The 66,907-nt window shown below is 50.2% G+C and overlaps 2 protein-coding genes across 6 annotated transcripts; both read left to right on the forward strand.

Annotated features, from left to right (window-relative positions):
* Positions 1-1,870: 1,870 nt before the first annotated feature.
* Positions 1,871-17,469, forward strand: CEACAM19 (CEA cell adhesion molecule 19). Of its 5 annotated transcripts, none has more exons than XM_055369695.2 (8): positions 1,880-5,085; positions 5,695-6,063; positions 9,360-9,510; positions 11,957-12,040; positions 13,391-13,437; positions 14,330-14,415; positions 15,669-15,722; positions 16,546-17,469. In XM_055369695.2, exons 1-8 carry the CDS (start codon positions 5,031-5,033, stop codon positions 16,600-16,602), a joined length of 903 nt encoding a protein of 300 aa, XP_055225670.1. In that variant the 5' UTR covers positions 1,880-5,030; the 3' UTR covers positions 16,603-17,469. The 5 variants fall into 5 exon arrangements, with proteins under 5 accessions (XP_055225672.1, XP_018871906.2, XP_055225670.1 ...); XM_004060934.5 differs by having other exon boundaries at positions 1,886-5,085; positions 16,549-17,469; XM_055369697.2 differs by lacking the exon at positions 11,957-12,040 and having other exon boundaries at positions 1,871-5,085.
* Positions 17,470-32,385: 14,916 nt separating this feature from the next.
* On the forward strand, positions 32,386-43,913 carry CEACAM16 (CEA cell adhesion molecule 16, tectorial membrane component). The gene is made up of 7 exons (XM_019015017.3): positions 32,386-32,495; positions 34,598-34,730; positions 36,579-36,923; positions 37,244-37,522; positions 38,816-39,094; positions 41,098-41,424; positions 43,691-43,913. Exons 2-7 carry the CDS (start codon positions 34,694-34,696, stop codon positions 43,699-43,701), a joined length of 1,278 nt encoding a protein of 425 aa, XP_018870562.1. The 5' UTR covers positions 32,386-32,495; positions 34,598-34,693; the 3' UTR covers positions 43,702-43,913.
* The last annotated feature ends 22,994 nt before the right edge of the window (positions 43,914-66,907 follow it).

The raw sequence follows: 66,907 nt of genomic DNA on the forward strand, positions 1-66,907 counted from the left end.
TACACTTCTCTTGAGCAGGGTCACGAGGGGTGGGGGCAATGTGGGAGGTGGGACAAGTCCAAAGACAAGGTCAACAGCAATAATAATAATAACAATGACAGGCATTTGTTGCTTGTTTGCCGGGCCTCTTGCATACAGTTCTCCCAACATCCCTGTGAGGTGGTGATGCTTATCCCCATTCTCCAGGGGAGGAGGCTGAGGCCCAGAGAGGTGAAGTCGTGTGCCACAAAATAGCCCCGCCATATGGTGGTAGAACCAAGTTTTCAGCCAGACTCACCAGCTCACAGCAGAGCTGCCCTGGACTCTACAGCCATTCAGTCTATAGCTGGGCCACTCCATCCTTCAAGGCAGTTCAACGTCAAGATTCCTGATTTGCCTCAACCTGGGGCCTCTAGAAGATACCATCACCCCTGACAAGCTGAAGATGTGTGTCCGGAACACTCAGACACACACAAAGTGCTATGGATACACCACACCCCGACCTAGCTGTCTCTTCCTGATGGACCTCACTGGGTAGAAATGCCTGGCACCGCCTGCCTCAGATCCCTAGGTCAGCTCTCGCTCCCCAGTAGAAGTTTCTGAGATGATGATGAAAACGTTCTCCATCTGTGCTGTCCAATGGAGTAGCCACTGATCACATGAGGCTAGTGAGCACTTGAAGGTGGCTAGTTTGAGGAACTGAATTTTTTAATGCATTTAATTTTAGTTACTTTGAATATATATATACATATATACATGTATATATATATTCATACACATATACATTTTACATATATTTTATATGTATATGTAATATATATATAAATTATATATAATTTCTATATTTCATATATATAATATATATTATATAAATATATAAATATATATAAATTATATATAATATATATAAATTATATGAAATCTATATAAAATAAATATAAATATATACTATATTATAAATATAGTATATATTTATATAATATATATTATATATTTATATATATTTGTGTATATATAAATATATATAATATATTATATAATATATTTTTATATAAATATATATAATATATTATATAAATATATATTATATAATATATTATATAATAATATTATATAATATATTATATAATATATATTTATATAATATATTTTTATATATATTTTTATATATTTTATAATATATATTATATAATATTATATAATATATATTATATAATATTATATAATATATATTATATAATATTATATATTAATATATATAATATATATTATATATTATATTATATATTAATATATATAATATATATTATATATTATATTATATATTAATATATATAATATATATTATATATTATATATTAATATATATAATATATATTATATATTATATATTATATATTATATATTATATATTATATTATATATATTATATATTATATATATTATATATTATATATTATATATATTATATATTATATATATTATAATATATATAATATATAATTATTATATATAATATAATATATAATATATTATATATTATATATTATATATTATGTATAATATATTATATATCATATATCATATATCATATATTATATATCATATATCATATATAATATATGATATATCATATATAATATATTATATATTATATATTATATGATATATGATATATGATATATGATATATATTAGTTATATATAATATATTAGTTATATTATAAATATATATTATATATTTATATAAGTATAATATGTATATAATTATATACTTATATAAATATATATGTATATAATTATATACTTATATAAATATATATTATAATAATATATATTATGTATTATATTATATATTATATATGTATATATAAATATAATATATAATATATAATTACATAAAATATATATTTATATTATATATTATATATAAAATAATATATATATATTCAATTTTTTTTTTTGGAAATGGAGTCTTGCTCTGTTGCCCAGGCCGGAGTGCAGTGGCACAATCTTGGCTCACTATAACCTCCACCTCCCAGGTTCAAGTGATTCTCCTGCCTCAGCCTCCCAAGTAGCTGGGATTACAGGCATGCGCCACCACGGCCAGCTAATGTTTGCATTTTTAGTAGAGACAGGGTTTCGTCATGTTGCCCAGGCTGGTCTTGAACTCCTGACCTCAAGTGATCTGCCTGCCTCTGCCTCCCAAAGTGCTAGGACTACAAGCATGAGCCACCACGCCTGGCCTATTCAATATATTTTTTTGAGACAGGGTCTCACTTTGTCACCCAGGCTGGAGTGCAGTATCATGATCAAAGTTCACTGCAGCCTTGACCTCCCAGGTTCAACAATCCTCCTGCCTCAGCCTTCTGAGTAACTGGAACTATAGTTGAAAGCCACCAAGCCTACCTAATTTTTAAAATTTTTTTTTGTGTAAAGTTGGGGTCCTACTATGTTGCCCAGCCTGGTCTCCAATTCCTAGGCTCAAGCAATCTTCCCACCTCAGCCTCTCAGAGGGGTAGGATTACAAGTGTGGGTCACCTGTGCCTGGCCTAAATTTATATTTAAATAGCCACATATGACTAATAGCTATGATATTAAACAGCATAACACTAGACCCTCCATTATCCAAGCTCTGTTGATCCAACCAACAGAGCACACTTGATCTCTCCTACCTCCCAGCCTCACACACACATGCCCCACACCCTCCTTCCTGGCTCCACTCACCCAAGATATTGCAACCTCCTCAATACACCTTGATGACTATCTCAGCCTCCACATCCTTGCATTGCTATTTATGCTGCCTGGTGCACCTCATGCTGCCTCACCCCATCATCTGCCTCATTTCTACTCTTACTCCAGGTCTCAGCTCAGATGCCCCCTCCCCCAGGAAGCCCTCCCTAGCCGTCAGGTTGAATGAGGTGTGTCTCCTTGGGCTCTCCCAGACTCCTGGGCTCCTCCATCCCAGCCCTGATCACTCTGCATCATAATTGTGTGAGAGGGGTCTTCCCCCCATACCCTACAGGATTGTGTGCCCTACTGTGGACAGAGGGCAGAGCAGAGGTGGTCTCAATCATCACTGTGTCACCAACATCACCCAGCACACACAACTGGGCACTGGGAATGTGTGCTGGAATGAATGGAGGATGCTTTTTAAAAATTAGGCTAAGCCAGGTATGGTGAGTCACATCTGTAATCCCAGTACTTTGGGAGGCTAAGGTGGGAGGATCACTTGAGCCCAGGAGTTCAACACCAGCCTGGGGCAACATAGTGAGATCCCATCTCTACAAACATAAAAAAATTGGCCAGGGATGGTAGCACACAACTGTGGTCCCAGCTACTCAGGAGGCTGAGACGGGAGGATTGCTTGAGCCCAGGAGTTGGAAGCTGCAGTGAGCAATGATCATGCAACTATACTCCAGCCTGGGCAACAGAGCGAGACCCTGTCTTAAAAAAAAAAAAAGAGTAACACACTTGGAATAAACATGATCCAAAAAAGTACAAAACATACACTCTGGGGCTGGGTGCAGTGGCTCATGCCTATACTCCTAGTACTTTGGGAGGCCGAGGCAGGAGGATCATCTGAGGTCAGGAGTTTGAGACCAGCCTGGCCAACATGGCAAAACCCCATCTCTACTAAAAATACAAAAATTAGCCAGGCATGGTGACGCATGCCTGTAATCCCAGCTACTCAGAAGGCTGAAGCAGAAGAATCACTTGAACCTGGGAGGCGGAGGTTGCAGTAAACTGAGATTGTGCCACTGTACTCCAGCCTGGGTGACACAGCGTCTAAAAAAGAAACCACTCGAAAAACTACAAAATATTCTTGCAATTACAGGTGACATATTTAAATGGTAAGACAACCAATGTTCATGAATGGAAAGACAGAGCAAGACCCTGTCTCAAGAAAAAAAAAAAAAAAAAAAAACAGGCCGAGCGCGGTGGCTCACACCTGTAATCCCAGCACTTTGGGAGGCCAAGGTGGGCAGATCACCTGAGGTCAGGAGTTCAAGACCAGCCTGACCAACATGGAGAAACCCTGTCTCTACTAAAACTACAAAAGTAGCCGGGCGTGGTGGCGCGTGCCTGTATTCCCAGCTACTCGCTGAGGTGGGAGGATCGCTTGAACCCAGGTGGCAGAGGTTGTGGTGAACTGAGATTGCGCCATTGCACTCCAGCCTGGGCAACAAGAGCGAAACTCCATCTCAAAAGAAAAAAAAAGAAAAACACGAGGCTAAGAGCTTTTTTTTTTTTTTTTTTGAGACGAAGTCTCGCTCTGTCACCCAGGCTGGAATGCAGTGGCGCGATCTCGGCTCCCTGCAACCCCTGCCTCCCAAGTTCAAGTGATTCTCCTGCCTCAGCCTCTCCAGTTGCTGGGATTACAGGCGCCCACCACCACGCCTGACTAACTTTTGTATTTTTAGTAGAGACAGGGTTTCACCATGTTGGCCAGGCTGGTCTCAAATTCCTCACCTCGTGATCTACCCACCTTGGCCTCCCAAAATGCTGGGATTACAGGCGTGAGCCACCGCACCCAGCCTGCCTCAGAGCCTTCAAGTGAGTCAGCCACAGGTGAAATCCCACCTCTGTCTATTGGCAGACTTGCCTCTTTTCCTGGGCCTCTGTTTCCACATCTGTGCAATGGGAACAGTTATTTATGGTGGCTGCTGAATGAGGCAGTGTGTGTTTGAACAAACCCAGGGGAATTGTTCAAACAGAGGCTGTTATGACTGTTGCTACAGTGACTGCTGTTGTAGTCACGCTGAGTGAGAAAAAGAGGTTGAAGAGGGTCAGGGGAGGAGTCCTGGGAAGTTCCCCAGTCACCCTGAAAAACTGGTTCAACCTCTGTCTGTGCTCCTATCCCAGGGAGTATAGGTGGAGCCTCCAGAGCCCATGGACAGGGCATGCTGGGGCTGGGCCAGCCCCAGCGGTGTCTCTAAGGCACCTCTGGGCTCCCCACCGAGCTGGCCTACTTCAGACAGCCAGGGCCCACCCCTCTGGCCCCCTTAGTGTCCAGCTCGTGGCCCCTTGGCATTGCCACAAGACGCCAAGATGGAGATTCCCATGGGGACCCAGGGCTGCTTCTCAAAGAGCCTCCTGCTCTCAGGTAAGGAGGAAATAGACCCTAAAGGCCAAGGGGAGAAATGGGGACTCAGCCCAGAGATTGAAGTGTCCTCTTAGAAGTAGGGAAAGATTACCTGAGAGGATGAAATTAGAATAAGATGGGGGAGGGGCAACAGAATCACAGCCTCATTGCCATTTTATCTATGGAATTTTCTATAATGTTAGGACCATGAAGGCAGGAATTTATGTATGTTTGGTTCCCTGCTATATCTCCAGTGTCTAGAAATTGAAGGAAGTTTAGATGTATTACATATAGTTGGTATTATAGCTTATATATTACATATGCCTATAAGTATTGGTTGAATAAATGAATGAATGAATGAATTCAGAGAGTCCATGTGTTTAGAAGCAGGCCACACAGCATCTCAAGGTAGAAAAACCTCTGGATCAATAGGATGGCAAATCTGTGGTATCCATGCCTGTGTTCCCACTCCTGCACCCAGGGCAGACATCACTAATCAATCCCAGCATTGTTTCCAATGAGCAGCACTCAGAGTCCTTGCTCCCCGCTGAAGATCTGTATCTAGAGAGGAGCATGCCGTGGTCCCTGGCAACACCCCTGATCTCAGCCCTTCCCTGTAACTTCCCACAGCCTCAATCCTGGTCCTCTGGATGCTCCAAGGCTCCCAGGCAGCTCTCTACATCCAGAAGATTCCAGAGCAGCCTCAAAAGAACCAGGACCTTCTCCTGTCAGTCCAGGGTGTCCCAGACACCTTCCAGGACTTCAACTGGTACCTGGGGGAGGAGACGTATGGAGGCACGAGGCTATTTACCTACATCCCTGGGATACAACGGCCTCAGAGGGATGGCAGTGCCATGGGACAGCGAGACATCGTGGGCTTCCCCAATGGTTCCATGCTGCTGCGCCGCGCCCAGCCTACAGACAGTGGCACCTACCAAGTAGCCATTACCATCAACTCTGAATGGACTATGAAGGCCAAGACTGAGGTCCAGGTAGCTGGTAAGTGTTAGGGTCTGGGGATGAGGTGAGGAAGCTAATGAGCCCTGAGCAGCTACCATGCACCAGGTGCTGTGCAAACACCATTTCATTTGGTCCTCTCATTCATTCACTTGACACATATTGAGCATCTACTGTGTACCAATCCCCAGAGATAGTCTTTAACCCTCACATGCATTAACTAATAAAATATCTATGAAATGCCTGCCTTGTACCTGACACTGGAGAATGCACCATCTCATTTACCTTTCACATGCACTAACATTAGCCAGATTTTTATCGAGCACTTACTGTATGCCTGGTTGTGAGGAATGCATCCCTCAATCTTTATGTTCATAAAGCGAGTATTTACTGATGAATCCACTCAGGGCAAAGTGTGAGCGAAAGGGTGGTGGGCAATAATGACAGCTGGCATTTCTTGGGTGATCGTTAAGAGCCAGGCACCATCTTAAACATTTTCCCTAAAGCATAGTTTCTCAGCTTCAGCACTACTGATGTTTTGTATTAGCCAGTTCTTACTAGTAGAGGGTTTGTGCATTGCAGAGATTTCAGCAGCACCCCAGCCTCTACTCACTAGGTACCAGTAGCAGCTTCCTAGTCATGCCAACCAAAAATGTCTTCAGATATTACCAAATGTCTCCACCCTGGGATAAGAATCACCCCTGGTTGAGAACCACTACTCTATATTTACTCATTTTTACCTTAAAACAACTCCATGAGGCCGGTGCCATTATTGTCTCCATTTTACAGATTGAAAAATGGAGGCACGCAGTGGTTATGACTTGCTGAGTAAAGAATACGAACCAGAATGATGTGACATGGGAAAGGAGGTCATGAGGGAGACCTCACTCGAGAAGTGACCTTAGAGGAGAGACCAGAAGAAGGTGATTGAGGGAGGGAGGTGCTGTGGCCCCTTGCCATTTCCACAGGACACAGATCCCCTTAGAATTTATATGTTGAAATCCTAACCTCCAAGTTGATGGTATTAAAAGGTGGGGCTTGGGCCTGGCACGGTGGCTTACACCTGTAATCCCAGCACTTTGGAAGGCTGAAGTGGGTGGATCACCTGAGGTCAGGAGTTCAAGATCACCCTGGCCAACATGGTAAAACCCCGTCTCTGCTAAAAATACAAAAATTAGCTGGGCATGGTGGTAGATGCCTGTAATGCCAGCCACTTGGGAGGCAGGAGAATCACTTGAACCCGGGAGGCAGAGGTTGCAGTGAACCGAGATCATGCCACTGCACTCCAGCCTGGCAACAGAGCAAGACTCCATCTCAAAAAAAAAAAAAAAAAAAAGTGGGGCTTGTGGAGGTGATTAGATCATGAGGGTACAGCACTCGTAAATAGATTGTATGCCCTTTTTTTTTTTTTTCAATTTAAAAGCAAGATTGTGGAGACAGGGTCTTACTGATATTGCTCAGGCTGGTCTCAAACTCCTGGCCTCAAGCAATCCTTCCACCTTGGCCTCCCAGTGCTGGGATTACAAGAATAAGCCACCATGCCCAGTCTCAGCTCACTGTAACCTCCACCTCATGGGCTCAAGTGATCCTCCCACCTCAGCTTCCCATGTAGCTGGGACTGTAGGCGCATGCCATCACACCCAGCTAATTTTTTTTATTTATTGGTAGAGACTGGGTTTCACCATGTTGCCCAGGCTGGTCTCCAACTCCTGAGCTCAGGCAATCCACCCACCTCGGCCTCCCAAAGTGCTGGGATTACAGGCGTGAGCCACCACTCCTGGCCCCTAGTTAAATTTTAAAATGGGTTTTGGACAGTGAATAGAAAAAATTTTAGAGAAATGGATGAAATAGGCAAAAGTCAACTCAACATATGCATTAATTTGATTACACAAATCTGCATAAAATGACACTCTAGTCCGGTTGGAGATAACAGTCCTTACTTCACTCGTGGAGCCTGAAGTGGCTTCTCCCCACATTTCCGGGGTTCCCAGGTCACAGGTGCCCCTTTTGGAAGCTGCACAGCGTGGTCATTAAGGAGTTCAGGTGGCCTGGGTATGATCCCAGCACTGCACTTATTGTGAGCCATCAGGCAAGTCAATTTACTGTTCCATGCCTCAGTTTCCTTATCTGTAAAATGGCACAGAGCTTACTTCTTTGTTGGATCATTGAGAGAACAGCGTGTGTGTGTGTGTGTGTGTGTGTGTGTGTATTTCAAACTTCATAACAACCCTAAGAACTAGGTATTCATATTATCCTCATTTCACAGATGAACCAAGTCACAGAGAGATTGAGTAATTTGCCCAAGGCCACACAGCCAGTGGGCAGCATTAGGATCCCATAGTCTATGAGCTTAGCTGCCAAGAAGGGTTGGGATAGAACAGATGTCCAGCTTGAGAGTAAAGCTGGGAGGTCAGAGGGTAAGAGCCAGGTAGGCGTGGTCTTAATTCTAGCAAGTCCAGTTTAAGAATCCTCCGAGTCCCTTACACCTCCTGCAAAACACAGTCCAGAACCTCATCCTTCTGCTGAAGGGATTCAGGTATCATCAACCAAAGTGAGAAAAAGCAAAGCAGATTGGGTCTGGGCTCAGTGGCTCACGTCTGTAATCCCAACACTTTGGGAGACCAAGGCAGTAGAACTACTTGAGTCCAGGAATTTGAGACCAGCCTGAGTAATTTAGTGACACCCCTTCTTTACAAAAATTTAAAAATTAGCCAGGAGTGGTAGTGTGTGCCTGTAGTCCCAGCTACTTGGGGGACTGAGGTGGGAGGATGGCTTAAGCCCAGAGTTGGAGGCTGCAGTGAACCATGATCATGCCACTGCACTCCAGCCTGGGCAACAGAGTGAGACGCTGTTTCAAAAAAAGAAAAAAAAAATCAGTTTGATGGGGTAGGGTTGGGGAGCATGTCAGCAAGCAGATTTTGGATGTGCTGAGGATCGTATGAAATCCTAGGGAAGCAGCAACATCGAGATATAGGACAGCCAAGGAGTTCCATCTGGGACATGTTGAAATTTTTTTTTAATAGAGATAGGGTCTCACTATGTTGCCCAGGCTGGTCTTGAACTCCTGGGCTCAAGTGATCCTCCCGCCTCGGCCTCCCAAATTGCTGGGATTACAGGTGTGAGCACCACGCACAGCCCGCTGGGACATGTTGGATTTTATGTGCCACCCAGATGGTTGGATACTCAGATCTGAAAAGCAGGAGAAAGCTCTGGGCTGGAAATAGGAAACTGCACCTCAGTTCTCCATGCAGTCACTGATATAGTCGGTGAGGGACTGGGGGAGCCCTCAGGAGACATCGCACAGTCCCCCCTCTCTCTTTCTTTCTCTCACCCCTCAGAAAAGAATAAGGAGCTGCCCAGTACACACCTGCCCACCAACGCTGGGATCCTGGCGGCCACCATCATTGGATCTCTTGCTGCCGGGGCCCTTCTCATCAGCTGCATTGCCTATCTCCTGGTGACAAAGAACTGGAGGGGCCAGAGCCACAGGTACAGGGTCCCCAAGTGTCCCTCTCCTGTCTCCTCCCACTGTCTTCTCAAGCCCCATGGATTCTTCCACAAGTCACGTCATCCGGCTCATACACAATCTCATCAAATCTTGGAACTCCTGGGGTGAAAAGGATCTTTCTATCCTGTATTAAACAGAATTCTGCATTGCAAGGGACAGAAAACCTATTCTTAAACTGACTTACCAAAAAGAAGGAATTTTAGTCACGGTCTCGCTCTGTCACCCAGGCTGGAGTGCAGTGGCACAATCACGACTCACTGCAGCCTCGACTTCCCCGGACTCAGGTGAATCTTTCACCTCAGCCTCCCAGGTAGCTGAGACTACAGGTGTGCACCACCAAGCCTGGCTAATTTTTTTTATTTTTGTAGAGATGGGGTTTTGCTCAGGCTGGTCTCGAACTCCTGGGCTCAAGTGATCCTCCAGCTTTGGCCTCCCAAAGTGCTGAGAATACAGGCATGAGCCACTGTTCCCTGCCCAAAAACAAGGAATTGTTTAATACTACATAACTTATTAACTTCAGGTAGGGCTGCATCCAGGGGCTCAATGTACTCAAATGACTCCTTTATATACTCCTCAACTCTGTATTTTTCTTCGGTGGCTTCATTCTCAGGCAGGCTCTCCCCTGTTGCCACAAGATCACTCCCAGGGGGCCCAGGCTCATACTCCACCAGTTTAGCCATTCCTAGCAAGGAGACCACCTTGTTCCCGGTAGTTCCAACAAAAGCCCCAAGTCTACCTCTCATTGGCTTAACTCAGATCACATGACTTTTCATGAACCAATCACTGTGGCCAGGGGTTGGTGGCCAGGGAAAGCTCTGATTGGCCAAACTTGGGCTATTTGTGCAGCCCTAGAGACTGGGCTAGATCCAACTGCGTTTAATCAAGTGGACTGAGAGTGTAGACCGGCTCTCCAAAGGAAAACTGGTTGCTATTGTCAAAGAAGGGGAGTGGACAGCGGCAGGCACAGCTATCAGATGCTACCTACTTCTATGTAGGGAGAGAGAGAGAGAGAGAGAGATGGGGTCCTGTTTCCCCCAGGGAGAGTCTATTCGTGAAAAATTCCTTTCTTATGACATCAGCGTCTTCAGAACTTTGTCTCTTGAAATTGATTCTGAACTGATTGTAGATAAGATGTCTAATTTTTCTGCCACTCACCAGTTCCCAGAATATGAAAGCAGCAATTTTGTCTCCTTTCTCAACTCTTCCTTATGTGCCATGGATTCTGTTTTCTTCTTCTTTTTTTTTTTTTTTTTTTTTTTTTTTTGAGACAGAGTCTTGCTGCAGTGTAGTGGCGCAATCTTGGCTCACTGCAACCTCCGCCTCCGGGACTCAAGCAATTCTCATGCCTCAGCCTCCCAAGTAGCTGAGACTACAGGCGTGCACCACAACGCCCGGCTAATTTTTTGTATTTTAGTAGAGATGGGGTTTCACCATGTTGCCTTGGATGGTCTCAAACTCCTGATCTCAGGCAATCCGCCGGCCTCGGCCTCCCAAAGTGCTGGAATTACAGGCGTGAGCCACTGCGCCTGGCCTATTTCTTTTTCTTTTTTAAAGAGACAGGGTCTTGCTTTATCACCCAGGCTGGAGTGCAGTGGCATGATCATAGTTTACTGCAGCCGCAGACTCCTGGGCTCAAGTGATCCTCCCACCTCAGCCTCCTGGGTAACTGGGACCACAGGCCTGTGCTGCCACACCTGGCTAATTATCTGTATTATTATTTTTTGTAGAGATGGGGTCTTGCTATGTTGCCCAAGCTGACCTCAAACTCCTGGCCTTAAGCGGTCCTTCTGCCTCAGCCTCCCAAAGTGCTCGAATTACAGGCATGCACCACCATGCCTAGCTTATTTTTCACTTTTTGTAAAAATAAGATCTCCCTGTGTTGCCCTGGCTGTCTTGAATTGCTGGGCTCAAGCCATCCTCCCATCTCAGCCCCCCAAGTAGCTGGGACTACAGGAGTGCACCATTTCCAAGCTTTTTTTTCTTCTTCTTCTTGTTTTGCTCTTGTCGCCCAGGCTGGAATCCAGTGGCGCGATCTCGGCTCACTGCAACCTCCGCCTCACTGCAACCTCCGCCTCACGGGTTCAAGCGATTTTCCTGCCTCAGCTTCCTGAGTAGCTGGAATTACAGGCACCCATCACCTCGCCTGGCTAATTTTTGTATTTTTAGTAGAGACGGGGTTTCACCATGTTGGCCAGGATGGTCTCAAACTCCTGACCTCAGGTGATCTGCCCACCTTGGCCTCCCAAAGTGTTGGGATTACAGGCATGAGCCACTGAGCCCAATTACTATTTTTTTACTCAAAACCGCACACACACCTTCCACCCCCTCCCCCCTCTCCATTTTCCTTCATAGGGAAGGAATGTTGCTCTCTGATATTCTACTGTCAATGCTTTATTCCAATTTTCTTCCCCTCTCTTTCCACCCTAGACTGCCTGCTCCGGGGGGCCAGGGATCTCTGTCCATCTTGTGCTCGGCTGTATCCCCAGTGCCTTCAGTGACGCCCAGCACATGGTTGGTGCTTGTAAATACTTATTTAGTGAATTAACAAATTTGCTATAGTAGTGTCAAGAGTACTTTTGTTTTCAGAGTCAAAGTCTCGCTCTGTTGCCGAGGTTGGGGTGCAGTGGTGCGATCGTAGCTCACTGTAGCCTCGACCTCCCTGGTTCAAACTATCCTCCCACCCGAGTCTCCCAAGTAGCTGGGACCCCAGGTGCGCACCACCACACCTGGCTAATTTTTGTAATTTTTGTAGAGACGGGATCTCACTTTGTGAGTCAGGCAGGTCTCAAACTCCTGGCCTCAAAAAAGTCTCCTGCCTTGGTCTCCCAATGTGCTGGGAGTATAGTCATGAGCCATTTCACTTGGTTCCAGTGTACTTTTAAAATTAAGGGTATTCAGGACGGGTGCAGTGGCTCATGCCTGTAATCCCAGCACTTTGGGAGGCCAAGGCAGGTGGATCACTTGAGGTCAGGAGTTCGAGACCAACCTGATGAACATGGTGAAACCCTGTCTCTACTAATAATACAAAATTAGCAGAGCATGGGCCGGGCATGGTGCCTCACGCCTGTAATCCCAGCACTTTGAGAGGCCAAGGCTGGCGGATCACGAGGTCAGGAAATCGAGACCATCCTGGCTAACACGGTGAAACCCCGTCTCTACTAAAAATACAAAAAATTAGCCGGGCGTGGTGGCGGGCGCCTGTAGTCCCAGCTACTTGGGAGGCTGAGGCAGGAGAATGGCGTGAACCCGGGAGGCGGAGCTTTTAGTGAGCCGAGATTGCACCACTGCACTCCAGCCTGGGCGACAGAGCGAGACTCTGTCTCAAAAAAAAAAAAAAATTAAAATAAAATAAAATAAGCCGAGCATGGTGGCACACACCTGTAATCCCAGCTACTTGGGAGGCTGAGGCAGGAGAATCGCTTGAACCCAGGAGGCGGAGGTTGCAGTGAGCCGAGATCACGCCACTGCACTCCAGCCTGGGCAACAGAGCGAGACTCTGTCTCAAAAAATAAAAAAATAAAAAATAAATAAGGGTATTCAAATGAATCAATGTAAAGAGAAATATTAAGGAAATTATAAGACAGGTGGATGAAGCAGGATCATTTAGGTGATCTCTGTAAATGGTGATGTCTGGGGAACACTACTCATTAGCATAAGGTGGTGGCTAGGGAAACTGAGGGATTGCGGATGGGGATTATGGAAGAAAAGTCTGGGATAGTTCAGGCCTCATCCTAGCTCACTCTGAAGGAGAGACCATGTGGCTTTCAGGGACCTGGTGGGATTTCCAGCTTCTCTTAAGTCTCTCTCCCCCCGCCTGAGTGTCTCTCTATCCTAATATCAATTCCCTCTATGTGTCCCCAGCATGGCGACCACAGAGAAGCCAGAATTGGGCCCTGCTCATGATGCTGGTAAGGCGGGAGCCCCAGATCTCACTACCTAGCCCTCCTCTCAGCTCCTCCCTTCTCCCCTATAGCCACAAGCCCGCTTATTCTCCCTCACTCAGAGGCCTCCCAATGCACCTGCCCCGAGACCTCTCTGGGGCCCCCTGAACTCACCCACATAATCTGAGAGCATCGGCACCCACCCCAAACCTGCTTTTTCTCTTCTTCTCAGTGGCTAGCATCCCCATCCCATCATGCAAGTGGATCCCATCCACCCCCACAGGCCACTACCAGCCTCCTAGACCCCCCACACCCAGCTCCTCACTGGTCTCCCAGCCTCCAGACCCCTCCAACCCATCCCAGGACAAGGTCTTTCTAAAATTCTGATCCTGTTACTCCTCTGCTCAAAGGCCCTCCATGGCTCCCCTGTGCCCTTGGGACAAAATTTAGTCTCCTTAACATGGTTCTGAAGGCCCTTCACAAGACAGATCAAACACAGTTTCTGAAACACAGCTGGCTCTCTCACCAGACCTCTGCACTCACCCTCTCCTGCCTTAGCTTCACTCACTTCTCTCTACTATCTCAGATGCCCCCTCCTCCAGGAAGCCCTCACTGAGTCTTAGGCTACTTAGGCACCCCGTCTTGGGCTCCCACCCACCCCCAGTCCCCCGACTCCAGCCCTAAACACTCCAGGTGGTCACTCTGGAGACTGGTCTGCGTCCCCCACTGGACTGTAAGTCCTGGAAGGGCAGGCCTGGGACTGTCGTGGTCAGCACTGTGTCCCCAGCACTGGGTTTGGCTAGAAGAAGCGTTTGCACAAATGTTAGTTGAATAAATAAATAAATGAATGTCAACAGGCAGTCAGAGTGGCCTGTGGGGCCCATCTGTCAGCTGGTACCTCCCCTGTCCCCTGTTTCAGGTGACAACAACATCTATGAAGTGATGCCCTCTCCGGTCCTCCTGGTGTCCCCCATCAGTGACACGAGGTCCATAAACCCAGCCCGGGTGAGTCCCGTCCCCAGCCTCTCCCCTGAAGCCAATGCTAACAGGCGCCTCCTCTCTGAGCTGGCTGTGGTCCTCTGGGCCATCTTGACACCAGGTTTGGGAATCTCAACTCTCTATATATTGTTCCCTGTTTTTAAAAATCCCAAGGAAAAGAGACTGGAAGGAAACAGCACAACAGAAGCAGCATTTGTCTCTGGGGTGTGGAGGCTGGTGGGTGGGTTTTATCTTCTTTTCTTTTATACTTGTCTGTGTTTTCTGCACTGAGCAGCCACTCCCTTTATAATGGGGAGGTTTTATATATATATAAAACGAAAGATTTATAAAAATGAGTCATTTAGGCTGGGCGTGGTGGCTCATGCCTATAATTCTAGCACTTTGGGAGGCCAAGGTGGGTGGATCACCTGAGGTCAGGAGTTTGAGACCAGCCTGGCCAACATGGTGAAACCCCGTCTCTACTAAAAATACAAAAATTAGCCAGGTGTGATGGCACATGCCTGTAATCCCAGTTACTCGGGAGGCTGAGGAAGGAGAATCGCTTGAACCCAGGAGGTGGAGGTTGCAGTAAGCCGAGGTCATGCCACTGCACTCCAGCCTGCGTGACAGAAGTGAGACTCCATCCCAAAAAAAAAAAGTTATTTAGATTAAATAAAAAGAGAAACTTAGCTGGGCATGATGGCTCACACCTGTAAATCCCAACACTTTGGGAGGCCAAGGTGGGAGGATTGCTTGAGGCCGGGAGTTTGAGACCAGCCTGGGGAACATAGCTAGACCCCATCTCTACAAAACTTTAGCTAGGCATGGTGGTGTGCACCTATAGTCCCAGCTACCAGGGAGGCTGAGGAGGGAGGATCACCTGAGCCCAGGAGTTTGAGGCTGCAGCGAGCGGTGATTGCACCACTGCACTCTGGCCTGGGTGACAGAGCAAGATCCTGTCTTTTTCTAAAAAAGTGAAAAATAAGAGAAACATAAAACACTAAGGCTAAGAGCTTAGAACCAGAGGTGTTGACAGGGGTAGACTGAGAGTTAATGGAGTGGTTGACGGGCCACTGGATACCACACGAAGCTGGGGCCCAGTGCCCATTTGTCAGAGGAGAACGCTGAGGTGTAAGGAAGCTAATCCCCTCTGCCCAGGGGCCTCACAGTCTGGGAGGGGTGATGGGGACTTGGAATCTGAGACTGTCCTAGCACCAAAGGTCAAAGGTTAGAGGGTGGGGGGTGCCGAGCGCCCACTCACCTGTGTCCTTCCATTGCAGCCCCTGCCCACACCCCCACACCTGCAGGCGGGGCCAGAGAACCACCAGTACCAGGTGTGGAGCTGGGAGCTGGGAGGGGTGGTGGGGATCCCACGGATCCAGGAGCCCCGAAGCCGGGGTGGGGAGGGGTCAAGACAACTGAAACTGGGGGCTTTCCTCCCCTCGTCCCCCCAAGCCTCACGATCTCTGCTCTCGGAGAAGCCCAAACCACCTCCCTGAGAGACCCTGGCAAGTCCCTTTTCCTCCCAAGGCTGCAATTTCCTTCTTTGCAAAATGGGGTCCAAAACCTTGAATTTGCACAGGAGGAACAAGGCCCAGAGAGGGACAGGGGATTGCCTGGGGCCACACAGCCAGTCAGGTCCCCAGTGAAACCCCACCGCAGAGCTCAGTCCCTCTCCATCCCCTCCTGTCAGCTGTCTGTCCCTGTAGTTCTGTCTCTCTCTCTCAGTGGCCTACATATGTCTGTATGTCTGTCTTCCCCTTTCTTGGACTCTCTCTCTCTCTCTCTCTTTCTCTCTCTCTCTCTCAATTTCTCTGGCTGTGTCCTTTTTAATCTGTCTTTCTCTGTTTCCAGTTTGTTCATGCTGCCTTGTCTAAGATGCATCTCTTTACATGTCTTCGTTTCTCTGCATCTCTGTCTCTCTCTCTCTCCATTCTCTGTCTCTCCTGCCTCTTTGTCTCTGTCACTGTGTCCACCTCATTTCTTGGCTCTTCCAGGACCTCTTGTCTCTGCATCTCACTCTCTTTCCACCTTGTCTTCCATTCTCTCTGCGGGTTTCTCTCCATCTCACACTGTCTCTCATCCTCTGTCCCTCTCTGTCTCCCCAAGACTCTCCCCCTCCACCCAGTCATAATTCTGTTCTCTCTTCCCCCCAAGCAGGACCTGCTAAACCCCGACCCTGCCCCCTACTGCCAGCTGGTGCCAACTTCCTGATGGGTCCAGGGCCAGGCCAGCCAGGGAGAAGACAAGGCCCCAGCCCTCCTCTGGGAGCCTCACACCTGAGACCAGCAGGACAAGGCCATCGGGGGCTGTGGGGCCGATGAGGTGGACTCAGCCAAAGACTCAGCAGCACATGGGGCAGGTGTCCTGGCAGGGGAACAGGAGACTGTAACAGGCCCAGGTCCCTGTGCAGCCCCTGAATGCACGCCCGCCTTCGGTCTGTTCCTTCAAGCGAGCTGGCCTGGGCCATGTGCCTGTGAAAGGCAGGCTCTGGCCCCTTTCCATGCCAAAGTCCCCCAAGATCTGGATATCTGGGGACAAGATGGTGGCCTCAGGCCTGCCTCCCAGGCAGTTGGCTGGGCTCCCAACTGTCTGTCCTCAATGCCCTACCCCAACTCCACTAGTGACGCTCAGAGTCTTCTCCCCTTAGAACAAGGCAGACACCCCACCATGCGGGCCTCAGGTGGCAGAGAGGCCCAGCCTCACAGGCCTGTGGCCCCACACACCAGTCCCAGCAAGGTGACCACGGCTGCCGGACCCCTTCCCTGTTCAGGCAGGCCCAGCCCCTCTCAGAACCCGCTGCCAGCTGCTGGTCTTGGCCCCCACCCTGAATCTCACTGAGTCCCTCTGGGCAGCAGCTCCCTTCTCCACCCCACCCCAGCCCCTGTCCCAAATGTGGCCTCAGCTTGTCCTCCCCTTCCCCAAACTATGCATTCATTCAGCAATAAATGAGCCTTTGCTGTATGCCAGACCCAGTTCTAGGCTCTTGCAGCCCTGGTAGAAAGCAAAACAAAAACTCCTGCTTTCCCAGAGGGTCACTTGGCAGGGGAAAGAATCAGGAAATAAAATAAATAATGAACATGCGTTGTCTGTCAGATGGGGATAAGTGTACTGTGGAAATGGAGGGGGTCGAGAGTATTGGGGGACTGAGATTTTTAATTAGGGCACAGAGGTCCTCGCTGAGAAGGTGACAAATGAGCAAAGACTTGTAGGAGGGGAAGAAAGGAGCCATGTGGGGGTCTGGAGGAAGAGCATTCCAGACAGAGGGAATAGCCAGTGCAAAGGCCCTGGGGCAGAAGCATGCCTGGCATATTCAAGGAGCAGCAAGGGGGCTGGGCATGGTGGCTCACACCTATAATCCCAGCACTTTGGGAAGCCAAGGCAAGCAGATCATTTGAGGTCAGGGGTTCAAGACCAGCCTGGCCAACATGGTGAAACCCCTTCTCTATTAAAAATACAAAAATTAGCCGGGCATGGTGGTGGGCACCTGTAATCCCAGCAACTGGGGAGGCTGAGGCAGGAAAATCACTTGAACCCGGGAGGCGGAGTTTGCAGTGGGCCAAGATCGTGCCCCTGCACTCCAGCCTGGGTGACAGAGCAAGACTCCACCTCAAAAAAAAAAAAAAAAAAAAAAGGAGCAGCAAGGAGGCCAGTGTGGTGGAGAGGGTGGGGAAGGAGGAAAAGGTGGGTGGAAGTTGACGTCAGGAGATGGACGGAGGGGCACATGGCGCAGGGCCAGGTAAGGCACTGCCGAGACTGTGGCTTTGAGGGGCAGGGTGCTGTGAAAGGCGAATAACGGCCCCCCAGTGACGTCTACATCCTAATCCCCTGTGAATGTTACGTTATATGACAAAAGAATGCAGCCGTGATTAAGTTCAGGATCCTGCTTTGGGGAGATTATCCTGGATTGCCCTGGCAGGCTCTTCATGTAATCACACAGATCCTTATAATCGAGAAGGACACAGGAAGCGTGAGTCAGAGGGGCTGTGACAACAAAGGAAGCAAAGCCCTTTGAAGACAGGAGAAGGAGCCGAAAGTCAAGCAGCACTTCAGAGTCAGAATGATTCAGTGTGAGAAAGAGTCCATGGGCCATTGTGAGTGTTGAAGACGGAAGGGGGCCTTGAGCTAAGGAATGCAAGAAACTTCTAGAAGCTGGAGGAGGGCCAAGCTCAGTGGCTCACGCCTGCAGTCCCAGCACTTTGGGAGGCCAAGGTGGGAGGATCGCTTGAGGCCAGGAGTTGGAGACCAGCCTGGGCAACATAGCAAGACCCCGTCTCTACAAAAAAAAAAAAAAAAAAAAACAGAACCGAGGGTGGTGGCTCATGCCTGGAATCCCAGTACTTTGGGAGGCCGAGACAGGGGGATCACCTGAGGTCAGGAGTTCAAGAATCAGCCTGGCCAAGATGGGGAAACCCCATCTCTACCAAACATAGAAAAATTAGCCAGGCGTGGTGGTGGGTGCCTGTAATCCCAGCTACTGGAGAGGCAGAGGCAGGAGAATCGCTTGAACCCAGGAGGCGGAGGTTGCAGTGAGCCAAGGTTGCACCACTGCACTCCAGCCTGGGTGACAGAGCGAGACTCTGTCTTAAAAAAAAAAAAAAAAAAAAAAAAAAAAATCAGAATTGAAGAAAGGCAAGAAAATGGATTTTCTTCCTACAACCTCCAGAAAGCAACACAGTCCCGCTGAAACCTTGGCTTTAGTGCAGTGAGACCCATTTTGGATTCTTGACCTCCAGAACTATAAGATAACAAACTTGTGTTGTTTTAAGCCACTAAATTTGTGGCAATTTTTTACAGGAAACGGGAAACTAATCTAGAGGATGAGGAAGAAATCACAGAAGGAGAAGTTGCGTCTCATGCTGACTCAGTATGCAAATACTCTCTGGGAGACTTCTCCATCCTCAGATCGCTCCAGACACCAAATGCCTGGGCCTTTGACCGCCTTGCTAAGAGGGTCAACCAGGCCAGCCAGGTAGCCAGGGCTCAGGGCTAGGAGTGTGAGGGGATTCCATCTTTTCTCTCTCTTTTTTTTTTCTTTTTTGAGACTTTTCTTTTTTGAGTCTTGCTCTGTCGCTGAGGCTGGAGTGCAGTGGCGCGATCTCAGCTCACTGCAACCTATGCCTCCCAGGCTCAAGCAATTCTCCTGCCTCAGCCTACCAAGTAGCTGAACTACAGGTGCACACCACCTCACCCGGCTACTTTTTTTTTTTTTTTTTTTGTATTTTCAGTAGAGACAAGTTTCACCATGCTGGCCAGGCTGGTCTCAAACTCCTGGCTCTGCAGACAGGAGGACTGAAATCCATGGTGGCAGATGCCTGTAATCCCAGAACTTTGGGAGACCAAGGCAGACAGTTTACTTGAGGTAGGAGTTCAAGGCCAGCCTGGCCAACATGCTGAAATACAGTCTCTACTAAAAATACAAAAATTAGCCGGGAGTGGTGGTAGGTTGAGACAGGAAAATCGCTTGAATCCGGGAGGCAGAGGTTGCATTCAGCCGAGGTCATGCCACTGCACTCCAGCCTGGGCAACAGAGCAACACTCTAGAACAAAACATTGACAGAATTTGGTTCTGGTTTGGATACAGGGGATTGGAGAGAAGAGTGTACCAATAATTGGTTTGTTCATCAATTCAATGAAGATTTATTGAGCATCTGTTGTGGACAGCCCTATTCTAGGTTCTGGGGAGACAGCCATGAATGAGACAGTGATGGCTGCTTTTGGAGAGCTGACCTTCTAGTGGGAGACAGGCCACAGAAAAACAAAGCACACGGAACATAATGTCAGGGATGACGATGCTGTGAAGGAATGGAGCAGGTGCTAAGAACCTACTGGAACAGGCATGCTTAAGAGGTGCTGGAGAGGGTCAACTCTTGGGTGACTGCTTCGAGCAATGGGAGGGTGGGGAGCAGGGGTGTTGTGCACACTGCGACAGGGCCAGGTTTGCAAAAGAAATCAAGACATGGCCACACAAACACTTCCGTGTGACTGTTCACAGCAGCATTATTCACAATAGCCAAAAGGTAGAAACAACCCAAATGCCCATGAACAGATGAATGAGTTTTTTTGTTCATTTGTTTTGTTTTGTTTTTGTTTTTGAGACAGTCTTACTCTGCTGCCCAGACTGGAGTGCAATGGCGCAATCTTGGCTCACTGCAACCTCCACCTCCTGGGTTCAAGCGATTCTCCTTCCTCAGCCTCCCGAGTAGCTGGGACTACAGGCGCCCACCACCACGCCCGGCTAATTTTTTGTATTTTTAGTAGAGATGGGGTTTCACTGTATTAGCCAGGATGGTCTCGATCGCCTGACCTCGTGATCCGCCCAACTCGGCCTCCCAAAGTGCTGGGATTACAAGCGTGAGCCACCGCGCCCGGCACAGTATTTTTACTGTATCTTTTCTATGTTTAGGTACACGAATATTTATCATTGTGCTACAATTGCCTACAGTTTTCAGTGCAGCCACAGGCTATGCAAGTTTGTCGCCTAGGAGCAATAGCCTGTACCTATACCCTAGATGTGTAGCGGGCTCTACCATCTAGGTTTGTGTAAACACATTCTGTGATGTTCACACAACAATGAAATCGCCTAAGGACTCATTTCTCAGAACATATCCTCATCATGAAGTGACGCATGGCTGTATTATCCAGTGGAACATTACTCAGCCATGAAAAGAAATGAAGCCCTGACACATACTGCAGCAAGGATGACCCTGAAAACGCTGTGCTAAGTGAAAGAAGCCAGACGCAAAGGACTCCATATGGTAGGATCCCATTGCTATGAAATGCCCAGGCAATTCAAGACAGAAAGTGGATGTAGTAGTTGTTGGGTTGGGAGGAAGGGCGGAATGGGGAAGTGACTGCTCATGGATACAAGCTTTCTCTTAGGGGTGATAGGATGTTCTCAATGTTTTGTTTGTTTGTTTTCTTTTGTTTTTTGAGATGGAGTCTTGCTCTTTCGCCCAGGCTGGCATGATCTCGGCTCACTGCAACCTCCGCCTCCCGGGTTCAAGCGATTCTCCTGCCTCAGCCTCCCGAGTAGCTGACATTACAGGTGTATGCCACCACACCTGGCTAATTTTTGTATTTTTAGTAGAGACAGGGTTTCACCATGTTGGCCAGGCTGGTCTCGAACTCCTGAGCTCAGGCAATCCGCCCACCTCAGCCTCCCAAAATGCTGGGATTACAGGCATGAGCCACTGCATCCAGCCATGTTCTCAAATTGATTGTAACGATGGCTGCACAACTCTGTGAATATACTAAAAGCTATTGAATTGTACATTTTATTTTGGTTTTGTTTTCATTTTAAGAGACGGGGTCTTGCTCTCTCGCCCAGGCTGGAGTGCAGTGGTTGCGATCTGGGCTCATTGCAGCCTCAACCTCCTGGGCTCAAGTGATCCTCCTTCCTCAGACTCCTGAGTAGCTAGGATTACAGGCATACACCACCACGCCCGGCTAATTTTTGTATTTGGTAGAGACGGGGTTTCACCGTATTGTCCAGGCTGGTCTCGAACTCCTGACCTCAAGTGATCTGCCTGCCTTGGCCTCCCAAAGTGCTGGGATTACAGGTGTGAGCCATGGCACTCAGCCCGCATTGTATACTTTACATGGATGAATTGTGTGGTATGTGAATTACACCGCAAAACCGTTTAAAAAAGAAGAAAGGGTGGAGCCTTTCTGAACCTATTCTGGTTCAGGGGCTGCCAGATTCGCAAAATATTTTTAAAAAGAAAGAGAGAAATGGGGTGGGGGAGGGAGGAGGAGTGTGGGGGGGAAGAGGTGGAGAAAGAAAAGAAAGAGAAAAAAAAAGAAAGAGAGAGAAAGAAAGCGGGGAGGAAAAGAGGGAGCGAGGGAGTGGGGAGAGAAAGCAGGCGGGTTGGAGAGGTCAGTCCTGGGTCGGCAGGAGGGGATAGCTGGAGACCGCGGTTGGGGTGTGTGAGTGGGGACAGTGAATATAAGTGCATCTTGTAGCAGCTGATTCATTGTCACTCCAGAAATGTCACCTTCTTTCACTGTTTGGGGTTTGTGCTTATTGGGTCGTCACTATTGCCAGACTTGCTGCAAGAGAGGGTCAGCCCTGAGCCAGCAGGGGGCAGCAGAGCACCACACAGACTCATGCACAAGCGCTGCAGCTACCTTGAGCCCCCCATGCGCCCACCCCATCTCTGCCCCTTTCTTTACCCCTCTGGGAACCCAGAGAGTCTATCCAGCTGTCCAACCCCAAACCTGGACACCTCCCTCCCCACTCTCACGGCAGGCACCAGGCCCTGCCCTCCAGGCCTCTTGAAGTTGGCCTTCCCCAGTACCTGCAGCCCAGCCCTGGGCCAGGCAGCTTCTCTCCCCTCCCTGCCCCAGCCTCCCGCCTGGACTCCTCCCCACTCCCATTCTCCTACCACACAGCAGCCCAAGGGATCTTTCTAAAGCCCAAACTCAACCTAGCCCCTTCCTGCTCAAAACCATCCATGGCTCCCCAGTGCCTTAGAGTCCAAGCTCCTCACCACTGCCTCCAACGCCTGCAAAGTCCAGGGGACGCTCAGTCTCATCTCTCAGCACCCACCGCCCTCTCACCTTCACCCCTGGTCTACAGTCCACCAGATTTAACTTCTTTCTGTTTCCCCACACACTGTGTTCCATCTCACTTCCAGGCCCTTGCACACCCCCAGGCACACAGCTCCACTCTTCCTGCCCACCCCATTCACCCTCCAAGTCTCAACTCATACACCTCCTCCTCCAGGAAGCCCTCCTTGACCTCCAAGCTGGGTCAGATCCCTCCTGTGAGCTCACCCACCCCAGCCCCGCCCAGTCTGGGCCATCAATGCCTGGGGATGGGTCTGTCCCGCTGAACTATGAGCCCTATAAGCACAAGTGCTATCTCCATCACTGAGGGGCTCCAGCACTGACCAGCACAAGGCAGAGGCCCAAGGAGTGTGGATGCTCATTATACACATCCTTCCCTTTCCCAACCTAGCAGTCCCCATTCATTCATTGACAAACGTTTATTGAGCAACTACTATCACCAAACTGTGTTACATGAACTTGACTGGCATGAGAGAGGTGAAGATAAACCAGCCCAGCTCCTACTCTCAGGGAGCTTGAGGTCTAGTAGGGGAGATGACCTGGAACTCAATGTAATAATAATAATTAATAATAAACATTACCGAGCACTTATTATACGCCATGCACTATGCTAAGGGCTTTACATTTATTCACTGATATCCTCACAACGGTTCTGTGAGTAAAGTTTTATCACTGAAAGTAATGGCAAAGCCAGGCGCAGTGGCTCACTCCTGTAATCCCAGCACTTTGGGAGGCTGAGGCGGGCAGATCACCTGAGGTCAGGAGTTCGAGACCAGCCTGACCAAGATGGAGAAACCCTGTCTCTACTAAAAATTAGCTGGGCATGGTGGTGCATGCCTGTAATCCCAGCTACTCGGGAGGCTGACTCAAGAAAATCGCTTGAACCCAGGAGGCGGAGGTTGCAGTGAGCTAAGATCGCACCATTGCACTCCAGCCTGGGCAACAAGAGTGAAACTCTGTCTCAAAAAAAAAGGTAATGGCAAATTGGCTGGGTGCAATGGCTCACACCTGTAATCTCAGCACTTTGGGAGGCCGAGGCGGGCAAATCACAAGCTCAGGAGTTTGAGATCAGCCTGGCCAACATGGTGAAACCCATCTCCACTAAAAATACAAAAAATTAGCTGGGTGTGGTGGCAGGCGCCTGTAATCCTAGCTACTCAGGAGGCTGAGGCAGAAGAATCGCTTGAACAAGGGAGGCAGAGGTTGCAGTGAGCTGATATTGTGCCACTGCCCTCCAGCCTGTGGGACAGAGCAAGACTCCGTCTCAAAAAAAAAAAAAAAAAGTAATGGCAAAAGCCGCAATTACTTTTGCACCAACCTAGTACTGTGATTATCCCCATTTTACAGATGTGGAAACTGAGGTTAAGTAAGTGAAGCTGGCCAGGCAAAGCGGCTTATGCCTTTAATCCCAGGACTTTAGGAGGCAAAGGCAGAAGGACCGCTTGAGCTCAGAAGTCCAAGATGAGCCTGGGTAACATAGCGAGACGCAGTCTGCACACACAAAAAAATTTATTTATTTACTTTCATTTATTTATTTATTTATTTATTTTGAGATGGAGCCTCTCCCTGTCACCCAGGCTGGAGTGCGGTGGCACAATCTCGGCTCACTGCAACCTTTGCCTCCTGGGTTCAAGCGATTTCTGGCTTATTTTTGTATTTTTAGTAGAGACGGGGGTTTTACCATGTTGGCCACGCTGGTCTTGAACTCCTGACCTCAAGTGATCCACCCACCTCGGCCTCTCAAAGTGCTGGGATTACAGGCGTGAATCACTGCACTGGGCCAAGAATATTTAAAAATTAGCCAGGCGTGGTGGTGTGTGCCTGTGGTCCCAGCTACCTGGGAGACTGGGGTGGAAGGACTGCTTAACCCCAAGAGGTCAAGGCTGCGGTGAGCTGTGATTGTGCCGCCACACTCCAGCCTGGGCGACAGAGCGAGACTCTGTCTCAAAAAAAAAAAAAAAAAGGTGAGGTCACACAGGGTATCAGTGGACAAGCTGAGAACAAAACCAAAGTTTCTAACGCCGAAAATTTGTCTTCTGCTCATCCCAGCCTGAAAGGAAGGTGAGCCGAGATGCAACCCATGCCCATTCAAGTGAGGTCTGTGTGTCCAGGCAGAGGTGTCTGCCCTCTACAAAGGGCACAGGGGAGAGAGCGATGCTTAACCCAAAGGAGGTCTCGCTGATGGTGGAATTTCAGGCACCGTGTTTATGTTTGGCCTAATTAGCTTGAGACCAGTGCCCTTGACGGGAACTAAGACGCCCCCCCCACGCCCATCCCCGGCTCCCAGGCTCTCTCCACCCAAGTTCTGCCCACCAGGGCACACTGCTTCCCTCTGCCACCTCCTCTTCCCACGAGCCCTGGTACACCCTAGATTCTCAGGGCTGTGGCTCCTTGCTTTACAAATGAGTAAGTTGGTGGCAGGGAAGGAAGTGGGCTGGGCCGTGACCAAGAGTCACTATGATTCACGGGGAAAACCCTGCCCTCCCGATTCAACTCTGTGTGCAAAAAGGTTTTGTGCGGGTTCCTAGGGTCGCAGGGTCAATGGATGCAGATAGACCACTAGAGGTATACACAGCCCCCTCACCACTGTCCACCAACTCGCCCACCCCCCGGGTCTGCCTACAGCCCTGGATGGGGATCCTGTACCGGGGGCGGGGTGGGGAGGGTTTGGACAGGTGTGGGTTGAGGTGTTGTTTACATGTTGAACACACTGGGGTTCCAGGTAAGTTTCCGTCAGAAGAAAGCACTTCACTGCTGAGGCAGAAATTTCAAAATATTGAACCACTTTTCGATCCTGGCAGAAGGGAATTTTCCCAGGTGATAAAAGTGTTCTAAAATTAGATTTGAGTGATGGCTGCCCAAAAGGAATTATGATATTATTCAAGAAATCATGGCTTTGCTGAACAACTGAAAACTCGAACACTGAGCATTTGAAGATATTAAGGAATTGTTGATTTTTATGTTCGCTGTTTAGGTGAAATGATAGCATTGTGAGTGTGTTATTTTTAAATGAGTCCTTATCTTTTAAAGATACAGGCGGAAATAGCTATAAAATGATCTGATGGCTGGGATTTGCTTTCAAATAATACAGGAGAGGGCCGTGGGTGAGGAGAGGGAACCAGATTGCCTATGAGCTGAGTGATGGGTATGTGGTTGCGAGGGCAGACACCATTCTTCTCTCTGCTGTCGATGGGTGCATAGAATTTCCCATAATAAAAAGTGGTTTTTAAATTGTTTTGACCATTGGCCTCGAGCGGTGGCTCACGCCTATAATCCCAGCACTTTGGGAGGCAGAGGCAGGCAGATCACTTGAGGGCAGGAGTTCGAGACCAGCCTGGGCAACCTGGTGAAACCCCATCTCTATTGAAAACACATAAAAATTACCCGAGTATAGTGGCATGCGCCTGTAATCCCAGCCACTCGAGAAGCTGAGGCAGAAGAATCGCTTGAACCCGGGAGGCAGAGGTTGCAGTGAGCTGAGGTCGTGCCACTGCACTCCAGCCTGGGCAACAGAGCGAGACTCCGTCTCAAAAAAGAAAAAAAAATTGTTTTAACCATTCTAAAGGAATGAGAAAAGAATTCTACAACTTTTGTTTTGTTTTGTTTTGTTTTTTTGAGACAGAGTCTCACTCTGTCCCTCAGGCTGGAGTGCAGTAGCATGATCACAACTTACTGCAGCTTCCATCTCCTGGGCTCAAGTGATCCTCCTGCCTCAGCCTCCAGAGTAGCTGGAATTACAGGCATGTGCCACCATACCTGGCTAATTTTTTTTTTTTTTTTTTTTGAGATGAAGTTTCACTCTTGTTGCCCAGGCTGGAGTGCAATGGCGGGATCTTGGCTCACTGCAACCTCTGCCTCCTGGGTTCAAGCAATTCTGCTGCCTCAGCCTCCCCAGTCGCTGGGATTACAGGCATGCGCCACCATGCCCAACTAATTTTGTATTTTTAGTAGAGACGGGGTTTCTCCATGTTGGTCAGGCTGGTCTTGAACTCCCGACCTCAGATGATCTGCCCGCCTCGGCCTCCCAAAGTGCTGGGATTATAGGTGTGAGCCACTGTTCCCAGCCTTTCTTTTTATTTTATTTTTAGTAGAGATGGGACTCACTATGTTGCCCCAGCTGGTCTGAAACTCCTGGGCGCAAGCAATCCTCACACCTCAGCCTCCCAAAATGCTGGGGTTACAGGAGTGAGGCACCATGCCCAACCCAGGCCTAACCATAATTCTAAATCCAAGTCCTACCCCTTCCCACTTTCCTGAAGGGAAAAATGAGGTGCAGAGAGAGGAAGGAACCCCTAACCAGGTCCCTTTAGGGTCCCAAGAGAACCCTGGCACTCTCTGCTGGCCTCCATCCCCCTAACTCTGCCCTTCACTTCCTCCCCTCCAGCACCTTCCAGAAAAGCTCTAGGTGGCTAGTCCCCCTCTGACCACCTTCTCCCACTTTCCCCTGCCCCTCACTCAGCTCCAGTCACACCAGGCTCCCTGCTGTCCTTATGCTCATCAAAGCCCCTCATGCCCCAGGGCCTTGAATTCACTTGTTGTACCTTCTACCAAAAACACTCTCCTCCCACACACCCATAGGCTCCCTCCTCTGTCGCCTCCTTCAGGCCAGAAAAAGCGCCGCCACCACCACCTCCCAAACTGAAACAGCAACACCTGCTCCTCTCTATCCACTTGCCCTATTTTATTTAATTTTATTTATTTTGAGACACAATCTCACACTGTTGCCCAGGCTGGAGTGCAGTGGTGCAATCTCAGTTCACTGCAATCTCCACCTCTTAGGCTCAAGCAATTCTCCCACCTTAGCCTCCCAAGTAGCTGGAATTACTGGTGCACACCACCACCACGCCTGGCTAATTATTGTATTTTTTTGTAGAGATAGGATCTCACTGTGGTGCCCAGGCTGGTCTCAAACTCCTGGCCTAAGCGATCCGCCCACCTTGGCCTCCCAAAGTGCTGGGATTACAGGCGTGAGCCCCTGCACCTGACCTATTTTACTTTTTATAGCTTTTATCTCTGCCTGACATTAAATGCCATATCAGGTTTTTTTTATTATTATTATTGCCCATCTCCCTCCAATAGGATTTAGCCCAACAAAGGAAAGGATGTCTCTGTGCAAACAGCCTGGTACATAGTCCATGCTTGACAAATATTTGTTAAATGATTGAATGGCTTGGAAAAACCCAGATGAATGAGGTGAGGAGGGTGGGGCGGGTATCCAAGCACAGGGAACAGCCTATGGAAAGGTCTGGAGCTTCTCCGATCCACCTGCCTCCTCTCCTGCATGGAAGCCTAGGTGCTTTTTTTTTTTGAGACAGAGTCTCACTCTGTCACCCAGGCTGGAGTGCAGTGGTGCGAGCTCGGCTCACAGCAACCTCTGACTCCCGGGCTTAAGTGATTCTCCTGCCTCAGCCTCCTAAGTGTCTGGGATTACAGGTGCCCACCACCACACTGGGCTAATTTTGTATTTTTTTTGGTAGAGGCGGGGTTTCTCCATGTCAGTCAGGCTGGTCTCGAACTCCTGACCTCAGGTGATCCACCCGCCTCGGCCTCCCAAAGTGCTGGGATTATAGGCGTGAGCCACCGCACCTGGCCGCCTGGGTGTTCTTTCTAGGGTCAGGAATTAAGGGGACATTTGGTCCTTTCTCCCCAAGAACAACCTCTCCAGGCCCAGCCAGAGCCAACTCCAGGCCTTGCCAGGCCGGCACAGGAAGCCACACCCTGAGCAAATATGACGGCCCCCTCTGCCTCGCCCAAGATAAGGGGAGGTTGAAAGGGGTTTGGAAACCTGCTTCAGCCTAAGACATTAGCTCCAGCCAAACCCTCAGTCTCAAGGCCGCCCCATCCCTGCCCAGAGAGGACGGGACAAGGATTCTGCCACAGAGGCCCAAGTCTGACATTTTCATCTAATATATATTGATGATGTCAGTGGTTGGCAGGGTCTTGAAGAGCAGATAAAGGAGTTCCCAGCCTCCCTCCCGCTCCCAAGGGAACTAAGTGACTGGTGAGACAAGAAGGCTGGGCGGGCAAGGGGTGACCCTGGCCAAACAAGGTCATGGACCCGTGTCCCCAGATGGCTGTGCAGAGAAGATAAGACTCATCTGCTCCAATCTTATGAGGCAATGGCCCGGGGCCTCAGTTTACTTGTCTGCAAAATGGGTTTTCTTGGGGGTGGGCAACGGGGAGATGGATAACAGGAAAAGCTGAAGCTGTCAAAAAGAATAATGGGCCAGGCAGGGTGGCTCACACCTGTAATCCCAGCACTTTGAGAGGCCAAGGCAGGTGGATCACTTGAGGTTAGGAGTTTGAGACCAGCCTGGCCAACATGTCAAAACCCTGTCTGTACTAAAAATATTAAAATTAGCCAGGCATGGTGGCGCGTGCTTGTAATCCCAGCTACTCGGGAGGCTGAGGTGAGAGAATTGCTTGAACCTGGGAGGTGGAGGTTGCAGTGAGCCAAGATCGCACCACTGCACTCCAGCCTGGATGACAGATCAAGACTCCATTTAAAAAAGAAGAAGAAGAAAAAGAAGAAGAAGAAGAAGAAGAAGAAGAAGAAGAAGAAGAAGAAGAAGAAGAAGAAGAAGAAGAAGAAGAAGAAGAAAAAGAAGAAGAAGAAGAAGAAGAAGAGGAATAATAAGAATGATATCAGCAGTATACATCTACAAGCTGACCACTTCTCCCATCCCTGGTTCAGCCGCCACTACCTCCTGCCTGGTCCAGCACTACCCAACAGGAGCAAGAGTGGAGCCGCAAACACAATTCAACCTTTTCCAGCCTCATCTCATGAAGAAAGGTGAAACGAATGTATTTAACACAACATATGCAAAACGTCATTTCAGCACAAAATCAATATAAAAAACTGATTATCTGTTTTACATGATTGTGTATGCGTGCGCTCTTTTTTTTTTTTTTTTTTTTCTTAATGAGACAAGGTCTTGCTCTGTCACCCAGGCTGGAGTACAGTGGTGAGATCACAGCTCACTGCAGACTCAACCTCCTGGGCTCAGGCGATCCTCCTACCTCATCCTGCCAAATAGCTGGGACTACAGGCGTGCAACACCACTCCTGGCTCATTTTTAAATTTTTTTGTGGAGACGTGCTCTACACTGCCCAGGCTGGTCTCGAACTCCTGGGCTCAAGCCATCCTCCCGCCTCAGCCTCCCAAAATGCTGGGATTACAGGTGTGAGCCACCGCGCCCGGCACCCCTTATTGAACCTCTACTCCAATGTCGCTCTGACAATGTCGCCTTGCTGCCCTGCATAAACCAGTGCCCCGACCACCTCCATCCCTTCCCCTGCTTTATTTTTCTCCATAGCATTGTCCCCCCCGTTCTAACACTGCTCATGTTTGTATTCGTCTATTAACTGTCTCCCCAATCAATAGCTCAGCTCTATGTCTACCGTATTCACGGCTGTAACCCCACAGCGCCTAGCGCAGTGCCCGGCACATAGTAGGTGCTCCATAAACATTTGTCAAATGGTGGAGGAACAACGACCACTGTGCCCCCAGTACGTGCTCTGAGGCAGGCCCAGCACTGAACGCTCCATGTGCCTATTTTCATCCTCAGAAGAGTCCCAGGGAAGTCAATGTCATGACCGCCCCCCACCCACTGCACAAACAGGAAAAAGCCCCTGCCCACAAGAACCCCGTCTGCTTTCTGCGCAGCCGGGTGGTGCACAGCAGGTGCTAAAGAGCCTGCAGCTCTTGATTGAACCAAGGATCTGGGCTCACAGCCGGGAGCACCAGAGGAGGGGCCAGGGAGGTGGAGGATGGGGGCAGACTGGGAAGGGTGGGTGTGACGCTGCAGGGCCTCTAGAGCCCGGCCTGGTCACACTCCGCAGGCAGACAGCAGATCACCAGGAACCTGAGCCTCTCTGAAGACTCCTCTCTCTGTGTCATCCACACCTGGTGTCCAGTTCCACAAACATGCTGTGAGCCTCTGCTCTGTGCCAGGTGATTTGCTGGGCAGTGCTGGGGACACAGTGGTGACAGCCCAGCCGTGCCCAGCTGAGGCTCCCAGGCCAGTGGGGGAAAAAGACCCAGCCCCAGACAGCGAGAACCCAAGGCAGTCAGGGCTGAGACAAGGAATTCCAGGCCCTGAAGTCCAGGAGGGCTTCCTGGAGGAGAGGGTTTGGGGAAGGCAGTGGAATAGAGCAGAGGGAAGCAGGGATATTCTGGGTAGAGTGCAAGTGAAACAGAAGAACTGAAGCAGAGGGTTCCCGGAAGCAAGTGGTATTCTATGTAGCTGGTCAGGTGGGCAGGAGTCAGGCCTGGCAGGGCCTCCTGGGCTACAGTGAGGAACCTGGGCTTCCTCCCAAGGGCACTGGGGAGCCACAGCAGGTTCTGAGCACGGAGGGGCAGAGGCAGGTTTTTGTTTTAGAAAGAGCCTCTGTCTGCCATGTGGAGGGGCAATGGGAGTCGGGGAGACCAGGGCCAGAGACTAGAGAGGAGGCTGGTGGGGAGACAGGAGGACCCAGGCAAGGTGGGGTGGTGGGGTGGTCACCTAGACCAGGGCAGGGGCTTCAGGGAGGGAGAGAAGATATACGTAGAGTCAGTTGCCAGAAGGGGTGGCGTGTTCAGGGAGTAGGGGGAGGCATCAGGGATGAGGCCCCAGGTCTCTTTTCCCAGTGATGAGGTGGGTAGTGGTGCCTTCCCTGATAAGGGCACCAGGGGAAGAAACACTTCTGGGGGAAGATGCCAAGGTCAGTTTGGGACAAGGTGAGTGAGAGGTGCCCAGGGACATCAGGGAGGCATCCTGATTGATACTGGGATGAGGTCCCAGTGCTCTGGGCCAGGACGGAGAAGAGTGAGGTGAGGTCACAGGTGGGGAGAGGGGAGCAGGAGGCGCCAGGACATCCTCTGTGCCTCTCACCTGGCCTCACCCGCACCTCCTCAGGGCCTCCTCCCCCTTGTTAGAGCCCTGCCCCACGAGGGCAGCCCAGGACACAGTGCTGGAGGCAAACCAGGACAGGTGAGCACAGGTGTGGCCCCCTGCCCGGAAGCAGGCTGCAGAGGCCTCAGAGGAACCAGGACTCAGAAGCCATCAGGACGCAGGTGATAAGAACACAGCTATCAGCAGCTCTGGCACCACAACCCCCTCGGCTCCTGCCCAGCATCATCTCAGAGACACCTTCCCTGTTACCCTCCCTCCACCCCAATTTAAAGTAGCAAACCAGGCCAGGGGCAGTGGCTCATGGCTGTAAACCCAGCACTTTGGGAGGCCAAGGTGGGAAGATCACTTGAGGCCAAGAGTTTGAGACCAGGCAGAGCAACATAGCGAGATCCCATCTCTACAAAAAATAAAATGGCAAATCCCCTTTCTGACTTTATTTTTCAATCTGACGTGGAATATATTTACCTTTCCTTTATTTACTCCACAAATGTCGGCCCCTTGAGGGCAGGGATTTCATCTGTCTTGTGCACGGCTGCATCCTCAGCGCCTAGAACAGCACCTGGCAAACAATAGGTGCTCATTCAGTATTTGTCCAATAAGTGAATGAGTGATTTACTGAGCATTTACTCTGTGCCAGTCGAGGTAAGTACTGTACTTCACATGTGTATCTACTTAATCCTTTCAACAGCCCTGTGATGTGAGTACTATTGTTTTCCCTGTTTTACAAATAAGGAAACTGAGGCTTGGCAGATTCCATAAATTGCCCAGGGTCCTGGAGGTAGGAAACAGTGGAACTATGTCCAGAGCCTATACTTTTTTTTTTTTTTGAGATGGAGTTTCACTCTTTTGCCCAGGGTTCAAGCAATTATCCTGCTTCAGCCTCCCAAGTAGCTGGGATTACAGGTGCCCGCGATCACACCCAGCTAATTTTTGTATTTTTAGTAGAGACAGGGTTTCACCATGTTGGCCAGGCTGGTCTTGAACTCCTGACCTCAGTTGATCCACCCACCTCGGCCTCCCAAAGTGCTAGGACTACAGGCATGAGCCACTACGTCCGGCCACGAGCCACCACGCCCGGCCAGAGCCTATGCTTTTAATAACAGGCATACCAATCAGACCCACGTCCACCAGGCCCTGGCTTAAATCCCTGACTTGTAGCCTCTCACTAACTGCTGTCAACAACCCTGAAGTAGGGTCCATATCATCTCTATTTTTTTGTTTGTTTTTGAAATGGAGTCTTGCTCTGTCACCCAGGCTGGAGTGCAGTGGCAGGATCTTGGCTCACTGCAACCTCCACCTCCTGGATTCAAGCAATTCTCCTACCTCAGCCTCCCCAGTAGCTCGGATTACAGGCATGTGCCACCATGACCGGCTAACTTTTATTTTTGGTTTTTGCTTTTGTTTTTTGAGATAGAGTCTCACTCTGTCACCCAGGCTGGAGTGCAGTGGTGTTATCTCAGCTCGCTGCAACCTCCATTTCCTGGGTTCGAGAGATTCTCCTGCCTCAGCCTCTCGAGTAGCTGGGACTACAGGTGCACACCACCACACCCAGCTAATTTTTTATATTTTTAGTACATACGAGGTTTCACCATATTGGCCAGGCTGGTCTCGAACTCCTGACCTCGTGAGCCACCTGCCTTGGCCTCCCAAAGTGCTGGGATTACAGGCATTAGCCACGACACCCAGCTAACTTTTATATTTTTAATAGAGACAAGGTTTCGCCATGTTGGTCAGGCTGGTTGCAAACTCCTCACCTCAGGTGATCTGCCCATCTCAGCCTCCCAAAGTGCTGGGACTACAGGCACCTGCCACCACGCCTGGCTATTTTTATTATTATTATTTTTAGTAGAGATGGGGTTTTGCCATGTTGGCCAGGCTGATCTCGAACTCCTGACCTCAAATGATCCTCCTGCCTTGGCCTCCCGAAGTGCTGGGATGACAGGCGTGAGCCACTGCACCCGGCCATCATCTCTATTTATCAGAATAATAAATGGAGACTCAACAAGGGACTGTCCCCAGCCCCACTTTGGGTAAGTGCAGAGCTGATGTCAAAACTCAGCTCTCCTTGGCCCCAAAGCCTCCAAATACGCCCATTTGACAGAGAGGGGAAAACAAGGCCTCTGAAGTGGGAGAAAGAGAATGTGAACTTCTGAGCACTTTGCAGGAAGCCAACAAGAAGGAGAGCCCCAGAGAAAGCATGTGGCCATACAGCTTCCTGCCCTTCTGTCTGGGTTTGCACACAGAGCAGGGCTCAAATCCCCTCTCCCTGCAGGAACCCGGACAAGTGGGAGTCCCCACCTAGCTCATCTCCATCTGAAGGGGGGTCCTAAAGGTGCCCACTTTACAGCGTTGTTTTGCCATCCACTGAGACAACACCTGTAGGTCCCCTGCACTGGGTGGGGCTGGGAAAGGTGCAGTCACCTTTTACTGATTTTATTCCTTGGTGACTCCCAAGCTCTCTGAGGAGGCCACAGGCCTGGGTGGTTGGTAAGAACTACCCGAAAACCTTCCCCTGCTTTTCCTCTCTTCTGCTCGGCGACCTGGTTCCTCTCCCAGTACCAAATCCAGGCCCTCAGCACAAAGAGGGTTAGGCGGCTGCCCCAGGAGGCCTGCCCAGGTCACGGCCTCTGGCCGGTGCCCGCCACACCCACCCTGGTACCCAAACCGGGCCCCAGATCCTTGGTGACTCGATCCCTCCAAATTCAGGTGATCTCCCCTGGCTCCAAATCACCAAACCCTCCCAGGTCCTGGAGCAGACGGAGCCGAGCCCCAACCAGGAAGGGAGTCCGAGCACTGGGACTTCAACGCCACCATCTCCAAGACTCGGTTTGGGGTGAAAGATGGCGCTGACTGGGTACAGCTGGCTGCTCCTCAGTGGTGAGCGAGAATGGCACCCCCCAGCACCTCAGCCCCCCGAGGACCCCAGGGAGGGGAGGGGACCCCCAGTCTGAGAGAGGGAAGGTGTGAGCAGAAGTCCAGCGTGCTAGGGAGGGAGGGCAGCCCTGCTTCACACGGGCACAGTTTACCCCTCCAAGAGGCATCTGCATTGGGCAGGCTGGGGACAGCCACCCAGAGAGGTTTTCAGGGTGGGCTTTGGAGATTTCTAAGCCCAGGGCACAAGCCAGGACAAGGGAGCCGCTGTTGCTCCTTCATTCCTGCAGGTTTCTGTTTTATCAGCTATGGAAGCCTTGACGAGGCTAAACTCTTCCCAGCAGCTGTTTCTCCTGGAAGATGTAGCTTGGGGCAGTTGCCTTTCCCTTCTCAGCCTCTGTGTACCTACCTGTGAATGGGGCCTCACTGACAGGGTCATGTAAAGGTCATTATAAGCAGCACCATATATGCCGTGTGCCCGGAGCTGTTCTGAGAGCTTCTCATGTGTTTAAAACCACCTATGAGGGGCCGGGCAAGGTGGCTCACACCAGTGATCCCAGCACTTTGGGAGGCCGAGGCGGGCAGATCACCTGAGGTCAGGAGTTCAAGACCAGCCTGGTTAACATAGTAAAACCCCATCTCTACTAAAATACAAAAAATTAGCTAGGTGTGGTGGTACATGCCTGTAGTCCCAGCTGCTCGGGAGGCTGAGGCAGGAGAATCACTTGAACCCAGGAGGTGGAGGTCACAGTGTGCCGAGATTGCACCGCTGCACTCCAGCCTGGGCAACAAAGCAAGACTCCATCTCAAAAAAAAAAAAACCCCAAACCACCTATGAGGGAGGCCCACACATGAACCCCACTTCATAGTGGGGAGAAAACGAGGCTCAGAAAGGTGAAACCATTGGCTGCTGTCACACAGCCAGAGAGTGGCAGGACTGAGGGCTAGACCCAGAGCCCCTCACTCCTAGCCACACTCTAACAGCCTGGAAAGTACCAGAAAGCTGGCCAGCCACGTAAGTCCTTTTTACGTGAGCACTGCCACAGCCGCCCGTTCCAGGCATTCAAACCACACGTCATTCAAACCCAAGCAGCCCCGACCAGCTCATCGGGCTTGGGGCTGATCTGCTTGGTTGAGAAGGAAAGGGGTGGAGTGTGTTCATCTTACCCCTGCTTTCCGCTGTAGGCGAGCTTGGAGAGGCAGAGGCAGAGCCCCAGACTGGGAGTCAGGACCCAGGGGGCAGGCCCTGACATCCTACGTGGGGCCATACAATTAGCTGGGCTGGATACGCAGCCGGATCTCGCGAGACTTAGTTTGGTGACTGTCACGATGGGAAAACCCTTTGGGTTCGGCTTAAAGCCGCAGGTCCTGTGGGCCGAGCACTTGCTGTATGCAAGATGTGATGCTAGATCCTTGGCACAGTCCATCAAACCCAATCCTCACAACACACGCCTCCCTCCCTTGGACTGAGTCCCTCCCTGGGACTGAGCTCCTGCATCTGACTAACATGTATTGGGCACTTACTGTATACCAGGCATTGTAAGCATGGTATGTATGCAGAATCCTTACAACCTTACCAGGCAGGTAGACCTGTCATCCCCATGTGAGAGTTGGAAGTACAGAAACACAGAGAAAGACAGTGTACTCGAAGCCATGCAGATAAACTCTCAGAAAGATTAGGTGGCTAAGATGTTGAGAGTCAGAGTTGCAGGTTCAAATCCTGGTTTTGCCTGTCCTCATTTACACAGAGGACGCTGGGCTGGGGATGTGCCCCGAGCCTGAGTCTCTTCTTCTGTCAAATGGGGCGATTGATCAAACCTGCCTCATCCAACCCCTCTGACTCCTCTTCCTCAGCCACATTCCTGAATGTGGCGGCCGAGATCTCTATCACCCTGGAGCCTGCCCAGCCGAGCGAAGGGGACAACGTCACGCTGGTCGTCCATGGGCTTTCGGGGGAACTGCTCGCCTACAGCTGGTATGCGGGGCCCACACTCAGCGTGTCATACCTGGTGGCCAGCTACATCGTGAGCACAGGCGATGAGACTCCTGGCCCGGCCCACACGGGGCGGGAGGCTGTGCGCCCCGATGGCAGCCTGGACATCCAGGGCATCCTGCCCCGGCACTCAGGCACCTACATCCTGCAGACCTTCAACAGGCAGTTGCAGACTGAGGTGGGCTACGGACACGTGCAGGTCCATGGTGAGACACCCCCCAACACCCACCTCTGCCCCAGCTGGGCCTTCCCATCTCCTTCTCAATCTTTCTTTTAAAAAAAAAAAAAATCCAACAAATCATCAGGGAAACCATCAGGGAATAAGTTTCTAAAATAACCTCAAAATGCTCACCTCCTTCAAGATGGCCTCCAGGATTAGACCTGCCTCCTAAACCCATTCTTTGTCCCTCCGGCTGAGGGTGTAGGGGCCCAGCCACAATCCGGCCATGCCCCTTGTTGGGGGAAGGGAAGGCCCTCAGAGCAGGTGGTGTCCCGCCCCCTCCCCCTCTGTCTCTTGCCCCCACAGAGATCCTGGCCCAGCCCACAGTCTTGGCCAACAGCACAGCGCTGGTGGAACGTCGAGACACCCTGCGCCTTATGTGCAGCAGCCCCAGCCCCACCGCCGAGGTCCGCTGGTTCTTCAATGGTGGGGCCCTGCCCGTCGCTCTCCGCCTGGGCCTGTCCCCTGACGGCCGGGTGCTGGCCAGGCATGGCATCCGCCGGGAGGAGGCCGGCGCCTATCAGTGTGAGGTGTGGAACCCGGTCAGTGTCAGCCGCAGCGAGCCCATCAACCTGACCGTGTACTGTGAGTCCTCCTGGCCCCACCGGAGATACCCAGTGTCCAAACCTCATGGATGGGGAAACTGAGGCCAGGAGAGGGGGCCCAAGGGCACACAGCGAGTCAGCAGGCAAGCTGGGGTTGGGGACCAGGGACCCCTCTTAAAGTGCACTTGCCCTCGCCAGGTGCAGTGGCTCACGCCTGTAATCCCAGCACTCTGGGAGGCCTAGGCGGGAGGATCACCTGAACCCAGAAGTTTGAGACCAGCCTGGGCAACATAGCAAGACCCCATCTCTACCAAAAACATAAAAATTAGCCAGGCATGGTGGCACATGCCTGTAGTCCCAGCCGCTCAGGAGGCTGAGATGGGAGGATTCCTTGAGCCCCGGAGGCCAAGGTTGCAGGTGCAGTGAGCTATGATTGCACCACAGCACTCCAGCCTGGGCGACAGAGCAAGATGCTGTCTCAAAACAAACAAACAAACAAACAAACAACAACAACAACAAACAAAAAAATACACTTGCCCCATATCCTAAAGGACTTCTACAGACCACCTTTACTATTGAATAATCCTTCAGTTAGGAGCAATATCTACAGAGAAAGGAAACAGGGCCAATTGGTTTGGAAAGGGAGCAGGGGAGGGAATAGCGTAACGGGAGGGGACACAAAATTTAACAACATAACCAAAGCATGCAGTCGTTCCCAGGAGCAGCAGATGTGCAGTGTGGAATCCTGGGAAAATAAATCACCAAGGTACATGAGGACCCATGATGTAGAAAAACTTAGTGCCTACAATCCTAGAATCTTACAACCAGAGAATTCCAGACTTCAGAAGCACTGAATTCCAGACTCTGAGAATCTTAGAACCTCTAGACGCAGAGATTCTTAGAATCTTAGAATCTAACCCTGAAATCTTAGTCTAGAGTCTTAGAAACATAGATTTCTAGAAGCTTAGAACCTTAGAACCTAGAAGCACCAGTTCTTGAAGCCCTAGAATTCTACACTCTTAGAATGGCTTTGTCAGAAAAAAAAATCATTTAGGCTTTTTTTATTTGTCAATGGAGCCATAGATTTCAAAAATACCTTGAAATATTATCTGGCCCAACACATTCTTTTTACAGGAGGGAAAGGTGAGATCCTCTGAGAGGGAGTGATTCTCAAGATCCTAGAACAAGTTAGAGTTAAGGCCAGAGCTTTTTTTCCCCTCCACTAGGCCAAGATATTCCCAGGGACCTAGCTTGGTGGAGAGAAAACCGGGGGTACCAACCTCCACTCCTCCTTCCCTCTACTGCCCCATCTATCTCCCTCCTGCCCCCACAGTTGGCCCAGAGCGTGTGGCCATCCTCCAGGATTCCACCACCCGCACAGGCTGCACCATCAAAGTTGACTTCAACACGTCCCTCACCCTGTGGTGCGTGTCCAGGTCCTGCCCAGAGCCCGAGTATGTGTGGACCTTCAACGGGCAGGCCCTAAAGAACGGCCAAGACCACCTCAACATCAGCAGCATGACAGCCGCCCAGGAGGGGACGTACACATGTATTGCGAAGAACACCAAGACCCTGCTATCTGGATCTGCCTCAGTCGTGGTCAAGCTCTCTGGTGAGTCATCCCCAGCCTGACCACCCCCTAATCCCCATGCCATGGAGGCCTCATCAGGCTGTGAAGGTTAAGCCACCATTTGCCCAACAGAGAATTGGAACATGGTAGAATCACAGTTCATTCATGAGCTGTGACAAAGTGGCATATCAAGCAGATCTGTTTGCATCTGGGTCTAAAGAGAGACAGCCCGTGTCCTGTTCACCTAGAGAACAAATGGCAAACCATTGTGGGTTGACAGAGTGGAAAATCACTCAGATATCACTTCAGGTGGGTGCCACTGCTCTAAATTCAGTCACCAGCTGTTTAGGGGCTTGACCCACTACCTGCCCCCACCCCACCACACAGACAGCTGAAATTCTGTGCAGCCAACTAGACTACCCAGTTATCTGACCCAGATGACGGGTATACACACACACACACACACACAGACACACACACACACACACACACACACAACTGGAGAATCACAGCCAATTGCTGGCAAATGGAGAAACAGCTGGGGAGGCATTGTCATCTTGCTTCTGTCCTAAAATGACCTGAGGGCTGGGGCAGTGCAGGCAGCTGGCATTTCAGAGCCATTGGGATCCTCAGGTGACATTTTCTCATCTTCCGGGGATGGTGGCTTTGAACATTAAGGCCTCATTAATTCCACCTCGGTTCCTTCCCAAGTGGCCATCATCCCCCGGGGGACAGTGGGGAATGGTCGTTCCCTCCCTCCCACTAACAGGCTGGGTCTCATCCAAGGGGTGGATTTTCACCCAAAGCAGAAATGGCATCCCCAGAGGTAAGTGTGACTCCCGCTCCACTCATCTGGGGCTTTGGCAGCTGGTCTTGACAGGAGACAGGGGGATGGACCAGATGACCTCAGGCGCTACCCCAAGCCCTGTCTGTGCAGTCCAAGAAGGGGGGTGTCCAAGGTATGCAGGTATGTGCAGGGCGTGGATACAGTGCCCCCAAGGGCTTCTAGTACTGTCAGCAACTCTGTGGCAGGTGCTGGGAGAGACACAGAAGAAAAGGAGACGCCACCCTCCCTCCACCTTGGGAGACTAATCTGATGGAGGAGACAAGGCCTCTGTCCTTGGAGAGATGATCCTGGGACAGGGAAACATGGCTCCCTTATTCAAGGAATTGCTGCTCAAAGAGAAGAGGCAATGCCTCATCCTTCACGTCAGTAATGAGGGAGATATGACAACCCACCCTCAGTGAGCTCCTAGTCAGATGGAGGAGACACAGTCTGCACTTGGGGAGAAATTTCCTTCTGATGGGGAGACTTGGTCTCCAGGAGACATGGCCCTGTTTTTTGAGCATTCCTAGTCTGATGGGGTATCCACCTTTGGGGTACTCCTAATCTGATGGAGGAGTACAGGACCCCACTTTCTAGGAATTTCCAGTCTGATGGAATAGACATTTCCCTCTAACTTCCAGGGTCCCCAACTTGATTGGAAAAACTCAGCAACAATTTAGAATTTCTCAATCTGATGGAGGAAACAGGGCTGCCGCCTTGTAGGAATTTTCAATCTGATGGAGGAGACATGCTCTCACCCTCAAGAATCTTTCAATCTGATGGAGGAGCTATGGCTTACACATTCTGGGGTCTCTCGGTCTGACAGACGCAAGTCCCAACCATCTCATGGGGAAGACATGGTCCCCATTTTCTGGGATTTCCACTCTGATAGGGGAGACATGGCCCCTATATTTTGGGAATTTCCAATCTGATGGAGGAGACATGACCCAACCCTCTAGGGTCTTCCAGTTTGATGGGAGAGACACCTCTCAAAGGCTGGGAATTTGTAGTCTGATAGGGGAAACACAGACCCCAACAGACACTATTGGGACCCAGAATCCACCTCCACCACCGCACAAGTCACCTCCTTCCTCAGTCTCCTTCCCAGCACCCTACATGGGGAGTGCCAGCCAGCTGGGGGGAGGCCAGCAAGGGATGGGAAGGGGACACCATGCCAGATGCAGACCAAACTGACCCAGCCCGCTCGCTCTCTCCCCAGCTGCAGCAGTTGCCACGATGATCGTGCCCGTGCCCACCAAGCCAACGGAGGGCCAGGACGTAACACTGACCGTGCAGGGCTACCCCAAGGACCTGCTGGTCTACGCCTGGTACCGCGGGCCTGCCTCCGAGCCCAACCGGCTGCTCAGCCAGCTGCCGTCAGGAACCTGGATTGCAGGCCCCGCGCACACAGGCCGGGAGGTGGGCTTCCCCAACTGCTCGCTGTTGGTGCAGAAGCTGAACCTCACAGACACTGGCCGCTACACACTCAAGACCGTCACAGTGCAGGGCAAGACTGAGACACTGGAAGTGGAGCTGCAGGTGGCCCGTGAGTGTGTGGGAAGGGGCAAGGCGTGCCCCTTTTTAGACAAGGGCTCCCAAAAGGAGCCTTTGATTCCTCCATCAGGCTGGGGGACATAGACCAAAGATGGATACCCATCCCCCATCAGGCTGAAGGAAGCAGCCTTGTCTCCTCCGTCTAACTTGGGGGTCCCCAAATAGGGTTCTGCCTCTTCTATCAAACTAATGACCTACACTGTGGGTAGACAGGCCTCCTCCATCAGACTGAGGGTTGCTAAAGGGGACCCCCATGCCTTCTCTCTCAAATAAGAGGTACAGCAGACTGAAGGTTTTAAAAGAGAAGGCATAGTCTGATGTTGGAGCATCCTTTTTCCTGCAGACAGGTGGACCCTAAAACATAGGGTCCATATTGGGGTAATGGGTTAATTATAGGAGTTTACCTCTCCTACCAGACTGCAGGCGGAGAATAAGGATGAATCAGGCCTCCCTATTCAGACTGGGAGATCCTATGCAGTGGGGATCATGTCTCCTCCTTTCTATTATTGTGAGGGCAAAGTTTCTATCATCAGATGGTGGAGTTTCTCTTTCAAACTGAAATAAGGATGATTGCTCCATTAGGATGGAGGCCTGTAGGTGTGGAAGTTGTGTCTCCTCACAGAATGGAAGTTCCCAGATGTTGGGGACCACATCTCCCCATCAGACTGGGAGCTCTTAGAAGTCAGGAACAATGTCTCCCCCATTGGATTGGGAATTCCCAAGTGTTGAAGACCATGTCACCTCCCTCAGACTGGGAGCTCTCAGATGTTGGGAACCGTGTCTCCCCATCAACTGGGAGCTTCTAGAGTCAGAAACTATGCCTCCTCCATCAGACTAGGAGCTCCCAGAGTCAAGATCCATGTCTCCTCCATCAGACTGAGAGCTCCCAGAGTTATAGACCATGTTTCCTCCATCAGACTGGGAGCTCCCGGAGTCAGGGACTATGTCTCCCTCGTCAGACTGGGAACTCCAGGAGTGAGGGTCCATGTCTCCTCCATCAGACTGGGAGCTACCAGAGTCAGGGACCATGTCTCCTCCATCAGACTGGGAGCTCCCAGAGTCAGGGTCTATGTCTCCTTCATCAGACTGGGAGCTCCCAGAGGCAGAGACCACATCTCCTTCATCAGACTGGGAGCTCCCAGAGGCATGGTCCACGTCTCCTCCATCAGATTGGGAGCTCCCAGAGTCAGGGTCTATGTCTCCTCCATCAGACTGGGAACTCCCAGAGTCAGGGACCATGTCTCCTCCATCAGACTGGGAGCTCCCAGAGTCAGGGACCATGTCTCCTCCATCAGACTGGGAGCTCCCAGAGTCAGGGTCTATGTCTCCTCCATGAGACTGGGAGCTCCCAGAGTCAGGGACCATGTCTCCTCCATCAGACTGGGAGCTCCCAGAGTCAGGGACCATGTCTCCTCCATCAGACTGGGAGCTCCCAGAGTCAGGGACCATGTCTCCTCCATCAGACTGGGAGCTCCCAGAGTCAGGGTCTATGTCTCCTCCATGAGACTGGGAGCTCCCAGAGTCAGGGACCATGTCTCCTCCATCAGACTGGGAGCTCCCAGAGTCAGGGACCATGTCTCCTCCATCAGACTGGGAGATCCCAGAGTCAGGGTCTATGTCTCCTCCATCAGACTGGGAGCTCCCAGTGTCAGGGTCTATGTCTCCTCCATCAGACTGGGAGCTCCCAGAGTCAGGGTCCATGTCTCCTCCATCTGACTGAGCATCCCCAGAGGTCTGAGTCCATGTCCCTACAGCAGGGCCAGGTTTCCCCCATTAGCTCTCACACACTGGGGATAAGATCATTCCCCAAGTCTGGAATCTTGCCTCCCCCAGCAGACAGAGCACTCTCAGAAGCCATGTCCCTGAGTCCGAGATGATGCCTCCCCTATCACTGGAAATTTCCAGGATCAAGGACTCAACCACTGCCAGTCACCCACTTTCATCCAGTCACTGATCAAACCCTGGTTTTCTGGGTCAGTGTTAGGGGAGAATGCTGTTCAGTGGCAGCAGGCCACCCCGGCAAAGCCTTGGGATTCCTTTTCACCCATTCTCTCTTCTCACAGTCAACCTCCCTCCCTCGCACAAGGACCAACGCTACCTTCCTGAACCTGAACCTGGCACAGGCTGAGCGTGGGGTGGATTGGGCCACTGGGTGGCCCGGGGTGGGCAGGGGAGCAGAAGGGGTGGGGGCACTGGGGACCTGGTCCTCCATCTCTCTGACAGCCTCCTTCGCCCCCTCGCCCCATATGCCCCCACAGCCCTGGGGTAACAGCGTGACCCTGGAGACGTCCAGAGAGAAGAGCTCTTCGCACCATCCTCTGGTCCTCGCCCTCTGAGTGGGAACCGCTCCCCCACAGCGAGGATGCCAGGCTGTGGTCCTGCTGTTCTCCTGCCTCCACCCTAGAGCTAGAGCCACAGGGCCCCACTCCCTCGCTGAGCTGTTGGGGAGCCACCGAGGCCATAAACGTCCTGGTTAATGCACATGTGTGTCAGCCTCTCCTTCCACCACCGCTAGCCCCGCCATTTCCTGGTGGCCACACTCATTTCCTTTCCCGCCCAAGACTTTTCTCAGTCTGGGTGTGCACGTGCAGGAGGATGGGCCCAGATCACCGTGCTCCACACCCCACTGCTGGATGCCAGGGCCTTGTGCCCCTCCCGCAGTGCTCCAGGTTATATGTGAGAGTCCTGCTCCCTAGCTGGCCAAGGACTGCCCCTCTTGGAGCACCAGCATTCTGTGGGACATGGCTCTCCCCTACACTGCACCTCATTTTGTCACCTGGGCCCCGAAACAGGGCTGCTTGTGCTCAGGAAATGACCATATTTTGCAAGAAGTCTTCCATCACCTTCTGGTAGTCCTCACCCATTTAATCAAAGACACAACTTTGTCCTGGGATTCCCCGCATGTCTCTCAAACATTATCTGCCCAACCCTGACAATATCTCCTTCCTTCTGTAGCCACAGGAAAGGCCCTGTGGACGGATGAATGCAAGCGGGGCAGAGGTAGAGGCCAGGAGTGGAGAGCTGGGAAGTGGGGGCCAGAATGAGTGTGTTTTCTAACTCATCTCATTAGTGGGAGCCACAGGCCCCACCCAGCCGCAATGCCCCACTGGAAACAGGCTCTTGGCATTGGTCAGGAGTGGTGATGGCCGAGTCCAGGCTTAGAATAGAAAGACAGGTTTGGGCAGAGACGAGAAAGGCCCTTTTGGGGATGATTGTGTTGAGTTGGGGTGATGGGTGGTGAAAGACCTCCAGAATGAGGGTTATAAAATCTGCATCAAATCCTGCATTTGCCACGGATTCACTAGAGCCTCAGTTTGCCCATCAGTAAAAAGGTGTGGACTTGAGGTGGACCAGACTTTTCCAAACCATTTTTAAAAGCCTCAGAGCCCTTTCTTCAAATACAAGTTTACATGGCAGGTCAATTTATTATTAATATTTAAAATAGCAATGCAACAAATATAGCCCCAGCACAGTGGCCCATGCCTGTAATCCTAACACTTTAGGAGGCTAAGGTGAGAGAAACGCCTGAGCCCAGAAATTTGAGACCAGCCTGGGCAACATGGCAAAATCCCGTCTCTATTTTTAAAAATAAATAAATAAATAAAACCAACTATAGATACCAATTCAATAGCTATACTCATCTCCCCCAAAATTTCTATAGAATTGGAAAAAAAATTCCTTAAATTTAAATACCACTGGGATTAGCCAGACATGGTGGCGCGTGCCTATAGATCACTTGAGCCCAGGAATTTGAGGCTGCAGTGAGCCATGATTGCACCACTGCACTCCAGCCTGAGCAACAGAGTGAGACTACGTCTCATAAAAAATGTTAAATTTTACAAATAAAAGGTAACACTTGGGGCCGGGCGCGGTGGCTCACCCCTGTAATCCCAGCACTTTGGGAGGCCGAGGCAGGTAGATCACAAGGTCAGGAGTACAAGACCAGCCTGACCAACATGGTGAAACCCCGTCTCTACTAAAAATACAAAAATTATCCAGCCGTGGTGGCATGTGCCTGCAATCCCAGCTACTCAAGAGGCTGAGGCAGGAGAATTGCTTGAATCTGGGAGGCAGAGGTTGTAATGAGCCAAGATCGCGCCACTGCACTCCAGCCTGGGCAACAGAGCAAGACTCCGTCAAAAAAAAAAAAAAAAAAAAAGTAGCACTTGGACTACAGAAGCAACTAAAATACAAGATATCAACCAGAATCAAATGACAGTAAAAGCATCATATACATCAAACCTGTGGGACATGGCCACAGCCATCCTTGAAGAGAAAAATGATAGTTTATAAGCATTGAGAGTACTAAAGGAAAAAGACTTGAAAATGAATAAAACAAGCTTTCTACTCAAGAAACTAGAAAAAGTCCACAAAATGAACCAAAGAAAAAAGCTAAGGAATGAAGAAAGGTAAAAGCAGAAATAGATGAAATGTAAAACAAAACATGGCCAATAAAACCTAAAGCTGATTCTTTGAAAATGTCAATGAAACAGACAGACTTTCTGCAGGTATGATCAAGAGAGAAAAAAAAAACAGAGAAGTATAAATAAGAAACACAAATAATAAAGAGCCAAGGAGATTAATATATAAAATAAAAGGCCCTGGGGTGGGTGCTGTACTCACACCTGTAATCCCAGCACTCTGGGAGGCTGAGCCAGGAGGATCACTTGAGCCCATGAGTTCCAGACCAGCCTGAGCAATGTACCAAGACTTCATCTCTACAAAAGTTTTTCAAAAATTATCCAGGAATAGTGGTGCATGCCTGTAGTCCCAGCTACATGGGAGGCTAAGGCAGGAGGATTGCTTGAGCCCAGGAGGCCAAGGTTGCAGTGAGCTATAATCACCCTACTGCACTCCATCCTGGGCGACAGAGCAAGACCTTGTCTCTAAAAAAAGAGAGAGAGAGAGAAAAGAGAAACTGGTCTGGTTGAAGCAAAGGTTGCTCAATAAATATACATTGACTGAAGAGGGATCTGTTGGTTGCTCCCCAGCCCACTGCCCTCCTTGCTTCCATGACACACGCACTGCCTCCGTCTCTAGAAGCTGAAAATGTCAGGTACTCACTTTCCCAAACTGCCTTGCAGCTGCAAGCAGCCATGTGACCAATTCAAGCCCATGAGGAAGGAGAGAGCCTAAAGTTCCGCCCACTGACTCCACCTCACCAGAGGGGACCGTGAGGGAGCTCTATGGAGTTTGAAAGCTATTATCTAAATTAGTGGTCTCCATTGTGGGGCTTCTAGCTGGGACGTGAGGATGGACTTGAGCCCATACTACTAACCCCAACACTATCCAGCCCAGAAAGAAGAAATAGCGTCCATATTACCACCTTCACCCCACCCCCATCCACCCAAGTTCACATAAAAACTTGACATAGATGTGGCTAGAGTCTAGATATAACAGTTAGAAATTCTTGGCCGGGCGAGGTTGCTTATGCCTGTAATCCCAGCACTTTGGGAGGCCGAGGCGGGTGGATCACGAGGTCAGAAGATCAAGACCATCCTGGCTGACACGGTGAAACCCCGTCTCTACTAAAAATACAAAAAATTAGCCAGGTGCAGTGGCGGGCACCTGTAGTCCCAGCTACTGGGGAGGCTGAGGCAGGAGAATGGCGCAAACCTGGGAGGCGGAGTTTGCAGTGAGCCGAGATCATGCCACTGCACTCCAGCCTGGGCGACACAGCAAGACCCCGTCTCAAAAAAAGAAAAAAAAATTAGCTGGGCGTGGTGGCGGGTGCCTGTAGTCCCAGCTACTCGGTAGGCTGAGGCAGGAGAATGGCGTGAACCTGGGAGGCAGAGCTTGCAGTGAGCCGAGATCACGCCACTGCACTCCAGCCTGGGTGACACAGCGAGACTCCGTCTCGAAAAAAAAAAAAAAAAGAAAAAGAAAAAAGAAATTCTCTTCAGTGGCTAGGCTGGGCACTGTGGCTCCCACCTGTAATCCCAGCACTTTGGGAGGCCGAGGTGGGCTGATCATCTGAGGTCAGGAGTTCGAGACCAGCCTGGCCAATATGGTGAAGCCCCATCTCTACTAAAAATACACAAAAATTAGCCGGGCATGGTGTGATCAAGAAAAAAAAAACAGAAGTATAAATAAGGAACACAAATAATAAAAAGCCAAGGAGATTAATATATAAGATAAAAGGGCACCTGTAATCCCCACTACTTGGGAGGCTGAGGCAGGAGAACTGCTTGAACCCATGGGGCAGGGGTTGCAGTAAGCTGAGATCATACCATTGCACTCCAGCCTGGGTAACAAGAGTGAAACTCAGTCTCAAAAAAAAAAAAGAAAAGAAAAGAAATTATCTTCAGTGGCTAGTAAGAAATATTGGAACTAGCATAAACAATTAGGCAGAATAGATATACAGGGAGTAGCTTATATGGCTAGAAGATTATTTTTCTCAAACGTAAAAAATCTCCAGAAGCAGATTGTTCAGAGCTAGAATGGAGGCCCTGTAGTGTCATCAGGGACACAGCTCCTTCTATTTTTCTGTTCCATTATCCTTACCTTGGGGTTTCCATCCTCTCCATCACCTCATGGCCCAAGATGGCTGCTGGAGTCACAGCTGCCTCATCCATGTTCCAGGCAAGAAGGGGACAAAGGGAAACAAACAAAAAAAAACTCCCCCTAGCCAGTTTATGGACTGTGCCCCTTTTAAGGGAACTTTACCTAAGGCCCATCCAACAACCCCTGCTTAGATCTGATTGGCCAGCTCATAGTACCATGGCCACCCTAGCTGCAAGGGAGGCAGGGAATTGCAGTCATTGCCTTGGGTATGTTGCTGCCCCAATTAACATCAAGGTTCTCGTATTAAGAAAGGCAGAGAGAATGGGTCCCGGGTGGGCAGCTGGCAGGCTTGGCCACTCCAAGCTTTGGAACTTCTACCTCCTCAGCTAGGCAAAATGGCCTTCCTCACCTGAGCCCAAGGAGTAAGAGTCACAGCCCCCGTAGCAGGGGTTTGAGAAAGATGGGAGCTGCTGCTCTGAGCTGTGATTGTGTGCAGTTGATGCAGAATGAGGCCAGCAGGAGGGGCAGAAGGAGGGAAGGAGAAGCAGCTCAGGTTTCTAGGTCAAGCAAAATCCCACAGCCTCAGGGTGTGGTGGAGGCTCAAATGTCCCCAAGACCAGGTCCTCCGTCCCTCTGGGCATCTCTGTGCTCTTTTACTGAAGTATCTCAAGTAGTGCAATCCCCTTCATTAAGAGTCTAGGAAAGAATAATAACAATAACCACAAAATAATAATCACTCCTATATCTCGAGCATCAGTGTATTAGTCCATTTTCACATTGCTATAAAGACATACCTGAGACTGGGTAACTTATAAAGAAAAGAGGTTTAATCAGCTCATGATTCTGTGGGCTATACAGGCTTCTGCTTCTGGGGAGACCTCAGGAAACTTACAATCATGGCAGAAGGTGAAAGGGAAGCAAGCACGTCTTCGCATGGCCGGCAGGAGAGGAAGGTGGGGTGCTACACGCTTTTAAACAAGCAGCACTAGGGGGGTGGTGCTAAAACATTAGAAACTGCCCCCACGATCCAATCACCTCCCACAAGGTCCCTCCTCCTACACTGAGGATCATAACTGGACATGAGATTTGGGTGGGGACTAAGAACTAAACCATATCAATTGGTTTTCTCCTTTTTCACGCAAGATCTCAATTCCTACAGCAGCTCTTAAGAGAAGTTACTATCCTTCCCCCAACTTACAGGTGAGGAAACTAAGGCACAGAGACTTGAAAACTTTGCTCCAAGTCCCACAGTTCCCATGTGTCCTAGGTGGAGGTGCTGGTGGGGGAGTCCTCTCCATTCTTCAGCAGGGCAGAGGGTTTCAGGGCACAGCTCTGAGGTCAGACAGAACTCTTTTTAGCTGTGGGAACTTGGGTACATTGCTTGCTTTTCCTCCGTGTAAAATGGAGATGATAATACTGCCCCTGCCTCCTAGGATTGTTGAAAAGATCACATTAGTTAATACAAGTAATGAGCCTGAAACATGGATGCTCAATAAATGCCTATGACCGAGACTAAGGTGTTAGATTTTAACAACAGGCAGACAGAAAAAGCAAAGATAACATTTTTCTTTTTCTTTTTTTTTTTTTTTTTTTTTTTTTTGAGACGGAGTTTTGCTCCTGTTGCCCAGGCTGGAGTGCAATGCATGATCTCGGCTCACCACAACCTCTGCTTCCTGGGTTCAAGCAATTCTCCTGCCTCAGCCTCCCCAGTAGCTGGGATTACAGACATGAGCCACCACACCCGGTTAATTTTTTTTTTTTTTTTTTTTTTGGCATTTTTAGTAGAGACGGGGTTTCTCCATTTTGGTCAGGTTGGTCTCAGGTGATCCTGACCTCTGGTGATCCGCCCGCCTCAGCCTCCCAAAGTGCTGGGATTACAGGCATGAGCCACCGTGCCCAGCCATTTTTTTTTTTTTTTTTTCCAGACAGGGTCTCAGCATTATCCAGACTGGAGTACAGTGATGCAATCATGGCTCACTGCAGCCTCCCAAGCAGCTGGGACTACAGGCATGAGCCACCACGCCGGCCAATTGTTGCATTTTTTGTGGAGTCAGGGTCTTGCTCTGTTGTCCAGGCTGGTCTCAAACTCCTGGGCTCAAGCAATCCTTTCACTTCAGCCTCCTAAAGTGCTGGGATTACAGGTGTGAGCCACCACACCCTGCTTCGAAGATAACATTTGTCCTGGCGAACTTAATCCTACTAAGCAGGTTTGCTTCGATTTGTGTAATATATGATGTTCTTTACATTGTAATCACTGAGATTTGCTGACAAAAAGTAATACTAGGCCGGGTGCGGTGCCTCATGCCTGTAATCCCAGCACTTTGGGAGGCTGAGGCAGGCAGATCACCTAAGGTCAGGAGTTCGAGACCAGCCTAGCCAACATGGTGAAACCCCGTCTCTACTAAAAATACAAATAATTGCCAGGTGTCATCGTGTGCGCCTGTAATCCCAGCTACTTGGGAGGCTGAGGCATGAGAATCACTTGAACCCAGGAGGCAGAGGTTTCTGTGAGCGGAGATTGCACCACTGCACTCCGGCCTGGGCAACAAAGTGAGACTCCATCTCAAAAAAAAAAAAAAAAAAAAAGTAATAGGCAGATCACAAGATCAAGAGATTAAGACAATCCTGGCCAACATGGTGAAACCCTGTCTCTACTAAAAAATACAAAAATTAGTTGGCCTTGGTGGCACATGCCTGTAGTCCCAGCTACTTGGGAGGCTGAGGCAGAAGAATTCGCTCGAACCCAGGAGGCGGAGTTTGCAGTGAGCCGAGATCGTGCCACTGCACTCCAGCCTGGAGACAGAGTGAGACTCTGTCTCAAAAAAAAAAAAAAAGTAATAAAAGCAATAATAATAAATGTGTATGAGCTTTTAGAAACACGATGCTCATCATCACAGGTTCCAGGGTAGGTGCTGTCAGCACAGGTTCTCTGACTTGCTCCTCAAAGCTTCCCTTTGAAATGGAACTATTAATACATTTCCCACATCTCCTAGGTGTTTATTAACGTAAACATCCCTGCGAAGAGCACTGGCTAACGCCTGTTATCCCATCACTTTGGGAAGCTGAGGCAGGAGGATCACATGAGGCCAGGAGTTCAAGAACAGCCTGGGCAACATTGCAAGACCCTATCTCTACAAAAAAAAAAAAAAAAAAAACAGAATTAGCCGGGCATGGCAGTACTTGTCTGTCATCCCAGCTACCTGGGAGGCTGAGATGGGAGCATTGCTTGCGCCTAGGATTTTGAGGCTGTAGTGAGCTGTGATGGTGCCATTGCACTCCAGCCTATGAGACAGAACAAGACCCTGTCTCAAAACTTAAAATAAAATAAAATAAGTTATATATCCCAGGCTTCTGCCTGGCCCCAGAAAACCTGTCTCTCCAGGGTGGGGACTTGAAAGAATTTTCTTTCTTTTTTTTTTTTTTGAGACGGAGTCTTGCTCTGTCATCCAGGCTGGAGTGCAGTGGCGTGATCTCAGCTCACTTCAACTTCTGCTTCCCAGGTTCAAGCTATTCTCGTGCCTCAGCCTCCCGAGTAGCTGAGATTATAGGCGCCCGCCACCACACCCGGAAAGCAGAATTTTTAACAAAGGGTCTAGGGAATTTTTGTTAGCTGGGAAATTGGGGGACTCAGATGCAGAGACTGTTTGACAAAAAAAAAAAAAAAAAGGAAAGTGAGACACCACAAAGAAGAGGAGGTGACTTGCCCAAAGTTACTCAGCCAGAAAGGAGCAGGGCCAGGATTTGGCCCAGAGAGGAGCAGGAACTAGTCCAGGGTCACGGAGCAGGTTTCAGATGAGGGCTGAGACTGGCACCCTTCACTGTCCCGAGCAGGTCCGCCGTGGCTCCTCGCCTCCCCCATTAAGCCACGAAGCTCTGGTGGCACCGGGGGCCCTCAGGTTCCACCAGCCGTGGGTGGGGAGGCAGACTATACCCCTCTCAGCCCCAATCCCTTCCCCCTCACCCAAGCTGCCTTTTCTCAAATAACCACACTGGGGAGGGCAGGGAGTCGGGGTGACCTTGAGGCCAGAATACACAATGGCCCAGTCCCTCTCTGGAGCCCTGCCAGGGAGAGGAAGGAAGCCTGCCCTGTTTTTTTCCATGGACTGGAATGTTGATTCAGGATGGAGAGCAGGGAGGAGGGAAGGGGGAGGTGGGAGAGAGAGAAAAAAAAAGGAGGAAAGAGAAGGGAGTAGGAGGAGGGTGGAGGAGGGAGAAAAGGGGAACAGGGCAAAAAGGGAGAAGAAGGAGGTGGAGGAGGTGGAGGAGGAGGAGGGATGGGGAGGAAGAGGAGAAGAAAGAGGAAGGAGACAGAAGAGGAGCATGGAGGAGGGGGTGCCAAGGCCAGACTTTGGGAACCAAGGAGTGAGCCCCATCAGCTTCAGCCCATCCTGACACACAGTGTGGAGAATGCAGAGTCCAGAGAGGGCACCCCAAATCTGCAAGGTTGCACAGGACCAGTGCAGCCAAAGGGCCTCATCTGTGCGGCTGCCTCCTGCCTGTGGAGGCAGGAGCTCCCTGAGTCCTCACAGAGACCTTCAGACGCAGGTGTCATGTTGCATGTTTCTCAGAAGAGGAGACTGAGGCGCCCAGAGGTAAAGCCACATTTCCTGGAGCATCTCCCCTTCGGATCGGACTCCAGGGTCCTTACAATGGTCTGCAGGCCTGCCCGCCCCTCATTCCCTTCATCATCCCCTCTCCTTCACTCACTGCAGCCACCCTGGCCTCCTGGCTATTGTTTGAACAAATCAAGCAACTCCTTCCTCAGGGCCTTTGCACTGGCTGTTCCCGCTGCCAGGAATGTCCTTCCCTCAGACACCTGCATCACTCCAGTCAGGTCTCTGCTCAGATGTCACCTCCTCAGAGGGGTCCCCTGTACACCCAAAGTTGTCTGGCTTTATTCTTCACAGCATTTATCACTTACACAACTAACCCAACTTTACATTTTATATTTCTTTTCTTTTTTTCTTTTTTGAGACAGAGTCTTGCTCTGTTGCCCAGGCTGGAGTGCAACGGCACAATCACAGCTCACTGCGGCCTCGAACTCCTGGGCTCAAGCAATCCTCCTGCCTCACTCTCCTAAGTAGCTGGGACTACAAGTGCTCACCACCATGACCTGCTAATTATATATATATATATGTATATATATATGTATATATATATGTATATATATGTATATATATATATATATATATATATTTTTTTTTTTTTTTTCCCTGAGATGGAGTCTTGCCCTCTCATCCAGGCTACTAGAGTGCAGTAGTGCAATCTTGGCTCACTGCAACCTCCACCTCCCATGTCCAAGTGATTCTCCAGCCTCAGCATCCCGAGTAGCTGGGATTACAAGTACCTGCCACCAGGCCCAACTAATGTTTGTATTTCTGTAGAGATGGGGTTTCACCATGTTGGCCAGGCTGGTCTTGAACTCTATCTAGAATATACAATATATCAAACATTTCCACACAAAAAAAAAATCTGACTTTTTTTTTTTTTTTTTGGAGATGTAATCTCAATCTGTCACCCAGGCTAGAGTGCAGTGGCACGATCTCAGCTCACTCCAACCTCTGCCTCCCAGGTTCAAGTGATTCTCCTGCCTCAGCCTCCTGAGTAGTTGGAACTACAGGCTTGTACCACCACGCCCAGCTAATTTTTGTATTTTTAGTAGAGTCGGGGTTTCACCGTGTTGGCCAGGCTGGTTTCAAATTCCTGACCTCAAGTGATCGACCCACATCGGCCTCCCGAAGTGCTGGGATTATAGGTGTGAGCCATCACGACTGGCCATTTTTTGTCTTTTTGATGACATCTTGCTCTGTCATCCAGGCTGGAGTGCAGTGGCACAACTATAGCTCACTGCAGCCTCCAATTCCTGGGTTCAAGCAATCCTCCCACATCAGCCTCCCAAGTGAGTAGCTGGGACCACCACTGTGTACCACCACATCTGGCTGTTTTTAACTTTTTGTGCAGACAGGGTCTCGCTGTGTTGCTCAGGCTGGTCTCGAACTCCTGGCTTCAAGCAACCCTCCTACCTCTGCTTCCTAAAGTGCCAGGATTATAGGTGTAAGCCACCATGGCTGGCCAACAATATAATTTTTTAAACAGGCAAATTATCTTAACAGACATTTCTCAAAAGAAGACACACAATGGCCAACAAGTACATGAAAAAATACTCAACATCATACTCATTGGGGAAATGCAAATCAAAACCACAATGAGGTATTATTTCACCTGAGTTAGGATGGCTGTCATCAAAAAGACAAAAAATGGCCAGTTGTGATGGCTCACGCCTGTAATCTCAGCACTTCGGGAGGCCGATGTGGGCGGATCACTTGAGGTCAGGAATTTGAAACCAGCCTGGCCAACATGGTGAAACTTCAACTCTATTTTTGTAAAAATACAAAAACTAGCCAGGCGTTGTGGTGCAAGCCTGTAATCCCAGCTACTCAGGAGCCTGAGGCAGGAGAATCACTTGAACCCAGGAGGCAGAGGTTGTGGTGAGCTGAGATGGCGCCATTGCACTCCAGCCTGGGCAACAGAGAGAGGTTCCTTCTCAAGAAAGAAAAAAAAAGAGAAAAAAAAAAAGGAGCAGGGATTCAGCTTTGAGGGCCATGGCGAGGATTTTGGCCATCACCCCAAGTGAAGTAGGAGGCACAGAGGCTGGATGGGTTCTGATTCAGGTTCTTTTTTTTTTTTAGATGGAGTCTTGCTCTGTCGCCCAGGCTGGAGTGCAGTGGCGCAACCTCGGCTCACTACAACCCCCGCCTCCTGGGTTCAAGTGATTCTCCTGCCTCAGCCTTCCCAGTAGCTGGGATTATAGGCATGTGCCAACTCGCCCAGCTAATTTTGTTGTTGTTTTGTTTTGTTTTGTTTTTTGAGACAGAGTTTCACTCGTCTCCCAGGCTGAAGTGCAATGGCGCCCACTCAGCTCACTGCAACCTCCGCCTCCCAGGTTCAAGTGATTCTCCTACCTCAGCCTCCTGAGTAGCTGGGATTACAGGCACGCACTACCATGCCAAGCTAATTTTTGTATTTTTAGTAGAGACGGGGTTTTGCCATGTTGGCCAGGCTGGTCTCGAACTCCTGACCTCAGGTGATCCACCTGCCTCAGCCTCCCAAAGTGCTAGGATTGCAGGTGTGAGCCATCATGCCTGGCCCTGATTCAGGTTCTAACAGGATCCCTCTGGCCATCAGGTGGAAAGAGACTGTTGGGGGCAGAATTGTAAAGCGAGGGACAAGAAGAGTCAGGGGTCTCCAAGCTTTGAGCCTGAGCCACTGCAAGGATGAAGCTGCCATTTCTGAGGCCAGAAGGCTGTAGGCAGGGCTGGGTTGGAGGTTGGAATGAAGATGCTGAAGATGCGTCTTGTTTGAGGCCAGTGAGGAGGGAGCCTCACCCGAGGCACACAGGCTCCAGGCGGGAAGTTGGCGACAAGTTGTGGACTGTGGTTTTCACCCACCTCATGGGGCCCCCTCATCCTCTCCCCCAACTTCCCCTCACGCCCTGGTGGAGCCAGCTTTGTTTGTTTCCCCCCCATCATCCGTTTCATGATGGGGAAGACTGGTTTTCCCCTAACCCAACAGACACCTCTTCCCTCAGCCTGTCCCTGACCCTCCTACCTCGGGAAGCCCCGAGTGGGCCTCCCAGAATGTCCCGGCAGGAAGGGGCTGCTGCTACCGTTCATCCAGCCAGATGAACCCCAAAAGGGGAAGTGGGTCACCCGTAGTCACCCGGCTCATGGTCAGCTCGGGACTTCAGGATCTCGTCTCTTCACTGCACCCACCACAGCCCTGGGAGGCTTTCCATGCACGCTTCTCATTCTCCCCACATTTCACACGAGAAAACAGGGGCTCCAAGAGAGGCCCACACTCACCTAAGGAGCTCCAAAGATAGGGGCGTCTGGATTTGAACCCAGGTCCTAGCAGATGTTGTTAGCTCAGAGGAGAAGGCAGAGAGGGTGAACAGAACCCAGCCCTGCCCTCCCAGATCCAGTGGGAAGGCAGACTTGTCCCCAAGTAATAATGGCCCAGCAGTGTTCACAGCTTGGGATGGAGGAGCCCAGGAGGCTGCAGGAGCTCAGAGCGCATGCCTGACCTAGCCTGGGGTCAAGGAGGGCTTCCTGGAGGAAGGGACAGCTCATCTGATACCTAGAGGATGAGTGGGAGTTACTAGGTGTAAATAGTGCAGGGAGAGGGAAGAGTATGTGCAAAAGCCTAGGGTTGAGAGGGAACCTAGGGGCTCCAGCAAGGCGCAGCAGCTCATGCCTGTAATCCCAGCACTCTGGGAGGCCGAGGCAGGCGGATCATCTGAGGTCGGGAGTTCAAGACCAGCCTGGCCAACATGGTGAAACCCTGTCTCTATTAAAATACAAAAATTAGCCAGGCGTGGTGGCGTGCACCCATAATCCTAGCTACCTGGGAGGCTGAGGCATGAGAATTGCCTGAACTTGGGAGGTAGAGATTGCAGTGAGCCAACATCACACCACTGCACTGGCGACGAAGTCAGATTCCATCCCTCTCTCTCTCAAAAAAAAAAAAAAGCAGGGGGAAACCTAGGGGCTTCTAAATCCGATCGTGTCCTGGCCCTGATTAAACTCTCCTACGGATGCCCTGGCAAACTCTTTAGCTTGGCATTCATTCACTCATTCATTCATTCATTCATTCACTCCATAAACATTCCCTGGAGTGCATTGTCAGTGTCAGTCCCCAGGGGAACACAGCAGTGACCACGACAGCCCCACCAGACCATGACCATGACCAGGGGGCTCACAAGGGCGAAGACATCTACTCCAAGACCTGAAGGAGGAGTAGGAGAGATGCTGGGGAAGAGGCAGGGAAGGGTGTTCCTGGCAGAGGGAACAGCCTGTGCGAAGGCCTGAAGGTAAGTTTTGCATATGACACCTTTGAGAAACTACTTACTGTTCAACTGAAGCATAGGGTTGTTCAGAAGAAGCCAGCCTTGTGGCCGGGTGTGGACTTCCTCCCAGGGCACCAGGGAGCCACTGTAGAGTTGTGAGCAAGGGACAGACAGAGGTAGGCTTGTACTTCCAAGAGACTCCCCCAGCTGCCACATGCAGGGTGATGGAGTGATGCACAGAATCCAGTTTCAGGGGTAGTTTGGTACTTGGACCCAGGTCCCAGGGAGAGAGTCCAAGGAGCCTTTCTCTGGTCTTCCAAGGAGCCACTCTCCCCAAGCTCCGGATAGAAGGCGTGCCCATGGTAACCGCTAGGTGGTGCCCGTACACCACCAGCCAGGTCTTTTTTTGCCAAAAGTAGATCAGGCCCAGAGCTGGGCAGAACTGCCCCTGGGTCAGGAGAGCAAATCCTCTCTGTCTTTTGGTCCTGGCTCCCTGGCCAGGCATCCTGGGGCCATTTGACTCCCAGGCTCAGGAAGGAGCTGGCTGAGCTGCAGTGAGTATGTTCTTTGTCTCTTTCCTCACCTTGGAATCTCAGACCGGAGCACCCTGGCTCCCACTTCAGACAGGAAGATTCTTACCTCCCTCATCAGACTAGCAGGCTCTTTGTCTCCCCACCAGTTTGAGGGGCTCCCCATTTCTATCATTCATTTGGAAGCTCATCAGCTCTCCCAGAAGGCATGGGAGCCCTTCAACACCCCCATCAGACTAGGACTACCCGTCTCCCCCATCAAATTAGACATGCATTGTCTCACACATCAAAGTATCACTCCTGGCCAGGTGCAGTGGCTCCCGCCTGTAATCCAAGCACTTTGGGAGGCCGAGGCAGGAGGATCACCTGAGGTCAGAAATTCAAGACAAACCTGGCCAACACGGTGAAACCCGGTCTCTACTAAAAATACAAAAATTAGCCAGGCGTGGTGGTGTGCGTCTGTAATCCCAGCTACTCAGGAGGCTGAGGCAGGAGAATCGTTTGAACCCAGGAGGCGCAGGTTGCATGAGCCAAGATGGCGCCACTGCACTCCAGCCTGGGCGACAGAGCAAGACTCTGACTCACAAAAATAAATACATTGTCTTACACATCAGAATGTTGCTCTTTACCTCCCCTGGCAGACTGTAAATATAGACTGGACACTCGTTCTTGCTGCACAGGACTGGAGCTTCTTATCTTCTTCATTGGATTTGGACAATCCTGTCTCCCTCATGGGATTTGGTGAGAGCTCCTTAGTTACCTTATTTTTCACACTGTGTTGGGCCACCTTGTCCCCACCATCAGATTGGGGAACACCTTGTCTCCCAGTCAAACCAGAGGGGCGGACTCCTCTGCCCTTGCAAAGGTTCCTTGGTCCTTCTTACATCCATAGGAGGAACCATGCCTATTTTACCAAGAGGGAAACTGAGGCACAGAGAAACAAAGCACCACTTCTCTGTCCAGCTGCAGATGCCTCCACCTCCCCCTCTGCCTGCTCCTCTGCCCCTGCCCTCCCCCGCCCCCGCCCCTGCCCTGGGTAACTCCCCTGGCACCGGGAGTAGGGGAATTTTGCCCTGCTGGCCTCTGCACCAACCACCTCCCCTTATCGGCAGCAGCAGCGTCGCCACCAGTGGCGGCCCAGGGTTAAAGTCCGGAGAGAGCTCGGGGCGCGAAGCGGATAGGGAGGGAGGAGTGGCGCCCAACCCAGAACGGGGACTCCCCGGAGGTCGAGCCCTCACGCTGCTGGGAGGAGAGGGGATGGGCAGGGCCGTGTCCCATGGTAAGGTGTGGGTTCAATCCTTCCTTTCTAGTTCCCGGCTGTGTGGTCTTGAACCTGGAACTTCACCCCAACTGGGAGCCTCAGCTTCTCCAGCTTTAAGGAGTCAGGGGCGTGAAAATGTCCAAGCTCTGGAGTCAGACTCCAGGAGTTTGAATGCTGGCTCCTATAACCTACTGTGTGAGATCTGGGGCCAGCGAGTGTGTCTCTCTCAGCCTCAGTTTCCCCAGCTGTGCAATGAGGATACCTAGTGGGTGGTGGTGAACGCTCCATGAGTTTACGCACAAGAAAACCTTGGGACAGTGGCTGATAGTGGCGCCAGCAAGCCAGCATGCACCCCACCCTTTCCTTCCAAGAAAATTGCCTCCTAAATCTATGATTGGTAACCTTCACCCCTCCCTCTTTGACCCACCTCCTAACCCAGGCCACCTGGTGTCTTGCTGCACAGCTGGTCTCCCTGCCTGCACCACACCCAGAGGCGTCTTTGGAAACCCAACCCTGACCCCTGCTCAGAATCTGCCATGGCTCCCCAGTGCCCCCAGGAGAAAGCCAAGTGCTGTGCCACAGCCACAGCCTGACCACTCACTGCTTGTATTTTCTTTTTCTTTTTCTTTCTTTTCTTTTCTTTTTTTTTTTTTTTTAAGACAGGGTCTTGCTCTGGCCCCAGGCTGGAATGCAGTGGTGCCATCATAGCTCACTGCAGCCTCAACCTCGTGGGCTCAGGCAATCCTCCCACCTCAGTCTCCTGAGTAGCTGAGACTACAGGCACATGCCACCAAACCTGGGTAAATTTTTAATTTTTTTTTTTAGCGATAGGGTCTCACTCATTGCCCAGGCTGGTCTTAAACTCCTGGGCTCAAGCGATCCTCCCGCCTCAGCCTCCCAAAATGCTTGGACTACAGGTATGCACCACCGCGCCCAGCCTCCTTTCTGGTTTTCTAATAAAGCCTTTTGTTCACCTCCTTCAAATACTTCCCCATGCTCTTCAGGTCTCAGCTCAAACAGGCCAGGCCCGGTCCCCTGGGTCCTCTCTGTCGTCCGTCTCCTGGTTCCCTGTACCTCTCCAAAAGCCCCCACCACCAAAAGAAGTAAAGATGTAGGGCTGGGCGCGGTGGCCTACACCTGTAATTCCCAGCACTCTGGGAGGCTGAGGTAAGTGGATCACCTGAGGTCACAAGAACTGATTGAACCCCAGAGGCAGAGGTTGCAATGAGCCGAGATTGTGCCACTGTACTCCAGCCTGGGCAACACAGAGAGACTCAACCTCAAAAAAAAAAAAAAAAAAAAAAAAAAGGTGGCTGGGCAAGGTGGCTTATGCCTGTAATCCCAGCACTCTGAGAGGCCATGGCAGGCAGATCACTTGAGCCCAGGAGTTCGAGACCAGCCTGGGCAACATGGTGAAAACCCGTCTCTACAAAAAATACAAAAATTAGCTGGGCATGGTGGCATCTCTACTAAAGAATACAAAAATTAGCTGGGTGTGGTGGCATGCACCTGTAATCCCAGCTACTCAGGAGGCTGAGGCATGAGAATCGCTTGAATCCAGGAGGTGGAGGCTGCAGTGAGCCAAGATCATGCGACTGCACTCCAGCCTGGGTGACAGTGCAAGACTCTGTCTCAAAAAAAAAAAAAAGTTCCCACTCTGGTCCAGCCACCATCACTGAAGGCCCGGACCATGCAGTCACCTCCTCATGGGACTCCCTGCCTGGGTCCTTGCTGTGCCTCCACAAGGACCTGTCTTTCCCCCACATGCAGCCACAGGGATCCTGTTAACACCTAAGTCATCAGAAGGCTGAGGCGGGAGGATCGCTTGAGCCCAGGAGGTCGAGGCTATAGTAAGCCAAGATGGCACCACTGTACTCCAGCCTGGGCAACAGAGTGAGACCCTGTCTCTCAACAGTAATAATCATAACAAATTAAATTAAATTAAAACCTGGCCTGGGCATGGTGGCTCATGCCTGTAATTCCAGCACTTTGGGAGGCCGAGGCAGATAGATCACCTGAGGTCAGGAGTTGGCCAACATGGTACCTGACCAACATGGTGAAACCTTGTCTCTATTTTAAAAATATAAAAATTAGCTCGGCGTGGTGGCGCATGCCTGTAATTCCAGCTACTCAGGAGGCTGAGGCAGGAGAATCGCTTGAACCTGGGAGGCGGAGGTTGCAGTGAGCCCAGATGGCGTCACTACACTCCAGCCTGGGCGACAGAGCAAGACTCCATCTCAAAAAAAAATAAAAAATGAAGTCAGATTATCCCTCCCCTGCCCAGAACCCTCCATGTCTCCCATCTCCCTCTGAGTAAAAGCCTATGTCCCTACAGTGGCTCATAAGATCCTGAGCCATCTCCTTGCCACCCTACCCCTCTCCCCATCCTCCCTTCCACTCTCCCCCAGCTCATCCTGCTCCAGCTACACTGGCCTCCAACAGCTGTTCCGACCCACCTCTGGGCCTTGGCACTTGCTGTTCCCTCTGCCTAGAATACTCTTCCCCCAGATGTCCACATGGTTCATTCCCTCCCCTCCCTCAAGTCTTAGCCCCAAACGTCATTCCTTGGAGGGCCTCCCTTGGCCACCAGATTTAAACAACAGCTTCCACTTCCTACGCTCCATCTCCCTCATTCCCTCACCAGTTTTATTTTTCTCCATAGCAAATACATGCCATTGGCTGTATTTTCCTTGTCTTGTTGACTGTCTCCTGGATGGATGGATGAGTCTGTGGCTCCCCAAGGGCAGGAATCTTAGTTGTTCAACACCAGGGCAGGGCCTGAAAAACCTGTTAGCAGAGTGAATGAACTGTGTGTGTGTTTTGAAAAGGTAAGGTGTTCACAAGTTCCAAAATTCAAAAAGGACCAAATGGCAGTGAGCTGTCACTTCCCCACCACGACTCTGCCCCTCCCTCCCCAGTCCTGTTCTCACCTCCCAGTTTCCGTTTTTTTGTTTTGTTTTGTTTTGTTTTGTTTTGTTTTGAGACAGGGTCTCACTCTGTCACCCAGGCTGGAGTACAGTGGTGCCAGCATAGCTCACTGCTGCTTCCACATCCTGGACTCAAATGATCCTCCCACCTCAGCCACCCTAGTAGCTGGGGCCATAAGCACGCACCACCATGCCCAGCTAATTTTTGTATTTTTGGTAGAGACGGGGTTTTACCATGTTACCCAGACTGATCTCAAACTCCTGGGCTCAAGTGATCCATCCACCTTGCCCTTGCAAAGTGCTGGGATTACAGGCGGGGGCCACTTTGCAAATGGTGCACAGTCTTGCTGTGGCCTGCATTTTCCCCTAGCAATACAGCAATACATCTGGAAAATCACACCGCATCAGCACCTTCTTTTTTTTTTTTTTAATAATTGCATGCACAGTGTCGACTTGTGGACAGACGAGAGCTCTTGCCGCAATTGTTATATTTCAGGAGTGGTGTGGCGTGGTGCCTAAGAGCTCTGTGTCATCTCTCAGACCCGGATTCACCTCGTAGCTCTACAGCCAGAACTCCCACAGGCTGCTGGTGGGCATGCAAGCCCCGAGCAGCCACTTTGGAAAATGGTTTGCCAACTTCCCGCAAGGTTAAATACACACTTCCCATAGGATCCAACAATTTTATTCCTCGGTATTGACCCGAGAGAAATGAAAACCTATTTTCACACAAAAAAACTGTATGCACACACACTCACAGCAGCTCTGTTCGTAACTGCCAACAACTGTAAACAACCCAAATGTCCTTCAGCTTGTATGTGGATAAGCGAGCTGTGGTCCATCCACACAATGGAATATCACTCAGCAATGAAGAGGAACTGCTATTGATACACACAACGTGGATGGACCTCAACTGCGTTATATTGAGTGAAAGAAGCTATGCTCAAAAATGACAGTATTCAGCCGGGTGCAGTGGCTCACGCCTGTAATCCCAGCACTTTGGGAGGCCAAGGTGAGAGAATTGCTTGAGCCCAGGAGTTTGAGACCAGCCTGGGAACATGGTGAGACCCCATCTCTATAAAAATAATGATGATGATGGTGATGATGATGATGATAATGATAATAACGACATTGCTCCATTTACAAGACACTCTGAAAAAGGCAAAACTAGAGGGACAGAAAACAGACGTGTGGTTGCCAGGGGTGGGGTGGGGGATGGGCATGACCCCAAAAGGGCAGACGAAGGGTTTTACGGGTGGTGGGACATATCCATATTTTGATTCTGGTGGTGATTACACAGCCACATGAGCCTGTCAAAGCTTTAAGAACTGCATGCCCCACAGGCTCTTCGAGAGGCCAAAGCAAGAGACCAGGAGTTGAAGACCAGCCTGGGCAACATAGTGAGACCCCATCTCTACCAAAAATACAAAAATTAGCTGGGTGTGGTGGTGTGCACTTGTAGTTCCAGCTAATGAGGAAGCTGAGGCAGGAGGATCCCTAGAGCCTGAAAGGTTGAGGCTGCAGTGAGTGGTGATCGCACCGCTGCACTCCAGCCTGGGTGACAGAGTGAGAACCTTCCTCAAAAAAAAAAAAGAAAGAAAGAAAGAAAAGAAATGCATGATGAAAAGAGTGAATTTTACTGTAGGTAAATTTGTCAATGATACTTTTTTTTTAAGGACTACATACTCTGTAATCCCATTTACATGTCATCCTGGAAAAGCAAATTTATAGGGATAAAAAGCAGCCGGGTGTGGCGGCTCACACCTGTAATCCCAGTATTTTGGGAGGCCGAGGCAGGTGGATCACTTGAGGTCAGGAGTTTGAGACCAGCCTGGGCAACATGGTGAAACCCCGCCTCTACTAAAAATACAAAAATTAGCCGGGCATGGTGGCAGGCACCTGTAATACCAGCTACTCAGGAGGCCAAGGCAGGAGAATCGCTGGAACCCAGGAGGTGGAGGTTGCAGTAAGCCGCGATCGTGCCACTGCACTCCAGCCTGGGTGACAGAGCAAGACCCCATCTCAAAAAAAAAAAAAAAAAAAGGGCAGATATAGCTGGGTGTGGTGGCTCACGCCTGTAATCCCAGAACTTTGGGAGGCTGAGGTGGGTGGATCACTTGAGGTCAGGAATTCAAGACCAGCCTGGCCAACATGGTGAAACCTCGTCTCTACTAAAAATACAAAAATTAGCCGGACATGGTGGTGCCTGCCTGTAATCCCAGCTACTGGGGAGGCTGAGGCAGAAGAATCACTTGAACCCGGGAGGCAGAGGCTGCAGCAAGCAGAGATCGTGCCCCTGTACTCCAGCCTGGGTGACAGAGCAAAATGTCTCAAAAAAAAAAAAAAAAAAGAAAGAAGAAAAAGAAAAAGAAAAGAAAAGAGGCCAGGCGCGGTGGCTCACGCCTGTAATCCCAGCACTTTGGGAGGCCGAGGCAGGCAGATCACAAGGTCAATAGATCGAGACCATCCTGGCCAACATGGTGAAACCCCGTCTCTACTAAAAATTCAAAAATTAGCCAGGCATGGTGGCGGGCGCCTGTAGTCCCAGCTACTAGGGAGGCTGAGGCAGGAGAATCACTTGAACCAGGGAGGCGGAGGTTGCAGTGAGCCGAGACCGTGCCACTGCACTCCAGCCTGGCAATAGAGTGAGACTCCACCTCAAAAAAAAAAAAAAAAGAAAGAAAAGAAAAGAAAAAGCAGATTAGTGGCTGCCAGGGTCTGGGGACAAGGGGAGGAGATGGCTGCAAGGAGGTACAGTGGACCTTTTCCGGGCACTAGAAATGTTCTATATCTTGATCAGGATATGATTAAATGATCATACATATTTATCAGAACTCATCTAGTATGCTCCTTCTTTAATTTAATTTTAATTAATTTAATTGATTTATTTTTGAGAGAGTCTCGCTCTGTCACCCAGGCAGGAGTTCGGTGGCAAGATCACAGCTCACTGCAATCTCCACCTCCTGGATTCAAGTGCCTCAGCCTCCCAAGTAGCTGGGATTATAGGCATGCGCCATCATGCCCCGCCAAACACACACATTTAAAACAGGTGTATTTTATTGCATGTAAATTATACCTCAGTACAGTTGATTTTTAAAATCTAAACTCCTGGCCAGGTGCAGTGGTTCAGGACTGTAATCCCAGCACTTTGGGAGGCTGAGGCAGGAGGATCACTGGAGCCCGGGAGTTCAAGACCGGTCTGGGCTTCCTGGCAAGACCCTGTCTCTACAAAAAAAAAAAAAAAATGCAAAAACTAGCAGGGCATGGTGGCACATGCCTGTAGTTCCAGCTACTCAGGAGGCTGAGGGGGAAGGATCACCTGAGCCCCGGGAGGTGGAGGCTGCAGTGAGTCGTGAATGCACCACTGCACTCCAGCCTGGGTGACAGAGTGAGACCCCATCTCAAAAAACACATACACACACACACACACACACACACACACACACACACACATATTTAGCTCCTCTTCCCCCTTATTGGCTGTGTGACCTTAGACAAAGCTCCTAACTTCTCTGTGCCTGGGTAAATGATGAGGGAGTTGGGAAGGAGGGAATGATCACTGAGGGCAGGTGCTGAGGTCTCAGGTCTCAATGTGGATTCATGCAAGAAACGTTTACAAGTGAAACAGAGGGGCTTTATGAGCTTTTAGAGTGGAACTAGAGACAGAGACCTGAGCAGCTGACAATGGCTCCTATGTCTCCGGAGGGCAGGTAGTGGGCTGAGCACTGTCAGGGCCTCACCTGCATCCCTTTGAACCATCGGGCACTCCTTTGCTGACCTGGAAAAGTGAGTGGAGCCATCCCTGGGATCCCAGAGGAATGGCATCGAGGGCACACAATTAAGAGCATTGTAAGCAAGCCTTGTGAACAGTCAGATGGACTTGACAGCCCCGTGCCCAGAGGTCTCTGCTGTTTGGGGCAGTGCTGGATACACACAGCAGTGACAGCCCCAGGCCTGCCCTCACAGGCTCACACATGGGGAAGACTAGCCTGTCCCCAGACAGTCGCATCCCAGAATGTTGGGGCTGGCATTGTCAGGGGGCCCAGAGGGGGCTCCTGACTCAGACTGGAAAGAGAAATCAGGGAGGGCTTCCTGGAGGAAAGGCTGTCAGAGCTGGGGCCTGATGTGTTTATTGAGCACTTACTGTGTGACCTGGTTTGGATCTCCAAGAAAGAGGTATAGTTTTGAGGTTGAAGTGAAAGGGGTATGTATGGAAGGAGGATGGTGAGAGAGAGGCCTTGGCTAAGAGGCGGAAAGGGGTGTGGGTGGGACAGAGCCGGGGGGATAAGGCTGAAGGAAGGCGGTACCTGGTGTAGGTCCTCTGCGGCAGGATCCTGGACTTTCTCCCGATGATGGGGCTCAGGAAGGAGCAGCTTCCTCAGGTTCTATCCTGTGCAAAGGGAGGACCAGGCAGGAGGAGGTGGGGAGGCTGAGGAAAGGCCATGGAAATGAGAAGTGGCTATAAGGGCCACCCAGGGGAGGGGACACAGAGAGGGTGAGGAGACCTGGGCCCCCGCTCCTTTCTCTTCTCTGTTCTCACTCTGAGCTAGGCGGCATTGGCCGGGCAGCTTCCTTGTTTCTAAAAGTTTAAGATAAAGGGCAGGCAAGGTGGTGCATGCCTGTAGTCCCAGTGCTTTGGGAGGCCCAGGCAGGTGGATCACTTGAGCCTCCTGTTTGGAGCTGTAGTGAGCTATGATCACATCACTGCACTCCAGCCTGGGTGACAGAGCAAGACCCCGTATCTAAAAATAATAATAATAATTAATAATAAATATAAATTTAAGATAGTGAATCTGGCCGTGCGTAGTGACTCATGCCTGTAATCCCAGCACTTTGGGAGGCTAAAGTGGACGGATCACCTGAGGTCAGGAGTTCAAGAACAGCCTGGCCAACAGGGCGAAACCCTGTCTCTACTAAAAAACACAAAAAAAATTAGCTAGCGTGCACCTGTAGTCCCAGCTACTCGGGAGGCTGAGGCATGAGAATCGCTTGCACCTGGGGGACAGAGGTTGGCATAAGCCAAGACCGCACCACTACACTCCAGCCTGGGTGACAGAGTGAGACTCCATCTCAATAAAAATAAATAAATAAATAGTGAATCTTAAGTTTGCCAAGGATGCATTTTTATCACTCTTTAGTTCTTAAGACTCTGACCATTCTTCTTTTTTTTTTTTCAAGTTCCAGGGTATATGTGCAGGATGTGCAGGTTTGTTACATAGTAAAAATGTGCCACGGTGGTTTGCTGCACCCATCAACCCATCACCTAGGTATGAAGCCCGTCATGCATTAGCTATTCTTCCTAATGCTCTCCCTCCCTCTGCACCCCTCCCCATCCCAACAGGCCTCAGTTTGTGTTGTTCCCCTTCCTGTGTCCATGTGTTCTCATCATTCAGCTCCCACTTATAAGTGAG

Source organism: Gorilla gorilla, chromosome 20 (genome assembly GCF_029281585.2).
Source record: "Gorilla gorilla gorilla isolate KB3781 chromosome 20, NHGRI_mGorGor1-v2.1_pri, whole genome shotgun sequence".
Lineage (NCBI taxonomy): Eukaryota > Metazoa > Chordata > Mammalia > Primates > Hominidae > Gorilla > Gorilla gorilla.

What these genes read in the sequence shown, in the direction of transcription:
- CEACAM19 (XM_055369695.2), top strand. Translation starts at nt 5,031, where the DNA reads ATGGAGATTCCCATGGGGACCCAGGGCTGCTTCTCAAAGAGCCTCCTG. An exon ending in AAAGAGCCTCCTGCTCTCAG is followed by an intron (nt 5,086 to 5,694) that starts GTAAGGAGGAAA and finishes AACTTCCCACAG; the next exon opens with CCTCAATCCTGGTCCTCTGG. An exon ending in CAGAGAACCACCAGTACCAG is followed by an intron (nt 15,723 to 16,545) that starts GTGTGGAGCTGG and finishes CTTCCCCCCAAG; the next exon opens with CAGGACCTGCTAAACCCCGA.
- CEACAM16 (XM_019015017.3), top strand. Translation starts at nt 34,694, where the DNA reads ATGGCGCTGACTGGGTACAGCTGGCTGCTCCTCAGTG. An exon ending in CATCAACCTGACCGTGTACT is followed by an intron (nt 37,523 to 38,815) that starts GTGAGTCCTCCT and finishes CTGCCCCCACAG; the next exon opens with TTGGCCCAGAGCGTGTGGCC. An exon ending in AGTCGTGGTCAAGCTCTCTG is followed by an intron (nt 39,095 to 41,097) that starts GTGAGTCATCCC and finishes CTCTCTCCCCAG; the next exon opens with CTGCAGCAGTTGCCACGATG.